This window comes from Azolla caroliniana, unplaced genomic scaffold (assembly GCF_043228905.1).
Source record: "Azolla caroliniana isolate FFs.n. ecotype wild unplaced genomic scaffold, voAzoCaro1.0.p SCAF_4, whole genome shotgun sequence".
NCBI lineage: Eukaryota > Viridiplantae > Streptophyta > Polypodiopsida > Salviniales > Salviniaceae > Azolla > Azolla caroliniana.
This window is the reverse complement of record NW_028230439.1, coordinates 8,481,247-8,553,335: the sequence shown is the minus strand read 5'-3', so window position 1 is coordinate 8,553,335 and position 72,089 is coordinate 8,481,247. Positions and strand designations below refer to the sequence as shown.

The 72,089-nt window shown below is 41.7% G+C and overlaps 2 protein-coding genes across 4 annotated transcripts; both read left to right on the top strand.

Moving 5' to 3' along the window:
* The first annotated feature begins 26,885 nt into the window (after positions 1–26,885).
* LOC147865039 (putative LRR receptor-like serine/threonine-protein kinase At2g16250) lies at positions 26,886–32,009 on the top strand. 2 transcript variants are annotated; one of them, XM_087317754.1, is made up of 4 exons: positions 26,886–29,221; positions 29,796–29,924; positions 30,836–30,884; positions 30,989–31,319. In XM_087317754.1, the coding sequence occupies exons 1-4, from the start codon at positions 27,318–27,320 to the stop codon at positions 31,130–31,132; spliced, it is 2,226 nt and encodes a 741-aa protein (XP_087173880.1). In that variant the 5' UTR covers positions 26,886–27,317; the 3' UTR covers positions 31,133–31,319. The 2 variants fall into 2 exon arrangements, with proteins under 2 accessions (XP_087173880.1, XP_087173879.1); XM_087317753.1 differs by having other exon boundaries at positions 26,889–29,221; positions 30,859–30,884; positions 30,989–32,009.
* Positions 32,010–35,434: 3,425 nt separating this feature from the next.
* Positions 35,435–39,579, top strand: LOC147865038 (uncharacterized). 2 transcript variants are annotated; one of them, XM_087317751.1, is made up of 7 exons: positions 35,435–35,808; positions 36,587–36,682; positions 36,819–36,933; positions 37,014–37,594; positions 37,675–37,792; positions 37,936–38,220; positions 38,485–39,579. In XM_087317751.1, the coding sequence occupies exons 1-7, from the start codon at positions 35,483–35,485 to the stop codon at positions 39,304–39,306; spliced, it is 2,343 nt and encodes a 780-aa protein (XP_087173877.1). In that variant the 5' UTR covers positions 35,435–35,482; the 3' UTR covers positions 39,307–39,579. The 2 variants fall into 2 exon arrangements, with proteins under 2 accessions (XP_087173877.1, XP_087173878.1); XM_087317752.1 differs by having other exon boundaries at positions 35,672–35,808; positions 36,545–36,682.
* The last annotated feature ends 32,510 nt before the right edge of the window (positions 39,580–72,089 follow it).

The following is a 72,089-nucleotide window of genomic DNA, read 5'->3' as shown; positions in this document are numbered from 1 at the left end:
CAACCGGCTAGCCGGCGACAAACCCAACCCAGACAATCACACACACCCACACACACACACAGTAGAGCTTTGTCGGAAGGCACACGGCTTTCCTCGAAGCAGAGGCAACCAACGCAAAACCCTGCAGAGCACAACGAAAGAGGAGAGAGCTCGGTTCCCAGTCCGACAGCACCTCGTCCTTGCCCAAAACACGATCCCCTCTCAGCCTTCTCCTCTCCCTTTTATAGGCCCCCAGGGACAGACCGTTATACCCTGGTTACATCATCTTTATTCCCTGTCACCTCGGACAAAGATACACTACGATTTCCTAAACAATAAATGTGTACTACCTAGTATCTTTACATCAACCAAATTGCTCCTAAGTATGTACAAGTTATTAAATAGCGTGCCCACACATACGGGCCAATTCTTGCGCATATTTCCCTGATTCCTCCTAGGGGCGGTTTTCTCCACAACAACGGGTAATTCCGCAATGAATAATTTGGGGCTAATCTCATCATTACCAATCCGCACAAAGATTAGCAAATCCAACAAGTTTCTCGACTTGCATCAGAGAGTCGCCGAATACTATTCTCGGAAAGCGGTCATCCCATTTGTGACATTATCGGTTGTAGGTATCTTTTCGAGGTTGATCTTCCCTAAAATGACAAAGTCCCAAACAAAGTTATATCGAACGTCAATATGCTTGGAGACGTTGTGATGAACCAGATTTTTCGATAGAGCAACAACACCATGATTGTCACAATAGACAACTGGAGCCAAGTCAGAGTCGACTTGTCGAACCGTGCGTGCCAGCCAACTGAGCCATAAAGCCTCCTTCCCCGCATCGGACACAGCTACGTATTCGGCCTCGGTTGTTCATGTGGCAATGCACTCCTACAGTTTCGATTTCCACGAGATTGCTCCATTGCCGAATTTGAAGCAATATCCAGTTGTTGACTTTCGACTGTCCACACAACCGGCAAAATCTGAGTCGGTATAACTGACTACGCCTGACGTGTCATTCGGGCCGAATAGGATGTCATAGTCTTTTGTGCCCACAAGGTATTTAAACACATGCTTAACTACATTCCAATGCGATCGGTCGCAATTGTGCATAAATCTGCTGACGATTCTGACGGCGTGAGCGATGTCAAGTCTTGTCACGACCATCACTTACATCAAGTAGCCGACTGTTGGTGCATACGGTACGGACTTCATAACTTCCCCCTCTAGACTGGATGTTGGGCAGTCTCGCTGAGATAGCCGAAGATTAATGGGAAGCGGGGTCGAAGCAGATTTGGTTGAATGCATGTTGAAGAATTCTAAGACACGTCTAATATAGTCAGATTGAGACAAAATTAGTTGTCGTCGATTCCAATTCCGATTTATCTTCATCCCGAGAATGTGTCTTGCCGGACCAAGGTCCTTCATGGCAAACTTCAACCGTAGTTGCCGAACAAGTTCGGCGAGTTCTCCGGTATGAAGACCGGAGAGTAGCACGTTATCCACGTAGATGATGAGGAAGATGGGAGACCCATCTCAAGTTGTTTTGGTGAAGATACAGTGGTCCTCATCACTCTTGGAGAAGCCAACTGATTGGATGAAACCAACTAATCTTCATCCCAAGAATGTGTCTTGCCGGACCGAGGTCCTTCATGGAAAACTTCAACCGTAGTTGCCGAACAAGTTCGGCGAGTTCTCCGGTATGACGACCAGAGAGTACCATGTCATCCACATAGATGGTGGGGAAGATGGGAGACCCATCTTGAGTTTTTTTGGTGAAGAGACAATGGTCATCATCACTCTTTGAGAAGCCGACCAATTGGATGAAGTCCTTGAACTTCTTATACCACTATCGCAGTGCCTATTTCAGGCCGTAAAGACTCTTCTTGAGTCGGCAAACTAGTTGTTCCTGGCCAGATATCACAAAGCCTTTCGGGTGCTCCAAATAAATTTAGTCCTCAAGGTCACCATAGAGGAAAGTTGTTTTAACATCTAGCTGAATCAGCTCCAAATTCTCGGTTGCCACTACGTTGAGCATAAAGCGAAAAGGTCATCATTTTCACCACTAGTGAAAAGATCTCGTCGAAGTCGACGTTATATTTTTGTTGAAAACCCTTTACTAGTAGTTTGGCCTTGATTTTTAGGGTGGCCGAATCGGACGTCTCTTTTAATCTATAAACCCACTTGCATGGAAGACCACGTCGATTCTTCAGTAATTCGACCAAGTCCCAAGTCTTGTTTGACCAAATGGAGTTCATTTCCGACTCCATTGCCAAATGCCATGTGGTCAAATCGGCTAATACCGATGCTTCTTCGTATGACATTGATTCTCCGGCATCTGTAAAGAAGATTCTAGGAGAATACCTCTCCGGGGGTTGCACCAGTCTCTTGAATCTTCGAGGTATGACTAGGCTAGTCGCATCGAGTGTTAGAGTCAGATGGTCCAAAGCCAAATCATTCGGTTGTGCCGAGTTGGACGTTTCCGAATCGGTTCGAGAGGATTCAGTTACCCGTGAAGCCAACCTCATGTTATAGGTTGGGACATCATGAAGGGCTGGCACATCTAAGAAAGTTACCTTTCGGACTTCAATAGACCTTTCGGCCATCTTATGCATAGCCGACTCATTGAACACTACGTCCGAACATTGAACGATCTGTCTATGCTCGGGGTCCAAGAGTCGGTATCTGAACTCACGGTTTGGTCCATAACTGAGAAAAATGCATATCTTGGATTGTGGTTCAAGTTTCCAGTAATCTTCTTTCGGTATGAGGGCGTATGCCTCGCACCCGAAAATCCTCAACTTATTCTAATTCGGTTTACTGCCAGTCCATAATTCCCGAGGCATTCCAAGTCCAAAAGGCCTACTTGGAGAGATATTGATTATGTGTATTGACGTAAGTAGGGCCTTTGCCCAAAAACCATCCGTCGGTTCGGAGTGTTGGAACATGGACACTACGCGTTCCTGAATTGTATGATTCATTCGTTCTGCCCCGGCCTATTGGGTGTCATATATTCACGTCAAATGTCGCGCTATCGGCAAAATTTGACGAATTCTTCAGACTTAAACTCTCCCCTATTGTCAGTTCGAACGCATTTCAGCTTTCGACTGGACTAGTTTTCTACCGTGGCAAGCCATTCCTGCAAGATCGAGAACACTCAATCTTTGGTTCCTGCTGGATAAGCCCACACTTTCTTGGTCGAGTCGCCAATGAAACTAACGAAGTAGGAGGTGCCACCAAGGGACTGATGTGGCATCAGGCCACCGACGTCGGAATGGACTATATCAAGTGGACTTGATTCTCTTGATGATGTCTTCGGGTGTGAGGTTACAGCTTGCTTGCCATACTGACAATGCTCACATAACTGGTGATCCGAGAAGGAGATTTTGGGGATATATCCGGCTTAGGATAAATGCATGATGTCGGCCTTGCTTAGGTGTCTGAGTCGTCCATGCCATAATGATGACACAGGAATATCAACTAGGATTAGGTCACCATCTCTAAGTGTGACATATAACGAGTACAGAGAATGTACTTTCGGTCTTCGAGCAAGCAGGAGGTTCCTCCTGTGGAGTGTCCACCCTCCTAATGAGAAGCTGGCACAGATGCCATCTTCGTCCAATTGTCTGACTGAGATCAAACGTCTTGAGAGCTCAAGTACATGTCGGGTGTTGTGTAGTATTAATGTAGAACCTCCTGGGAGGTTGAATTCTACGATGTCGATTCCGATGATAGCGCAGTGCTGCGAATTTCGGACTCGTACTGAGTCAGAGTGTCAGGCCGAATATTGCCGAAGGGGGTCACATGGTAGGATGCACCCGAATCCAAGAGCCATCTACTCGATTCCTCAATCTTAGGTAGAACTTCTTATTCGACTAGGTTTTCAATGGATACTATGTTCGGGTCATTCGACAATAATTCGGCTAAGGAGCCAATGTAATTGACCTCCTCATGTCGGCCACTCTTTTGATCAGCTCCTTGAGCTTTATCGTTCTTAGCTTTGAGTGCATAGCAATCGACTTTGATGTCCCCAGGTTTCTTGCAATAATTGCAAATTCGATTGTCTCAAGACTTGCTCCGACTTGGCTTATTGTTCGGCTGTCAAAAAGAACTTCTTCATCCATTGTTCGGTCAGTCGGCTGAACCTTGTACTACATAAGCTTCATCTGTCGAATCTTTTGCAAAAGATTTCCTGCGAGCTACTTCAGTCAGTATTGTGCTTGTAACTTCGAAGTACTTCACAGTAGCGGTAGAAGCATTGCACACTGTTGTGACGAAAGTTTCCCACGAAGGGGGAGACTACTCATGAGCAACATTGCTCTCAGTTCATCTTCTATTGTCATCCCTGAGCCAAAATCTGGGAGCTTAAACTTTCGTACTCATTTAGGTGTGCCTAGACCGAGTCGGATTCTTTCATCCGCAGGTTGTAGACGCACCGAATCAAATATATCTTTGTGGCGGCGACTTTCTTCTCATAAGTATATGACAATGTTTTCCATAGTGGAAAAGTGGTAGAACACGATTGTATTATGAAGTACACTGACTCCGACAAGTGCACCTGAATTGTGGCGCGGACAATTCTGTCCAGCTTCTGCCATTCATTTGGCTTGTATCCTTCCGGAGCATTTTCAGTTTCGAAGGGGTTGATTTGCCCCTTAACTATTAAGATAGTCTTGCATCTAGTCCTTCCAGAAGTTGAAGTTTGATCCATCAAACTTCCTTAGACTCATCTCTGTTGAGAGACAAGCTCAACATTTGTGTGTAAAACGATGCGTAACTAGTGCGTAGACTAGGTGCGTAAACTCGGTACGCATAACATGGTTGTTAACTCTTAGGGCCGGACAATGGCCTAACACAAGGTGTCTACGGAAGACACTTCACCAAAGGGGTGTTACGGCAAGAGGATTAGAATCAACGATTAATCCGACTTAATTAGGCTACTTAATTAACCGCTTCTCATTACATTGTATCCGGGCCTTTAAATAGGTTTCCGGTCTGTCGTACAAAACGGTGCCATCCGCACCTGTTCGGGATCGGTCTGGATCCGGAACGGCATACCGATTCCGGTCCGTCCGTCCACACTCATAACTTACTTACAACCATTCCTAATAATTAAATAACTCCCCGTTTCACACTCTGGACTCCTTTGCAGGCCGGTAACACATGGCACGCCCGTGGGACAGTACCTTGTACGTCGAATCCACATCCGACCCTTGCTATTCTTCGTCCAAAATATCCAGAATGCTTTGTTCAAGAGTCTCCAATGGTTCATCCGGAATTGGTTGTTGTTGTTGTTGTGGTTGTTGCTACTGCTGTTGCTGCTCCGTTGATGGCTGTTGCGACTGGTCCTTTGGTGGCTGCTGCGCCTGCTCCTCCGTTCATTGCTCTGACACTGGCGTCTCCGTCATTGCTCCCTCCGTCGTAGTGTTCTCCGGTTAACTGGTTCCGGGTTGGCCCTCGGCCGGCGACGGTTCCTCATCACTAAGGTTAACCGTTGCCGCTTCCCGTGCTTTTTCTTCCCGAATCCGGGACCGCTCGTAGCTTTCAAACTGGATTTGAGTGTCCAGCCTATCATCGTCTAACTGAGCTACGAGTTGCCGGACCTGCGCCAGCTGTTCATCCGCTAGGACTTGGAAGTCGTCGGCCAGCTCGTCCCGTATGGCGGTGAAGTCCTCGGAAGTCAACGTGTAACAATCATCTCCTTCCTTCCGCCGGTTTGCCACGTCTGCCCGTAGCAATTGGAGTTCCGCCGCATTTTGTGTCCACTTTGTCCACCATCTTACGGAGCTTTCGTCAATCAAGCGTTTTGTCTGTGGTTCCGGAGCTTGTCTTTTCCATCTCTCTCACCCGGTCAATGACCTGATCGATGGTACTTGTGCGGAAGTCAATTACCGTGCAAACCGTGCGTAGGGGTTCCCGGAGCGCATTTAGGAATATAGTCCGTAATTCCTCCTCCGGGGGTGCGCGGGCAAGCTAACTATGCATCCGTTGAAACTGGATGACAAACTGGGGAATGCTCTCCCCTGCCTCCTGTCAGATGGTATAAAATAAGCCCACCATTACTGTCTGGTCCACCACCTTTTGGAAAAAATGCAAGAATTTAGCTTTTAAATCTGCGAAGGTGGTGATGGTAGACGGGTCCTGCGTCCGGCGCCATCTCGCTACCGGTCCCTCCAATGTGACGCCAAATTCTGTTATCTTAGAGTGTTCCTCTTCTTCCGGGGTCAATCGCTGGGACACATGATTTGCTTCCCATGTCTGTTCAAAGGCGTGAACATGAGCTTCCGCGTCCGGATCATCTCTATACTTGGAGTACTGGAACGGCATGTCGTCGTTCGGTATCGGTGCGCGGGCTGGCGGTGTTGGTGGTCGTTCCTGGTTTTTCTCCGGCGTCGGTGGTCTTTCCTCTTCTTTTGGTGACGGAGGCCTCTCCTCCTCGACTTCCGGTGTCGAAGGTCGCTCTTCCTCTGCTGGTTCCAGAGGTTCCAGCCTTAGCAATTCCAGTTCCGGTGTCGGTAAGGTGTCTGATCCTTCGTCCTCCGGTCCGCCTGGGGTTTCGTTGCTGCTACGGTAGTTTGTGTGCACGCTGTATTCCCCTTCGGAATTCGATTCATACGTTGAAAAGGCTTCTGCTTCGCCTTCTCCGCTTGCCAACGCCTGGAGAAGGGATTCGGTTTCCCAGAGGCTGCTTAGGCTACTACCATCGTCCGGGTGCAATGTTTGCTGTAACGAGAGGGACTCCTCTGCTACTCTCCGGATTACGTTGGAAAACGAGCGATCCGCTCTAATTTCCTGCGCCGCTTGCTGGAAAGCCTCACGTCTCCTTTGCCTTTCAGCAAGGCATCGAGTTCGATCTGTAACCAGGTCGTGCGTTGATCTAGTCATCCATTCGTGTCGTCGTTCGCTGCAAAAACAGGAATCGTGGTCGCCAAAAACTGTGTTAACTCTTAGGGCCGGACAATGGCCTAACACAAGGTGTCTACGGAAGACACTTCACCAAAGGGGTGTTACGGCAAGAGGATAAGAATCAACGATTAATCCGACTTAATTAGGCTACTTAGTAAGATCATCCTTAATAATCACACGCATAAGATATAACAATGAATGCAGAACGACAATTAACACACAGAGATAAAAACACTAAGCTTTATTAATTAATCGCTTCTCATTACATTGTATCCGGGCCTTTAAATAGGTTTCCAGTCTGTAGTACAAAACGGTGCCATCCGCACCTGTTCGGGATCGGTCCGGATCCGGAACGGCATACCGATTCTGGTCCGTCTGTCCACACTCATAGCTTACTTACAACCATTCCTAATAATTAAATAACTCCCTGTTTCACACTCTGGACTCCTTTGTCGGCCGGTAACAATGGTCGTAGCGGTGCGTAAACCGCGAGGCCGTTAGGAAGATATTCCTCGTAAGGAATAGTTTTGGGAGTAAGTGTCGAGGCTCATTTATGAGCAGTCAAGTACTGTCAGTACTTGTGTCAGCCCGATTGTCAGGGCTTGTATAAAAGTGCTCACTAAGCACATCCTATGTACAGATTGAGTATTATTTTTTGAATTAAGTTCTAGTGATTTTACTCTCTCTCTCTGTCTCTCCCACGTACTATGTATACTCAAGCTCTCCATTAAACCTACGTATTCTCTGTGTGTTTGGTTTTCTATTGCTTCCGCACATAATCTTTTACATGGTATCAGAGCGCGAGGGTTGAGAACCTCTGCAGCCGACTTTACTTGAAGGGAAAACCAACGCAGAACAACAAAAAAACCAATGGACAGAGGTATGGCTAGCTCGCTTCCGACGGAGAAGCTCGACAGAAACAACTACGCATGTTGGTCTTACAAGATGCACCAGTACCTGCTCGGACACGGTTACTGGAGCTATGTCGATGGAGCAAATGACACAGCACCTGATTCGACACACAAAGACTTCCCGGCGTGGGAACAATTGGCGAGTAGAGTGTTGTACTGTTTCGCGTCTTGTGTGGGCGAACAGCTATTAAGCTACGTTCGGGATGCAAAGACGTTGAAGGGTGCGTGGGAAAATCTGAATAAGATCTTCGCCGCGAGCACCACAACCAGGAAGCTTCAGCTCCGACAGGAGTTAAGCAACCTATAACAACGCGATTTTTCGGTGGCTAACTATACCTCGAAGATCAAGGACATATGCGACTCCTTAGCCTCCATCAATGTGAACATCGAGGAAAGCGAGATGGTCCAGGTTTGTCTCAGGGGTTTGGCATCAGAGTTCGGGGCGTTCCGAACTGTTGTGTGTACCCAGGAGAATACGTCGTCCTTTTTCGACTTACCGTCGATGCTCCTGGTAGAGGAGAACCACGCGGGTGCGTCAACGAGCACGCACACCGACAACAAGATGTTGTACACGGAGGGAGATAGGCCCCGTGGACGTGGAGGACAAGGCGAGTCGGTACGCAATGGAGGCGGCCGACGGGATCAAGGAAGAAGGCACCGAAGTGATGCCGACAGCAATTCCAGACCCTCCGGAAACAGGGGGAGTCGAGACGACGAGAACCGGCAAGGGAAATCCGCCGAGGAATGTTGGTACTATGGCAAGAAAGGCCACAGGGAGACCGAGTGCTGGAAAAAGCATGCCGAATCAGAGAGGACCGGTTCCGGATCTGGTTCCAGACATACCGAAAACGAAACCGGCACCGATCGCACTACGCCGAAGGATCCGGAAAAGCCGGAAAAGGGTCTGCCTTCGTGATGAGACACAAAGCAAACTCAATGAAGCAGACCACCCTGAAACCGGACGAGGTGTGGTACGTTGATTCCGGCGCGTCAAATCACATGACGAGCCATAAGGAGTGGTTCTCGTACCTAGAAAAACCGACGCAACCAGGAGTAGTCGCAGCCGAAGACGACACTCCGCATCCGATTGCGAATGTCGGAGAAGTTCCCCTGAGCCATGTCGGGCAGAAAGGGAAACTCATGAACGTGCCACACGCTCCAACAATCATGAAGAATCTGGTGTCGGTCGGGCAGATCGTCGACCAAGGGATGCAGGTTCGGTTTACACACCTCGGATGCTTCATTGAGGAAGAAGGCCATGTTATTGCGCAAGGGCGCAGAGATGGGAGGATGTTCATCCTCGACTCTACTGACGGTGGCACCGCAATGTTCGCGAAGGGACAAAAAGTCGAGTCGGACATCGACTTATGGCACAAGCGGATAGACACGTCAACTACCAACGGCTTCAAGACTTGCAATCGAAATAGGTGGTGTTCGGATTGCCCAAATTCAGTGGCCGGAAGGCACAAATTTGTGAAGCCTGCCAGCTTGGGAAGCAACACCAACTTCCCTTCCCCAACGAGCGTAACCAGAGCCAGAACAAGCTCGACTTGATACACTCCGATGTGTGGGATCCGGCACAAAACATTAGCGTTGGCGGGAACCGATACTTCATCTCCTTCATTGACGACTACACGCGGCACACGTGGATCTACCTCATTGAGAGGAAGAGCGAAGTCTTCGACTGTTTCCGGGACCTGAAAGGGTTCGTGGAAACAGAAACAGGACGAAAGATCGAGTGCCTATGGTCGGATGGCGGAAAAGAGTACTTTTCCAGTCAATTCAACAGTTATCTGCAACAGATGGGAATTCGGCGTGAATTCAGTTGTAGATACACGCCGGAGCAAAACGGCGTGGCCGAGAGGAAGAATCGGTCGGTTGTGGAAGCAGCATGAGCAATGCTAAAGGAGAAGAGCTTGCCCAAGTTCTACTGGTTCGAGGCAGTAAGGACCGCGGTATACATCCAGAACTGGATCGGAGACAAAGTGTCAGCGCACGAGCTATATTTCGGAATGAAGCCGAACTTGCGACACTTACGAGTTTTCGGTAGCATTGTGTATGTGCATGTGCCGAGGGAGAAAAGGAGGACATTGGACACGAAAGCCGAGAAGTGTATTCTGGTCGGCTATTCGGACGAGCAAAAGGGTTATAAGTGCTATAACCCGCGTACCAAACAAGCGCGCTTGAGCCGCGACGTTTTGTTTGATGAATCCGCGTACTGGTACTTGCCTCCGACTCCGGACCTCACCTCCAATCCAAGTTCTGACGATGAGGACAGCGAGGCCGAGGTACCTCTGGCTGAGCCTGAAATCGGGACCCCCGAAGAGAGTCTGATTTCGTTTCGGTTAAGTGGACCGAATGGACAATTGAGTCGTTTCGACCAGTCCGATGAAGAGTCGGCGAGTAGTGGAGACTCGGCCGTACATTCCCCGCGCAGGAAGCCGAGGAGACGGCTCACGCGCAAAGAAAAAGGGAAGAAGAAGGTGTCAGATTACGGCACGGATAGAAACGAGTCGAATCGACGCGAGTCCGACTCCGAGGGAAGTTGTGATGGAGCGAAGTCCGCGTCAGCCGAGAAGACCTCCACATCGGCTAATGACCGATTACACCGATCTAACCACCAGAAGAATCCAGTTGTGCGGTTCGGATACAACGAGTACATGGCGCATCACTATGCATACATGACCCGTGTAGCGGAAGTTCGTGAGCCGGAGAGCTACGCAGAAGCGGTTAAGGACGCGAATTGGCGCGCCGCGATGGAGGAAGAGATGCACGCATTGGTGGAAAACGAGACCTGGGACCTGGTTGACACACCAAAGGGTGTGAAGCCGATCGGATGTAGGTGGGTGTACAAGGTCAAGTACAACACCGACGGCTCGGTCAACCGATACAAGGCCCGGTTAGTGGCAAAAGGCTACGCGCAGAAGCACGGCATCGATTATGATGAGACGTTTGCGCCGGTCGCGAAGATGACGACCGTCCGTGTTTTGCTCGTGGTAGCCGCGGCCAAGGGGTGGCACTTACATCAGATGGATGTAAAGAATGTGTTCCTGCAAGGTGAGCTTGAGGACCAAGTGTATAGGGTACATGCCCCTGGATTTCACTCCGGAATGAACACGTCGACAGTGTGCTGATTGAAGAAGTCCCTTTACGGATTGAAGCAAGCCCCGCGTGCCTGGAACGCGAAGATCACGCATCGGCTACGTCGGATGGGCTTTGCGACGTCAAAATCAAACTCCTCACTATTCGTTCGGAAAGGTCGACTCAGGCCGGTCAGTATTTTACTATATGTTGATGACTTGGTCATCACCGGCGCCGACCTAGGTGAAATCGACCGCGTGAAGCTCTAGCTTGCAGCATCATTCGACATGAAGGATCTAGGGGACCTTCATTACTTCCTCGGGATCGAAGTGATCCGCACCCCCAAAGGCATATTGATCAGCCAACGGCATTACGCGCTGAATATGCTCTTCAAATTCGGGATGGCCGACTGTAAGTCCATCTCGACTCCTTTGGATAGAACCGTCAAGGTTCGCCCCAATTCCGGCAAGGTTTGCAATCCGACAAGGTTCCGACAAATTGTCGGAAGCCTTATCTACTTGACAATCACCCGACCCGATCTTAGTTATCCGGTCGGGGTGATCAGTCAGTTTATGGCGCGACCTACCGAGGAGCACCTTCAGTGTGCGCAACGCGTACTGCGGTACATAAGCGGCACTAAGGACCGGGGACTGCTATTTCGGACCGGTCTAGCCCCGCAGTTGGTCGGCTACACCGATGCTGATTGGGCTGGCAACGCTGCCAATCGCCGATCCACGTCCGGATACGTGTTCTCTCTTGGGAGTGTCGCGATCGCGTGGAGCAGTAAGAAGCAACCGACAGTTGCACTGTCGAGCACCGAAGCTGAGTATAGAGGAGCGGTTGTCGCAACATGCGAAGCCGTATGGTTGAAGCAGCTACTTAAGGATCTGCAGGTAGAGGTGTCTAATCCAACGATGATCTACTGCGACAACCTCAGGAGCATCCAGCTCGCGAAGAACCCCGTTTTCCACGCACGGACCAAGCACATTGAGGTGCACTACCATTTCGTCTGTGAGCGTGTCCTTTCTGGTGACGTCAAACTTCAGCATGTTCCGACAAATCGGCAGACCGCCGACATCTTCACCAAGCCTCTTGGTCTGGACAAGTTGCGGCAATTCTCGGGTCCGCTTGGGTTGCGTCACCTCGACGTGCCGAACTTGAGGGGGAGAGACGTCGTCCTGAATGACCAAGGAAGTAAGCAGGAAAGGAGCGGAGAAGACCGCGACTTCGAGTCGAATGACGAATTCGACTTCGGATCGGCTGAAGAAGCCGAGGGCGGATCCATGGAAGAGTCCGAAAGCAGACATAAGGGGAGCAGCCAGAAGAAAGAGCCAAAGCCAACCAAGCATGGGGGAGATGACGCCATCAAGGGCAAGAAGACCAAAGACGAGTTGGAGACAGCCAACTCGGACATGAGCGGAAACCGATCGGAGGTAGCCGAGTCGGTTCGGATGTTTGATTCAGATACACTAAATCACTGCGAAGCGCCAACACCGCGACAACAAGGGAGCTGTGAAGGGTCATGGGAGCGGACAAGCCGATCGGAAGGATCGAAGCGCGCGGAGTCAAACAGGCCAAGGAGCGTGAGCGAGGCGTGGAGCCAGGAGAAGCCGGAGCGTAGATCCGGCGAAGCAGGCGGAACCTCAAGCTCAACTTGAGGGGGAGTGTTGAGAGACAAGCTCAACATTTGTGCGTAAAACGATGCGTAACTAGTGCGTAGACTAGGTGCGTAAACTCAGTATGCATAACATGGTCGTAGCGGTGCGTAAACCGCGAGGCCGTTACAAAGATATTCCTCGTAAGGAATAGTTTTGGGAGTAAGTGTCGAGGCTCATTTATGAGCAGTCAAGTACTGTCAATACTTGTGTCAACCCGATTGTCAGGGCTTGTATAAAAGTGCTCACTGAGCACATCCTATGTACAGATTGAGTATTATTTTTTGAATTAAGTTCTAGTGTTTTTACTCTCTCTCTCTGTCTCTCCCGCGTACTGTGTATACTCAAGCTCTCCATTAAACCTACGCATTCTCTGTGTGTTTGGTTTTCTATTGCTTCCGCACATAATCTTTTACAATCTCTGACGAGCCGGACGTTGATGCCATCCGTGTCGACTTGTTAGACTCTGTTCGGATTTGACTACAAACGGTAGTGGGATGAAGCCGACCGGCTCACCTGATATCGTTCTAGTCGGATTCAAACACAAGAGGAATTGACTTACCGAGTTGGACAATTGAATCTATCGATTTGATTCCAATGCCGATTTCGAGATGTCGATCACAGATTTTGTGTCGATTATCGAGGTCAATCGTGCTTTGGGTGACTACAACGATGAGAGGGACGGAGCCAACTGGTCCTCCCAAATGTCGTTCAGCTGAATGAAGCACGGATTGGGGTTGTTCCTTGGAGTTGGATCTGCTTTGAGAGGTTACAATAGATTACTAGATAGTGTCTAACCTGGTAAAGCACGATCGAGGCCGATTTGATAGAGATTCCACTCTGAGTGGCTGCAATCACGAAAGCAAGGTACTATCGGATGGCTTATCTTAAGAGTGATCTAGCTCGGTGCAGTGCAAATCTTCGGTTTTCTTTCTCTTCTCAGGATGATATCTTGAACTCAAGTTCTTTACGGGGGAGGAAGCAAGAATGATGTTGAAGACTGATAAGAGTTGGCATCGACTTGAAGAACCTCTGCTCTGATACCAGATATTGGGATTTGAGGCCGTCATTGCGGAAACATCAACGGCGCCTTGAGATGATGATCACCAAGTGCACAAGTGAAGGCAAGATCGAAGAATAGAATGAGAGAGAGACACACACACACACACACACACACACACACACACACACACACACACAATGTAACGGTATTATTCAGTCATTACAATACAATGGAGGCAATAGCTCTCAAACAATAGCAACAACTCTATGAACTAGGTTACAAAGCCCGTTATATACTAACTGGGCTAGGGTAACTACCCTTTGACATATTTACAAAGATGTCCTAAACCTAGACTGTCCAAAGGGACAATGTGAATACGATCGTTACAGACCCGTATTTGACACCTTTCAAATATAATCGGATTGGGAGAGTCGAAGGATCTTCTTCATCCGATTTCGCTCTATCCTCATGCCTAGTATGTGTTAGGCTTCTATGAGTTCCTTCATTGAGAATTTCTAATGAATGCTCTGCTTCAGGTTCCAGATTTTTGCTTTATCGTTGTCGGCAATAAGCATGTCATCGACATAAAGGATCAGGTAGATCCAAGACTCGTCGATCAGTTGCCGAATATACATACATGTGTCGGAGTCAGACCAACTATATCCAAGTTGCCAAATGTAGGAGTTGAACTTCTGATACCACATCCTTGGTGCTTGTTTTAAGATGTAAAGGCTTTTCCTTAATCAGCACACAAGGTGACCTTCCTCCCCCATCGCCGTGAAGCCTGTCAGCTAGGACATGTATATGTCCTCTTCCAGATCTCCGTGAAGGAACGACGTCTTTACGTCTATCTGCTCGAGCTCTAGGTCTTCCATCGCTACGACTCCGAGTAGGAACCGAAGGTGCATCATTTTGACTACTGGAGAAAATATCTCGTCGTAGTCCACACCATGTTCCTGCTTGAAACCTTTTGCGACAAGCCGAACTTTGTACTTGGGTTTGTCCAAACCAAATATGTATGTGTATCTGGAAACCACCCATCTACAAGGCATCGGCTTCCTTCCGATTGGTAATTGAACCAACTCCCATGTATCATTCTCTTTAATCAAGTCCATTTCAGACCTCATGTCTTGTGGCCATGTGTCGGCATCCAGTCCAGAGATTGATTCTTCATAAGTGCTTGATTCTCCTGCATCCATGTAGTTGATGTAGTCTAGGCCTGGTCGATAGAACTTTGTCGGCCTTCGGACTCGTCCTGATCTCCTTCGTGTCATGTTGTGAACCTTTTTGTGAAGGATATCATGGCGGGGATCCGCTACGGCAATCATCGGCCTTGGTTTTGGATCACCCTCTTCCTCAAGAATTGACCAATTAGTGGGTGCCTTGGCTGGTTTGGGTAGGTTGTTTGACATCCTAGTTGATTCAACTCTAAATCAATTTTCTAGCCGATTTGGAGTCGTCTATTGGACCTTTCACCAATTCGAGTTCGCTTGGGGGGTTGCTAACCAATTTGGCTTCAGCATTCACTAGATAGCCGATTCGTATTCGGCAATCGGCATGTCTTCTACAAATTCATAGTTCGAAAGATCGAAAATGACCTTTTGTTGATTTTTGGTTGGGATCAGTCGGAGAGATTTGAGTCTTCGTTGAAGACTATGTCATTACTCCATATCAATTTCTAGTTCTTCGGATCCCATTGCCGATAATCGAATTCCCCATCGGTTCCATAATAGAAAAATATACATTTCGTCAAATGGTGTGCCAATTTGGTCCTTTTCTCCCTTGGAATGAAGGCATAGACTTCGCACCCAAATATACGAAGCCGATTGTAGGTCGGTTGTTTTCCCAACCATATTGCTTGTGGCACCTGGAGCCGAATTGCTTTCAATGGTGACAAATCGATTAAGTAAACTATCATTTGCAATGCGTCGGCCTAAAACTCCAGCTCATTGTTGCAAAATACTTAGCAAAAAATACGTGTAGAATACGTATGTAAAGTATTCTACAAGTATTCTAACTTCATTTTCTAAAATACTTAGAATACGTATTTTATAGAAAAAATATGTTAAATACGTTAAATACTTAGAATACGTATAGAATATGTAGAATAAGTGTAGAATACTTGTAAAATGCATTAAATACTTCTTAAACTGTAAAGTTTTTTTTTCAAAAGAAAATTTTAAACTTTTTTGAAATTATAAATACGTGGAATGCGTAGAATACGTCAAAATTTTAAAAACGGAAGCTCTAAAACATAGAATACGTGTAGAATACCAAAGTATTCTAAAACGTAGACTACACATTTTTTAACAACTATGCTCCAGCTTTAGTCCAACCTACTAGAGTATTGTCGTCACTCTCTCTTGGATGGTTCGATTCATCCGTTTGACTACATTCTGCATCGGGGTGTAGGGAACGGTCTTTTGATGCCAGATCCCCTTTTCAGACAATTACTTTTCGAAGGCTTTGGAGGTGTATTCAGCTCCATTGTCTGGCCTCAATGTCTTCACTTTATGGCCAGATCTATTTTCTGCTTCAGCTAACCACCGAGCGAAAACTTCAAGTGCTTCGTCTTTGGACTTGATCGAGTAAGCCCAAACTTTCTGTGTACAATCATCAACGAATGTGGTGAAGTACCGGGAGCCTCCTAATGATCTTTCGAGCATCGGCCCACAAATATCGGTGCCCGACCAATTCTAGGGGTTGTCATACCATCTCATAATAGATTGAGTGTGAACTTCATGTCTATTTCCCATATCAGCAATGCTCATAGAAGTCCATTTCAGTTTGATGGAGTTTCGGTATGTCGCCAATTGCCGATAACCGTTCTAATCTGGATTGTGACATGTGGTTGAGTCAGCCATGCCATAGTGTTGCAGTCGACATTTCGGCTACATTGAGTGATCCCTCTGAACTTATCACTATAAGCGGATACAAGTTATTGTACTTGCCGCCATGGCTGATTTTGAGATTTCCTCTAGTGATCTTCCATGACGACTCACTTAGTGTCGTCCTATACCCTTCTTTAGCTAGCATGCCGATGGAGCCCAAACTCCCTTTTAGCTCAGGTACGTTGTCGTTGTTTTCAACACATAGTGTGAAACCACCATCAAAAGAGAATAAAGTAGTAATTCAAATAAACTAATATTGTGAAGTCAACTTTTGAAATAAATGATAAAAAGATAAAAAGTTAGAAGCGATCTTTCAAAAGTTAAAAAAGTAGAAAAAAATAGGAAAAAAAAGAAAGCTAACACAAAGAGCATTCCAAAAATATATGGCATGTTAATTTCTATAATGTGTGCAGAAGGCATTCGGCCTACCGGATCATGACTTTGATCATTGTCTGTCTTCTCTCCTATTCGGTCAGCTCTGGCTTCGACTTGCTCTCTGAGCCGATTATGCCAAGAAGTGGGCTTCTGTAGAGTTGTCACTGGACAATCCCATTGACCTTCATCGGATATCTTCCGACAAGATCATTCCAATAGCTTCGTCTAGACTCAATTTCGGCAAGCTATTTGTGAACGTCGTGCAAAATACTTGCCGGCAAGCTCGAGAGAAGTGTAAGGTCCTTCACTTCTTCTTCAAAATTTAGCCTTTGAGAGGAGATTTCGGACAACGCCCGGCTAAAGGTGTTGATATGGGAGGTTGCCGGTTCAGATTCCTTCATCTTCATATTGAGTTTTGATGAGAATGAGATTCTCGTAGACAGTCTGCACCTTCTCCCATGGGGCATATGCCGATGTCTCTTTCGCCATACTGAAGTAGACGTTTTTTGCAACTATTTCATCCAAAGATTGATGTTCCTCTATTATCATTAAAGTCGGCTTATTGTTGTGTCGTATTGCTTCAACTTGTCGCCAAATGATTACCACATCCGGCATCATCTTCTTCCACAGGGGCAAAGTTTTTGCCATCAATTTCCGGATTTCCACACATGTGCCAGATGTAGATGCCATATTCTGTAGGAAGTGAGATTTCTGGCTTGGTCCTTTCCTTCAGCTAACTCTTCTTCTCCTTGTGTTGTTGCCAAACCCGTCAAGCTTTGATACCATTTGAAGAAGAATACTATGGTGTCGTCTTAATCAGCTTGCGACGGGGAAGCAGTTAGGATCTTATAATGAGATCAAACAAACGCCAAGAAGCAATGGAGAAGATTTGGTCAACACAAAATATGCAGAGAGAAAAGAAACAAGAAGACAATTACACAAAGTTTGCTCAAGAGACTCAAATTTACAATTACCTGCCGAACTTCCATTTACAATGTTCAATTACCTACTTTTATAGTTAGGTTAACTCGGTCTTCGCACTAGAGATACAATATGGGCAGAGTGGGACTTTTATCCCAACACTTAGTTGTCCATATAACATAAGATATGGAGATTCAAAACATCTAGTAGTTTTCATCCCCATTTGCATTCCACTACATAATATGTATGAAGGCACATCACACTAGAGATTGTATACAACACAATTGCACTATAAATCATGTTGATATCCACTAAAGGTCTGCGGTCTTATGTTCTTGTCGTATACCTTTCTTGAAAGAATTAATGCCACATTGTGTATTGGGATCTTACCAATTTTGTTTACTAATTGTAGTACATCGGTGTTGAATGGTCCTACTAATTGCCCCATTAATTGGGTTATATTAACTTTCATATATGTTTGGTAACTTATGTAGTACAACCTTAGTTGAAATGATAGGATTTGTAATAGTTTCTTGCATACAATGTTACCTAATTTGAAGAAGTTTCATATTCTATTCACTGGAGGTTGCTATGCATAACATGCATTGTATGCATAGATGCAAACTCCATTTTCGATTTAGCGTTTGCTTTATTTCATTGAGCTTTAAATTTACATCAATATATTACAACCTTATTAGTAAGTTGGGAAACCCTTAGCATAAGGATATGAAATGGAGAATATTGAGCTAAAAGAAGTGGCATCTAGGAAGAGGAGAACCAACTCCTCAAATCATTCAATGTCCTTGCTAATGTATTTGTTTTAGAAGCTATGTTTCTTGAGGACACTTCTAGAAATGTTTTCGTCACTATTATTTGACCTTTAAAGGTTGGCAATCCTCAAGACTCTCTAACAATGATCCTTATAGGAATGTTTTTAGGACAATTATAGAAATCTAACTCAAGGGAGGAGGTTTATAAAGCTTGAAAAGGATATTTCCTCTATAACAACTGCCAAGAATCCTAGCTCAACTCTATATGTCATTTGGTCTCGACATGATTGATACCGAAAGGGTGATGGTGAAGGCTCATAAGGTCTTTGAGAATATTGTACAAACAAGTTTATTAAATAGGTCTATCTTATTCGTGAATTGATCATGAAAGTTAACCTTTCTTTTACGGTTGAAGATTCCAATTTCCAACATGACCATATTAGCATATATATTTTACTAGAAATAAGACCTTGAAAGGTGAAAGTGGCTTCGACAATGGTCCAAGCAGAATATGAAGGAATATTTTCTCGAGTTTAGACATTCGGACGTACATCGTTTTAAACTATTATATGGCCATAAGAAGTCCTTTAAGTTAGGCAAGTGGAGATAATATTATTCAGCATCTAGACAAGTGATATTCAATTGTTCAAGAATCCTTTCCATTAAAAAGTGTCAAAAGCCCAATCCCATAAGTAAATAGAGTACATATAACATTAAGAATGTATATTTGACAAAGCGGTTTTGGCCTTTTGTCCATATATGGATGTGCACCTTGGTGGTAGACACACCTATTAGGTCCATTGTGTTAATGACAACCGATTAAAGCTTGTCAACTATAGTTGAAGGACCCCTTGAGAAATGAGATGTGGATGGTTTGAGATCATGGCTCAAAAGAAATATTAAATATGAATGATCATATGGTTCTTATAGATTAAATGCTACTTGGATTGATATTTTTGGATAATATTGTTTTCGAAGTGCTTTGTTGCTTTGGTAACATTGAAATCATAACATGGCATGTCTTTATTTCAAATGCAGTATAAATAAATAATCTATTGGCAATAACTTATTTGTCTGACACATCAAACCCCCCCTCAAGCAACCATATTGCAATAACTACAGGTTTCTTCATGCAAGTTTCCAAGCTAGGTTTCCAGATTTGGAAAAGTGAAAACATAATAAAAAGTAGTTCAAATACAAGAACCACAATGTAAAGGAAAAGTTTGATTCAGTTTTTTTGGGCACCTATAGATTTAGTCTTAAGGTATGATGACCACCATCTTCACACCAAGTTCCAATTGTGATGAGCATCATTTTCGTTGTACAATTTCCTATTCTTTAAATAACTCATATATCTTGATGAAAACCTTTGCACGATAAAAATCCATGGGTGGAAGCTCAAAATAGACTTCACCAAAATATTATGGAACCCCAAGAGGCATAAAAGTCATGTTGAGTTTTAATGAGGGGAATGCTACCAAATGGATTGTGCATTCTCTTTGTTATTCATCTCGTGTCGAAATGTATACGTATAGGCTTGCTTGGCCTCAATATTTTGGCATGTTAAGTTTTTCATATTTTTCCTCAAAGTGCTCACAAGGAAGGTTCTTTTATTATAAATCCGGTTTGCCCAACACATACATGCATCATAGATGTATGGCTAACTTCCATCAATATAAGTGGGTGAGGATGCAAGGATTTCAATATTTTTGATGACTTGAAAGTTCAAAACGAGAGCTTTTAAGTATAAAGAAGATGATAATGTGTGAGTTCACAGACAAAATATGAAAAGATTGAATTTAACAAATCTATATGTCTATGGGAAATGGGAAACATAACAATGAAACATTGCTACAAAGGTGATATGGTGGGAAAAAAAGTTGACTCCATCATCTTTCATTGTCTTTTATGTCAAGAACAATACTACTAGCAAGTTGAGGCTATATGACATTGTAACATCATCATGACATTAATTTATCTACATATATTTGGTTTCTTAATCACTTAACATTTTTCTACCTTCACTTATCCCTGAATTGTAGACAAAGAAGTAAGCATGCTCATCATGACATAATGAAAAAGACCATAAAATAGTGAGTGCTCTAATTGCATGACCTCTTGCAACACATTTTGCATTCAAATAATGGTTGTTTGTCATTCACCATCTTAACCACCACAACACAAAATAATGCAGGTACAATAACTTAACAATGCACCCCACATGGAGCAATGTAGGACATGTTATCATTGAGGGGAATGTTGGTATGCTTATAGAGTTGGAGATTGTTGGCAAATTAGAACTCTCAATAAAATGAACCAAGGTTGGCCAGTGGCAGTGCAACAAGCTTTGTAACAAATAATCATAGTGGAGGGAGTAGAAATTAGAATGATGGTTTGCTTTAATTTCATAAACCTACAACACCTGTGTATTTTATATTGTATCATCTCGATAAATGTTTGAAGGGGAAGCTTGTGGCTATAAAATACCCTTATGTATGATCTAGAATATGGCAAATGAGATTAATTTCTAGGCATAATATACGCTTAAAATACCCTTATGTGTGATGTAGAATATGGCAAATGAGATTACTATATGCTTGCACTACAAAAAAAAAAATTTAGATATGTTTGAGTTTTGGGTTTGATCGGCTACAAAATTGTCAATAGATAGATAGTTTCATATGGAAAGCATAAATGATACACAAATATGATATGGATAATGAAATGAAGTGATGCAACATTTTCTTAGCACATTGACATTATTGAAGAAATTTGATACGAATGTCGAATATCATCATCCTTAGGAATGTGGGTGGGTGTTGCTATTATTGTCTTTATTACATCTATCCTTGATATGTTTAGATAAACCTAATAAGAGTTTGGTCGTATCCTAGTGACAAGGACAGTATTGTTTTTTGGAATGCATTCAAATGTTATCTTCTTCCAAATTTGTTAGCATTTCCTAAGGAAGACAATGCTATTGTTTTCAAGAGTTGGACAATGAAAAGGGAATTTGTGAAAAAGTTGGTTGCTCAAGAGGAACTATTAGTTTACATGTTATTGGATACATGAAATATATCCCAGGCAATTGTAAGTCCATTATTAGTTGGGACATGTGCTGACATGTGAAGGGTTTCTCGATTCCTGAGCGATTATGGAGCTAAAAGGTTAAGTTTGAATTCATTATCTAAAGGCTATAAACCTCGAGGTTATTGTTTAACCAAAGTCCATTATATTCGAAAATTATGAGCCATTTATTCATCCACCTAGTGGCTTATCCCTTACAACACGTGCCCGCATATGCATTAACATACATGTAAATGAAACCCTTGCAGATTGCACTTTAGCATCTAATGTCTTGTTTAGTTTTGGAATGATGGTATTTATCCTTGGTATATCAAAGGAGGATTTCTACAAGGTTTTTTATTCGTATTTAAAAAATATAAATTTTTTAGCAAAGTTGAGGACAGGCAAACTCATAGTGACGACAAAGAAGGACTCTGTTTCTTGTGCTTCATAATGTAGAAGTAAAGCTGACCCACATGTATATCGGTCTCGTATTGCCCATTATGTTTTATGTATTTTTATTTGTATGATTGTCTATATTGATATTTAAAGTTCTAAGTTTGCTGATCATTAACAAATTGGCATTTTAGCCCTAGTAACTTTAAGTACATGTAGGACTTATATAGGGCAATATAGATAATTGAGAAGTCTAGTGACAAATAAGATGGACATTTCATTAAAACCATATATGTTTTGCAAAGGAGGTGCTAGGGGTGGTGGTGGAGTTATTTAAAAACAAAAGCAAGCATAAAGGACTGTAAACTTTCGAGAGTCTCGATGGGTGTTGCGTATTAAATTTCTTAGAAAGGGCAATCAACGCGATAAGTAATGGCTATTAATAACAACCTACAAATGCTTCGGTTAGTAATAAAGGATATACAAGTCACATTTTGAATCATGATAGATAGACGATGTGACAAGTTACTATTCCACAAATGGTTCTCTATGTTGTTGTAGAAACGATGCAACACAAAAGTTGCCTTACCATTTTCTCGCTTTGTGTAGTGACCAAATGAGAAATTATCGTAAAGAAAAAGTTTTTAACAATATTATGTTCTCGTTGCCCATCTTTTTATTCATTTTTACCAACTCCCATGTTTTCGTATACCTTTGTCCATTTATATATTATGATGCTCTTACGACAAAGTTTTATCAATACAAGGTACTAGTCATTGGAGATAAAACTGGGTAAAAAAAGAAGGAAGACGAAACTATCACTTTGTAACATTAAAATTAGGGGCATAGAAATGTTATGACAAATATTTCTAACAACAAGCTGGCAAACCCACGACAACAATGTAGCTACTCCATAAATGTTGTTTGTTATCAGGTTATTTGTTTCCTATGAACATAACCATGGAGTCAAACACATGCTTAAAATCCATTTTGCCCAAATAATTGGAGCTTCTCTCAACATGAAATGAAAAACAATTAAAATCCCTAACTATGGTTGCAGTTTTAACTAAAGTTAGGTGGAAAGGTGTGCTTGTGTTTGGCATGGAGAAGAGGAGCTTCGATACGCGCATAGACACAAATAACTTAAACTTTGACACAATGCTAACTATATTAATATAACAACGCAACATTTTCAACAAGGCTAGCAACTTATGTTGCCACAATTTTGGTGTATGGCCATAATACAAACACCAAACTTGGAAAGGTACACCTAGGGTCACATGCTGACAGAAATGCATGTAGGCACGCAAACGCCATGTTTGACAAATGTCTTTTGAGGAACCTTAGATTCATATTCCCGCATTATAAATCGGCTCCATAAGTGTGAACTTTCCTTTAACACATCAATAGGGCTTTTGTGGTTAGTCTTTTTGTTTTTGGCAAATGGCACGCAAATCCCAAAGTAGTCTATATATTGTTTTGTCAATTTCCATGGGAGGGACCTACATCTTCAGCTCTATTTGTTAGCTTTGAGACTTTATTAAATATGCCTGACACCCAGCTTATTGATTTGCCCTCGAGTGTATGTGCATTTCTTGTCATTCCGATATTAGTGTACAATGTTGGCTTAAGAGTCGTATGGTTGACGTTTTGATTTGTAATAGAAAAAGGTCATGCATTTGCTTGGCGCAATCGTCTTGACACATTTGAAAGCAACGATAACGAACTAGTGGACAAAATAAACTTCTATGGGCTTTGAAATTTTCAATGTAATGATATAGAAAATTGTAGGGTCAAACATACATCAAGTGAAGAAGTGTATTCCTTTGGGAGACATGTTTTTGATTGGGTCATGGGATCAATGTACATGCACAAAGGTGCCTCTTCCTTTGTCTTGAGGAATTGTATGGTAGGCATGATCTCCAGTCAATACACATGCCATATCATTAGCAGTTATTGGTATCATTACATGAGATATTTTGCAAAAGTGGGACTCTTATCTCTTGAGCTTCAACAAGAAAACACAAAAGATAATAGAAAGGTCAAGGGCTTGAATGGTGTGGTTAGGAGAATGAACAAATCGGACTCCAACACTATCATGCAAAAAGTCATCATTACACACCGAAACCACTAAGCATTGTTACACAGAAACATGATATTGATTAGGAAGTAAGATTAGACGAAGATGGTCATCTGTGTCACTTCATATCCATGATGAAATGAAACTACCCTAGACTTAATGTGTCAACTCTTAATGCTGATACAAATTTGTTTGAAGTTTTCGTTCTAAATATTCATTTATAATCTTTAACATGTTTGATTTCTAGAACCTCCCTTAGATTCAATCGTGTTTTCGATCGACAATTAGAAATGAAAAGAGTTTTGGTTTTAATCCAGGCGTGGTTTTTAACTCACAGCCCGAGTTCTCGATGGTGCATGTGCTTCTCTTCTTTCTTTCAACTTCACATTGATGCTTAAACTACTCTCTTTTTTCCCAAAATGAAGGTACTTTCCCATTAGTTAGGAGAGATTATTACAAAGAGACTATACAAGGTGGCTTATACATAAATTGGGGAATCACCCTCCGGCCAAGTTCAAGGCAATGGTTGGTGAACATTGGGCATCCCTGATGAGGTGCTCATTACCTTTTGGAAGGGTCTTTTGGCGTCTCCACATGCCTGAAAAGATCAAGCTCTTTTGGTGGCAGATCGGTCATAATGTGGTTCCCACGTGGCAACCCGATAGGTTGCCCACTTTGCTCTTCACCTATTGAGACTCAAAGACATTGTCTATGGGATCGCCCTCAAGCTCAAAAGGTATGGGATAGAGTGATTCGCCTCCTTGCGGCATGTGAAGTGGAAGGAACAACATTGTGGAGCACTACGGCTTGGATCAATCACTCGGTTGATAGTTGGACGGACGCCTTCAATGTGGACAGTTAGTGCTATGAATGCACGAAAGGCAAAATCGTCAAGACCCGATTTTGCGAGATGCTTGCAAACCACATCCCCTAGGTTCCGGGAGATTTGGATGTTGATCGTAGGCTTCACTGGTATGTATGGAAAGCACGTTGCCTAAAAGTCTTCCAAGTTCCGGTACGCCCCTTGGAGGAAGTGATCATGGATATATGGTTCACGATGCCTACAAGGGCAATTGGACAAGGTTTGCAACAACTCCAACGACATGGTCACTACCCGTTTGTGCTTTTGGCAGAAATGGCGGAACACGCTGATGGTGACGCAAGGAGGAAATGGCATGAGGTGGAACTACCAGCCCCCACGTTGGCAGTTTCCTACTCACCTCCCACCCTCCCTTCGTTGTAGGCCACAGGAGTCGACTCGTATTGGCCGACACTGAATTGCACCGCTTTTAGCTATAGGTATCTACTTACATTAAGTAGTTAGTTCGAAAGGCTATGTACGATGCTTATACTACTCTTGTGTTTGATATACTGGATATACGATCTATGGGGAGGAGAGGGGTCAAAGTAGGTATTGAGGATCATACTGCGGCGGTTCTTGTGATTTCTATGACTTCGGAACTATGAAGCGAACTACGGACGGGGATGCGAAGGCTCACAGATGTACAATCGATTTTCACATAGCTATGCAATTTACAAGCTTTTCGAGTCTGTAAAATAAACGGAACGAACAAAGGTTGGCATGCTTTTTGTTAGATCCCAAGTGGAGAACCTCTACGAAATCTTGTCACACAGGAACGAGGAGATTTGGGGGGGGGGGGGGGGGGGGGGTTACAAGTACAATTCAGGCTACAAAGCTTTGTCTGCGATCATGGGCGGACGGACGGATCGGATGGACATACATATGTATGTATACAATACATTTATAGTTCCGGTTTGGTCCCATCCCATCCCATCCATACGGTTGTGGTCTTCTGAAGACATACACAGAGCAGACGGACGACTAGGAGCTGCTGCACTGTGTCGCCATAGCTAGACGCACGCGCGCACACACACAGTAGATAGACAGAACAACAGAAGGACGGCCACTCTTTTTCTTCAAAACACAGAGAAAAAAAAGATCGATCTACCCTTTTCCTTTTCGATTCTTCTTCACACAGAAAGGAAAGAGTTCTGCCATTCGCAGACGACGACCCTTTGCGAGGAGGAGTAGCTTTTTTCTTTTTTTCTTGTTTTTTTTTCTTTCTCCTCTGAAGTTGTATATGTATGTATGTATGTATGTATGTAAAAGAAAAGCTGTGATCGCGCGTTCTCATCGAGAAACCATGTCTCGAGAGCAGAGCAGGAGGAAGGACTGAGAGAGGTGGGTTGGGGGGTTCTCTTTCCTTTAGCTGTACATAATAATCAGCAGAAAGACGACTCAGATCTGTACCATTCCTTTTAGAGAGAGAGAGAGAGAGAGAGAGTCAGAGACAGACAGACAGACAGAGCTCTTCTTCTACTGAGCTGTTTTGTTCTCTCTCAATCAAGCTCTCGCTTCTGTCACTAGAAGAAGAAAGAAGAGCAGAGAAAGAGAGAGTGTGTGTTACTTACTTACTTTCTGAATAACGAGAAGAAGAAGAAGAAGACTGCGACGTCTCTGCTAAATGCGCAGTTCCTGATTTTTCTCTGAGAGGGGGAGGCAGCAGCCCTTTTAGACAGACACGAGCGGCGGCGTTTAATGGAGATGACGACCAGAGCCTCTTCTTCTTCTTCTTCTTCTTTTCCCCCCTTCTTTTCTCTGATGCCTCAGTTTCTCCACTCTCTGTAACAAGTAATCATATCAGTAAAAGCTCTTCTTTTCTTTCTTTCTTTCTTTCTCTCTCTCTCTCTCTCTCCATCAGATCTTTCTCTCTGCAAATGCAGCGGCGTCATATGTAAGGAGAAGCTCGCAAAAGACATCTCTGAGGACCACCTGCAAAAGCTCCCTCCCTCCCTCTTTCGCCATAGCCAACCAAACTTAAATTTTTACCCTCCTCCTGCTGCTCCTCTTATCTCTCTCTCTTATTCACACTCTCAGTTTCATTGACAGTATGCAGCTTTAATGGAACCTTGGAGAGGGCCTCCCCCTTCGTCCATTACTCGAAGGAAAGAAGCAACCTCTCCCCCTCTTTCCTTCCTTTCTTCCGTTTTCTGTGTGATCGACTTCTTCTAGATTGAGCTCAGCAGCAATGGCGGCCTGTACTACTGATCTATGGAGTTTCATGATTCAGAAGGTGACCATATCTTGGGTTTCAGACATTCCCTGCTCAGTAGGGATTTTTGATCGATTGAATGAGAAATCAGAGGCTTAGCAATATCGACGTGAAAGAAAAGGCAGAGAGATTAGAGCTGACTGATCATAACCTTCGTCTGCTTAGTCACAGTAATACAGGGCTTATGCACAAACTTTGATCCAATGCCTTCAAAAGCACGAAATCTTCTGTTTTTTCTGAGCTTTGTGATACTAATAATAGCTGGACTAAGCCAAATATTGTCAAGGGAAGGCATCGAGGAAGAGGCAGAAGAAGGAGAAGAGGCTTCCTTAGCTTCTTCTTCTTCTTCTTCTGCGAGATTACTCGCCACGGAATCTATTGCAGCTATTAACAGATCCGATGCAGTCACGTTACTCTCTCTCAGAGCTTCGCTAGGTATCAGAAGCAAATATTGGCCTCGGAAAACAGATGCGTGCCTTGTATGGAAAGGAATTACCTGCAGTAACGATGGCTATGTCATCTCTATAACACTCACAGGTCTCAGAAGAACAGCCAAAGGCGCGTTAAATCCTACCTTCTCAGTTGAACCCCTGCAAAACCTCACACGTCTCATCTCGTTCAACTCTTCAGGTTTCTCTTTGCCAGGCCAGATCCCAGACTGGATCGGTTTGTCTCTGTCTTCTCTGCAGATCCTCGACCTTTCCTCTTCCTCCATAATTTCTTTGATACCTTCCTCCATGGGAAACCTTAGCCAGCTTCAGAAGCTTTCGATAGCTCATAATAACCTCACAGGTTCCATTCCCTCATCTCTGGGTAACCTCACGAACCTCACCTCACTCGACCTCTCTTACAACAATCTTACAGGTTCCATACCCGCCTCTCTTGGTTCAGTATCTTCTCTAAAAGATCTCAATCTCGGATTCAATAGTCTGAGTGGTTCGATCCCTGCTTCCTTAGGAAGCTTGGCATCACTGATTTCTCTCACATTGTCTCAGAATATGCTAAATGATGTAATCCCGGATGCCCTTTCTAATTGCATATATTTAGAAATCCTCTCATTGGATCAAAATGCTATCACAGGATCGATTCCAGCTTGGCTCGGAACACTACCAAACATCACTACCCTTAACCTCTTCTCCAACAATCTCACTGGTTCTTTTCCTTCAGGTTTTGCTCAAGCTCAAAATATATCACTCTCAAATAACTTCTTGTATGGCACCATACCATTTGCATCAGAGAATCTCTCAGAGATAATTTTGTTGGACCTTTCAAACAACTATTTTGAGGGGTCTCTTCCTGTTCCTTTTGTTTCTGGTGCTCTGCTGGACGATAATTGTTTTACTAATGTGGTGAATCAACGAAGCTTAGAGACATGTCAGTCATTTTATGCAGAGAGGGGACTCACATTCCAAGGTGCCACAGCTGCACCTTCTCAGAGCATATCAGTTCATGATGCGATTAAGAAAGATCATAAGGTTTCGATCATCTTGGGAACAATTTTCGGGGGCCTAGGCCTCTTATCTCTCATCCTTTTGTTTGTATTCTGTTTGAGATCAAGAAGAAAGAGAAATAAACAGGAGCAAGGAGAGCCAGTTTCAGTGTTATCTAAGAAAGGTGTATTGTCTCCACCTTTTCCTGGAAATGTTTCAGTTAATCTGGTTTGCCTTGGAGAGAATTTCACGTATGCTCAACTACATCAGGCTACTGGAGGATTCGAGCTTTCAAACATATTAAAATCTGGGCATTCAGGAGACCTCTACCAAGGTACTCTTGAAGGAGGTGTTGCTGTGGTAGTGAAAAGAATAGACTTTTCTAAAGTGAGAAAGGAAGGGTACTTTGCGGAGCTCGAAATTTTTGGCAAAGCTTCTCACACAAGGTTGGTGCCTTTGTTAGGCCATTGCTTTGAACTGGAAGAAGAGAAATTGCTTGTGTATAAATTCATGCCAGGACGGGATCTAGGTTTTGCTCTACACAAGAAGAATGTGGATGATATCTCGGAGGATTCTTTGCCTTCACTGGATTGGATAACTCGATTGAAGATTGCTATTGGAGCGGCGGAAGGTCTTGCATACCTTCATCATGAGTGCTCTCCTCCTCTTGTGCACAGGTATATATCTTAACTATCAATACCCTTAAGGATGCAGCATTGATTTATAATGCATAAGTTACAATGATTGTGAATCTCCACGATGCTCGAGGCTCAAAAAACAATAGAAACTGAAGTCTTGATATGTCTAGCTAAGGCTATGGATGAATCATCATCACATGGCTAGCTTTTTATCCTTTAGAATTTATCAATTCTGAGATGAACCCATTGTTTAGATGGTCCTGATAAAACGTTGACCTTTGAATTCTAATATTAGATGCAAGCCAGATTTTATATGGTTTTCTGGTTAGTGGAATTCAAAGAAAAACGATTTAAACATCAGAATGCTTCTATTTTACGCCCTGATTTTGAATAAAAATGCGGTGTTGATATCTGTTCTGTGACTAGTGACCTTATCATCCGAGTGTCATCCAACATTGAGAGTAGGATATTATTTTATAATTGCAACCACATTTTTTTAAAGTAATTTTGTGGACGCTGTCTAACTTGAGTGATATTAAGCTCTGTCTGTGCTTTTAAGATATGGTTTAAAACACGCTGAACATTTGAAGTAAGCTTCTCTGTTTTGCTGCAGGGATGTGCAAGCTAGCAGTATCCTCCTGGATGACAAGTTTGAAGTGAGGTTGGGAAGCTTATCAGATGCATGTGTAGCGATGGGGGAATCACATCTGGGAGTTTTTTCACGCATACTCCGTCGATCCCAGTAAGTCAGTTGCTTTCAGGTTTTAAGTTGAACCTCCTACTCTTGCTTGAATTAACATTGCACATATAATGTTATGCATAGAATCTGGCTCTATTTTAATTTTGTGGTGCCTGTGGATCATTTGATGATAGGGCACATTTATGACTTCCAACTAGAGACCAGCATCATAACTATGGAACAAAATCAATGCTCATGCCTTGATGAACCAAATGACATTCTTCGCATTCCTTTAAGTTTATTATAGTGAGCGATGAGAATATTAACAAAATTGAGTTCAATTGCAAACGTGTATTCCACTATGATTGCAGCACTAGGACATTCAACATCCAAAACACAATCTGTAACAATTTGGCCATTCAAGCCCAAATTCTTATAGAAGAGACTTTCAGCACTTCTTTGAACACAAAGTTGCTGTGAAACCACATACATACTTCAGTCATAGTCACCAAAAGCACAATCTCAGGGTTTATGCTAGTTGCATTCCTTTAAGTTTATTATAGTGAGCAATGCGAATATTAAAAAGATTGAGCTCAATAGCAAACGTGTATTCCACTATGATTGCAGCACTTGGACATTCAACATCCAAAACACAATCTGTAACAATTTGGCCATTCAAGCCCAAATTCTTACAGAAGAGACTTTGAGCACTTCTTTGAACACAAAATTTCTGTGCAGCCACATACATACTTCAGTCATAGTCACCAAAAGCAGCTCAGGGTTTATGCTACTTGCCTTACCTCTGACCCTCGGCCTGGAAGAACTCAAGCATTCTTACCATATGGTTTTCCTTGTCTAACAATTAGTTACTGTTTTGTCTATTTAATTACATGTTTAGAAGAGATCATTGAAAAGAAAAACTTAAGTACATTGTCTCACTCAAGTTGCGTACATGATTGACATATTCTTAAAAGATCCTATTTTTTCTTTGAAACAGGACATCAGAGCATGGAGAAGCAGCAGGTAATAGATTTGACTTAGCCCTTACTTATATAAGCTAAAATCTAGTCTCCGCAGATTGGTTTATATTTGTCGTTGGATTGAGATAAGACCATGTGTATTTTCAGGTAGTGCTCCAACATGTGCGTATGATGTATACTGCTTCGGAAAAGTGCTTCTGGAGCTTGTTTCAGGAAAGCTTGGGATTAGTGGGTCAACAGACCCTTCAACAGAAACATGGATTGAGTGGGCACTCAGCCTCATCAATATAGATGACAAAGAGTCTATTAGCAAGATTCTAGACCCAAGTCTGTTAGTAGATGAAGATCTGTTGGAGGAGGTTTGGGCCATGTCTATAGTGGCAAAGACCTGCCTCAACCCAAAGCCCACTAAGAGGCCACTAATGAGATACATATTGAAAGCCTTAGAGAACCCATTGAAAGTGGTAAGAGAAGATAAGCTGAATGGGTCTGGGAGATCTCGAGGTTCTTCACATGGGTCATGGAATGCTGCCTTCTTTGGTAGCTGGAGACATAACTCATCAGAAGCAGTAGTGATTCCTGGCTCTTTACGAGAAGAACACTTGCAGAAGAACATGTCAAAGCAACACACAAATGGTGGATCTCAAGGAAGTGGTGGCGGCCAAGGAGAAGTGTCTCAGAGACGACCTGGATCAAGTGAAATCTTTCCAGAACCAGTTGAAGACTCTGTGCTTCAAGCACCTACCTATACAAATTCTGAGAAACAGGATAGTTAGAAACCATTCTTTTTAAAATAAGGGGAAGTTGTGGTGGCGAAAGCAATGCTTTTTGGCTCCCCCTATTAGAGGGCCTTGAGAAACCTGTGGAGATATAGAAGAAGAAGAAGAAGAAGAAGAAGCATTTACAATGGTCTTTGATATAAATATGAATATCAATACTCTCATTCCTTGAGCTGCATTATTATTATATAATGCCCATTTGACATTTATTAACACTCCCTTAAGTTTATCATCTTTTCCTGTGGCATTGCAAGGAAAGAAGAAGATGATGATGAAGAAGAAGAAAAAAGAAGCTTTCTACGCCCTTGAAAGCTTTGTGTAATAGAGGCCCAACCAGTCTTATGTATTTGTTCGGAAGACTATTATTCTTAACACTGCAAACTCTCTCATTGTTCTGGCATTATTCATTCGTTCTTCCATTTGGGTCATATATTTTGAGAGAAAAGGTTCATCCCAGCAAAGAAAGAATAGATGGTTTGGCAATGGCTGGCAGGCATATCTCTGTTTTTTTTGGTTATTTCTGCTGAGGACCTTGCCCCTAAGGATAATCTCAATGATTCAGTAAATCAAAAGATGGTCTAAGCTATCTATTATGAATGTGTTGTGTAATGGGGGAATTACCTACAGCTTTGGTGTTCAGAAATGTAATTAGCGAGACCTTGGTTAAATACTGTCCCAATTGAAATCTTTGGAAGTAATGCAAGAATCCAAGGTAGGCCATCGACTCGTGCTTTATTTAGCCCATTGTGAACGCCCCACCCCCATCTTGAAGTGTTATGGCCTCAAAACTTTTTCTCAGTCCATCTGAACAACTTCTCCCTACTTAGGTCACATGTTCTTGACCCATTCTTTGCCCACACAGGTACTCCCTTATCTATTCATGTGGCAATGACTCTGGTTGAGGCCATGTAAATTTATGCAGGCCTTATGGATTTGACTCTAGTTTCTTACTCCATGTCAAACACCTCGTCTTGGCTCTTGCATAGTCCTTATGTGCTTCCCCTTATTTGGTCTTGACTAGTGCTAGTCCTTATGAACTTCACCTTATTAAGTGTGAGGACCTACTCAAAACCCTAGGCCAAGGGTTTCTCTCATAACCACTTGCTTAACATAGTTCAGTCGTATGCTTACACAGTCAATTAAGTAGAAGCCAAAGTATGTTACAACAACACTGACCATTATCTATCAAGCCAAGGCCAATCCATTGATGGGTGTGTGCATCCCTAACTTTGGTCAAAGGCACGTAAGGGATACATTGTTTTACAATAATGATATCTTGTCCGTAGATGTTGGCACAAATATGTAGCTTTGTAAGGCTTATGTCCCTAGGTGGTCTTGTAACTAGGGGATCCCCTTGGAGTTTGTTTCATCATTGTTTATATATCCATTTCGTTGAATTGTCTAGACCATATCAAATATAAACAATATGTTAATTAGCCTATCTCTAGTCTCTTAATGATGTTGAGGATTAGGTGCTCACAACATTTGCTGTCTTTTGGCTTATTGTAAAAAAGAAAAAGAAATACATGCCACCTCTTTGATGGTTGCCAATACAAAAACACGAAAAATGCAAATACAATGGGAAGCCTGATCTTGTACTACAAGGGGAAGAGAGCGAAAAGGTTATTTGAGACTAAATGCAAATACAAAAATACTAGAGTGTTTAGTTGAAGGGGTTTGCAAAAAGAATATTGGTGGTATTATACATAATCATTGTGTTGAAATGAAATGATTGCATGAAGTAGTTGTGCAAAGATTGTCGTTCCAAATGATGGACTCCATATTAGCCTCCTACCCATTGCATAAGACATCTAAGTTTCATGAAATAAAATGTTATTCTCGAACAAGATGGATTGCAGGAGTCGTACATAAGGTAGGCCCTTCCCCTTCCCTTTACCAACCCTTGTTGAGACTCCCTCAAGATAAGGCATCAAATTGTTATGATATGAAGATTGGATGTTTGCACAAGGTGTATGACCTATTGCATAATGTGTGGCTAGAAATTTACCTAAAGAGAATAGTTTTATGCATAGATTTGCTGAAGCACAAAAAACAACACATTATTAGGAACCTAATATCGAGGTTTAGGAATAAGTTAGACATGTTCTTGTGTTTTTTCGAAAGAAAGAGTATTTGTATTTTGTGAAGATCTTGAAAGCTTGGGAGTGATTTATACCCTAAAAAAATGAAAGAATTTTATTTGCTTGCCAAATTGATTGAGTGAAAAAAAATGCAAAGCAAAATGTTAAAACTAGCAATTACTACCAATAGAGGGTGTGCCAAATTGATCAAGTGAAAAAATGTAAAGCAAATGAGCAATGACCACTAATAGATGAGAAACTTTGAACCGAGTATTTACATGTTTATGTATATCCCCAATTGCCATTAGTTTTATACCCTTGGTCAAACCTAGAAAGGGCAATTATATATCATATGCCAACCCCTATTTTATCTCTCTCTCTCTCTCTCTCTCTCTCTCTCTCTCTGTGTATACTTTTTTATTGTAATTAGCTTACCCTAGTGGTAAGTCACTTATACTACTAACACTGCATCTTGAGTTCGAAAACCCAAATTTCTCACCTCTCTATTACACCATATATATCTTTATTTCACTAGATGTCACCGTGGAATGTAGGGGTTAAACCCATGCATCTTGAGTTGGAAAACCCAATTTTCTCACCTCTCTATTACACCATATATATCTTTATTTCACTAGATGTCACCGTGGAATGTAGGGGTTGAACCCATGCATCTTGAGTTTGAAAACCCAATTTTCTCACCTCTCTATTACACCATATATATCTTTATTTCACTAGATGTCACCGTGGAATGTAGGGGTTGAACCCATGACCACCTGTTCTCCATTGGGCAACCTTTTTTTTGTCTTCTCTCTCTCTCTCTCTCTCTCTCTCTCTCTCTCTCTCTCACTCATATGTGTCATGTAGACCTTTTCTATATGATGGGATTCATTCTATGTCTCCCCCATTTTCCTTTTCCTTTTCTTCTTTCATAGATAAAGTAATTCTGGGGTCTCTAATATGTGTTATGTAGACCTTTTCTATATGATGGGATTCATCCTCTCCCCCCCCCCCCCCCCGTCTTCTCCTTCTCCTTTTCTTCTCTCATAGATAAAGTAATTCTCAGGTCCGACAATTTGGAGCTAATTTCCTAAAAGTCAACAAGGTCACTTTTTGATCGTCTTTACCGATCTCTTATAGGAAGGGGGATGGATGATGTGGATAGGATAGGACTCCATCAATGAAGAAGAAGAAAAAGAAGGAGAAGAGGAAGGGAGCACGATCAATGTTTTCGGTAGAAGTGAAGCATACAACAAGCATTTGCCGGAGTAGATTGAAAAGGCTTGCATGTGAGCACAAACAATCACGCGGGATGCGGTAGGGGGGCGGGCGGACAATTGGGGGAAGGGAGGAGGGTATTTGGGGAATTAACAAAGAAACATACACATGGGCAGTTTTTGGGTGGGGGGCATTTCAGGAAATATAAGAAAACGCAAGTCTTCATTCACTTATTATTTCATTTTTGTTTTCTATACTTTTGGAACTGTTAAGCAACAACTCCAAATTTGACAGCGACAGTTTCTTGGCTCCCTCTTATATTCGCTGCTTTCTCTTGTTCGCGTAGCTTTCTGCAGCGATGGCGATGGCGATGGCGATGGCTACAACAGGTAGATGATCAGTCCCTAAAACCTAATATTCTATCACTAGGAGTTGGATCCACATCACTCTCCCAACCTGAAGCTTTACGGTTTCGCCACAAAACAATCGCCGCCTTCTGTTTCCTTCTTGGGCTTCCTTACTTCCCTTTCGCTTTTGGAAAGCCTTTCTACATACAGAGCGAAGCGATGTCGATGATGCCCAGAGATGATGGTGATTATCATGAGGGAGTGGAGAGGGATACGATGATGAGGAAGAAGAGAGGGAGAGCAGGAGGGGTAGAGGAGGAGGTCCATATGTTCAGGCTGAGCGTGGATGTACGGAGCTTTAAAGCGGGCCTACGCCTCCCAATGAAGGCCATCAATGCATGTGTCCGTGTCTTCCTCCCCCCTCAGATCGTGAAGCTCGCCCTCTCTACCCCCAATTCCGCCAATGCTGCCAAGCTCACAGCTCCCATCCGCACCCATCCCCCTGTCATCATCCAGAAAGGTTCCGAGGTTGCCCTATCCAACGGGTCAGTACTCCAATTAAAGACATTATCCAACCCTTCCTCCATTTGTTGTTTATTTACTTTGATGCATTATAATATATATATATATATATATATATATATCTTAATTTCTGTTATAGGCCGAAATCATGACCATGGATATAGGTGAATACAATTTGCGCTTACTGAAAAAGAAGAAGAAGCTCTAGGCTTCTTCAAGATCCATGAGAATGAACTTAATGTAATTATGTATGAAGTAGCAGAAATACTATGTATGGGATGAGTGGTGAGGGGACATGTGAGAGAGAGAGAGAGAGAGAGGGAGAGAAAGAGAGAGAGAAACTGGTTTCTCTCAGTGCATGATGATGATTGTTGCATCATAAAGCTTAAATATTTAACAGTTATTGATCAGGAAGAACTTCGACTTATCGATTTTTTAGGGTCTAGAATCCGTATCTTGTTTTCTAAATTGATTTGTTTCATTTTGCAACTGGTTTTTTAATCTGGTTTTGTAAATGAGATTTTTGGACATACAATAAATTTCTTTATCTTGTTTGCAAATTGTTCACTCAATTGATTTACAATTCAGGAAATGTGGCTCAAAGTGCCTCTATGAAGTTTTTGCAGACAATAAATTTTTGTGCCCATGTTGTTAACATCTTCTTTAACTTATATTGATGGAACCCCCCTGCTTAGTGCATATTCATAAATGCCTCTTTGGGCATGCAATAAATGTTCTCGATGGCTTCTCTGTTTACAGACTGGTATGATTGATGTATGGCTGGTGCACTACTGCTTTCAGCTATGTTGCTTTGGAGCTACCTGCATCTGTGAGTGGCCTTGCAGCCTCACTTTCTCAAGATACATGTCTTCAAGCACAAGTTTTTCATCGAGACAAGTAAACCACAGCTCTCTCCTTATTGAAGTATTATAGAATAGTTCCATGGACTAATACCTATAATTGGAAAAATTTCCCTGATTCCAATCTTAGGTTTACGCATATGTTTGGTGTAAGCGATAGCTATATTTTACAGGTATGCAGCAGATAGCTTGATTGGCACTGCATCGATACCAATGTCATCTTTAATGAAGGAGACATGGCTTGATGGTTATGCACCTGTTTACTCCCCTTTACAGCTTGATGGGAAGGTACATGCTGTATGGCCTGGAATTTTCGCTACATGATGCTACAGAGGCACTCCATTTAACCCATACTTGTTATCATTTAGGTGAACATCGGGATGTTGCGAGTTGTGCTTTCAGCTGAAGAACTTGGTCCAGTGACGACTATAATTCATAAACATATTCGAGATGCTAGTGTCAATACTAAAGCAATTTCACCTACCCTTAGCTTAGAAGATCCATTTCGACTCTTAAAGAAGAATTTTAATGAGCATCTGCCATCCAAAGTTGTCGGCATACAAACGGAGCTCCAAGATAATTTTGAGTCAAAGACAAAGATGAGGACATACAAAGAGAGAGATGAAAGGGCTCATATAGTACATGACAAGTCCAAAACACTGAAATCTATGAAGGGAAACCAAGAGAATTTGCTCCAAACTCACGAAACTGTTTTAGATAAGTCATTGCCAGTTCTTGATGCAGATGAGAAGCTTCGGAGGTGTGAGTTAGAATGGGAGTTTGAAAGATGGAGACGTGTTGAAGAAGCAAAATGGAAAGCAAACCTTAGAGATAAGGAGATGAAGAGGATTGCATCACTTGAGGCGGAATGGAAGGAAAAAGAAAGAGAATGCCTCCTTGATATTGATAAGACACGTACAGAGCTTAGCAAACTCGAAGCGAAATTCAGGTGAGCATTTTCTTGTACAATGCATACTTTTTTGTTTGCAAGACTAACAGATACATGAATTCTTGTCAATCTCTTTGCAGGGCTAAAATTTTCGCTTTGGAGAAAAGGGAGAGGACACTTGTAATGGCAGAGGAAGAAGCGTTGATGCGACGAGAAGCATGGACTAGAGAATGTAACCAACGTGCAGCCGATGCAGAGGTGATTTAGTCATTAAACCTTGATTTGAGTAGTATTTCAATTCTAAAAGTATGTTACTAACCGCAAGTGACTAAGAAGAAGCAATGCACGAGTAGGAATTTTAGTGATATTGGAGAAACTAATAAGCTGTTAAACGATTGCAGGTGGCTGTTAAGAGATTGCAGTCAGAGTGTGAACATCGAGTGGAACTAGAACGTGTAAAATATACTGCATTAAAAGAGCAGCATTCAGTGTTAGAGAAGCGGTTAACAACCGTTAATGTGGCTCTAGCGAACTTGGAGAAAGAATTCTATGCCTATAAATCAGAGCATTGCAAAACTTCAGAGGCAGAGCTCACTGGACAGGTGATGCTTTTGAAACAACAATGCAATGATCTTAAGAGAAATTGTGAGAAAGCACTGCGAATGAAGACAGATTACAAGGTCCAGGTATGTCTTGAAATTGCGATTCCCCTATTACCATTGTTTTTGACTATATCTATCTACGTGTATATATGCATATATAGTAGACAAAGTGTACGGTGTTTAGTGTAAAACAGCAAAATATGCCTAATGTCTTGTACTATTGTGTGGTGTTCAGCTAATATTTTGAAATCGTAGGGATATTCTGGTAACTATTCACAAAATGTTAGGAGATATGTAAGTTTTTTTTCCTGTGTATATATATAGTAAGTGATTATGTTATTTCTTCAGATTCAGAAAATGGCAAAAGAGCTTGCAAAGCTCCATTGGCAGCGCACTCAAGATGAGGCTGATCGTCAAGCTAATGACCGAGGGCATGCTGCATTGCAATCGCTTATCGAAGCTCAAACAAGAAAAAACGAAGAAGAGAAGAAGGAATTACGTGAACTAAAACAACAACTGCAGCACCTCCAGATACATGATCAAGAAGCCCCTAAGTGTGGTGTAATAGCAACACCTGCAGTAAATACTGCAGTCAAGCAAGAGGAATGCATAGATCATAATCATTGCTTACCCTTACACTCTCATCCCATCAGCTCTCATATTAGTTCTGAGGCTGTGCGAGATGAAAAGGATCCTAATGGAGGAAGAAAAGACTTAAATAAGTCTATTCAAGTTGATAGATTTAGGAGTGATATTGGAAAACAAGGTTTTCATGTAAATGGAGAAGGAAAAGAAGGGTTTGATGATTGGTTATCAGCGGAGCTCTCTATGGAGGATATTCTAGATCAAAAGTCGATCATATCAGGGCTTGATGATGGATTAAAGGAAGACATAGATACTTATCAGATCAGAGCAAGCACTCTTAGTGATGAAATTATGCATACACATCATTCAGACCTTGACAATGTTGAAGAAATGAACGGTTTCAATGCTTCTTTTTATGGGTTGCAGCTCTCTGAATTTCAAAATGCAGAGATCAGAAGACTTAAGAAGCAAAGAATTGACTTGCTCCAAACTGGAGTTTACACAGAAGAGGATCGAATTATAAAAGGACTTGATCAAGAAATTCATCGGCTTGAGATTGTGGACACAAAGAAGCTTGGCTTTTAAATGACAGATTGAGGCTACAACAAATAGAAAAAGAAGCTGCGACAACCAAAGAGAGAAAATGCCCTGCTGGACTTGTAATGTCAAGAATTTGTTCAATGATGATCTGTTGCCTTCGGACACGGTTCCATCTAAGAATGGCCAAAAAGGTCATCTACAATACATACCTGCAATCACATCATTAAATTAATGGTGCTCTAATCACCATATCTGTCATAAACAACTGCAGGCAAAGAAATTCATTAAGGTAATGAACACAATTTGCTATTCTTGTTTTGCCAGTCCACTATATTAAATTCATCTCCTTCATGTGCTCAAGAAACCAAATAAGTCGATTGACATTGATTACCTATAAGCCCATCTCCAAGTTATTGCATCTTAGCATAACGTTGACATGACTTCTCTAGATATCCAAAAGTTCCTTGTATAATTGGTGCATGGATTAATAATGCCTTATAGTAAGAGTGAACTTGTGAGAACTATTGAAAAAAGTCTTGTAATTGGGCATTAGTTAACCCATACATATGATGAATGATAATGTTTTATAACTACCCCATGCATTTTTCCCTTGCTTCTCATTTGTTGTGAAAAGTTCACTACAATTTGTATCGTGAGAGAATCAAAGTGAGATTGAAGCAGAAGAGAAGACTTAGTGTAATGGGGACTTCCCAAGAAAGGATTTATACATGTTGATTGAATGATTAAAAACCTTCAAACAAATAAGGAAGCTTTTATACGAAGACCCCACATCTCGTAAAATTATCATACAAAGTGATGTTGGTAAAGGAACTCATTGTGCATCACAAATATTCTATCTCACAAACTCTATGTTTGTCTATGTTGTGCAATTTGCAATACAATATCGATTATTCCTTGCAATCAAGTCCATAAATCCAACTTAAGAACCTCAACAACCAACAAAACTCAAGTAGTTTGCTCCAACTTATCCATGATTGAATGTTGTGGTATAAATTGTGATGCCCATAGTTAAAATTGGAAGAAGAGAGATCCATAATCCAATACATTGACTGGTGTGGTTAGGGCCATAAATCCCACCAACCACATAACCTCATCAGAATGAGTGATTTCTACAACCAAAAAGTGGTCATAACTATCATTATACAAAACATGAGGATAATACTTATTCTGTACACTTAATATGACACATGAATAATGATTACTAAGATGCCCTACATAGTATTAGGAATTGTGAGTCCAACATGCTTCTCACTTGGTGGAGTTCTTCCTCTTACATCAATATCATCATTTGGGGAGTACCTTATGGCCAACAATGCGAGAAGACACGAGTAAACCATTCCTCATCCACTAACAAACTTTTCATTAATCTAACTTAGACCTCTAATAATGAACTTAACTAAGAATTAAATGAAGTTACCCAATATAGTTAACTACACACTTAGAAATTAAATGCAATGAAATTATAAAGGATCAAACATCACACTTCGATTAATTATAACCCATTCTAATACTTAAACCCTAAGCCAAGCTCATTAGGGTTACATTAGAGATTATTGAGAGAGAGAAAGACGAGATGTAGTCTATGTGATAAGAAAGCGAAGAAGTATCAAAAAGCACAGAAGTGACTTTTATAGTCTTACACAATAGTTTAGGCTTTTTCACACTAGGATAGCCACAAGGTTATTGTATTCTAGGTTTTTATATATTTTTCTCTTTTGTTTACATGTACTTTGTCTCTTGTGCACCAAGGGGAATGTCAAGGTTATTGGAAGTGTCTAACAAGTACTTCACAATAAGATTCACACAAATAGATTGTAGATCCTGCTAACTCATCACAATTATCCTGAACTGCGCACAATATTGTAGTCTACATTTAATAAAGTTTCTAGTAATATAAACTTCTTATGAGGAAAACATATGTCATTTTGGTCGTAATTGACCATGAGGTAGTTCTACCACAGTTTCTGTAATGTACGCATAATGTAGGTGAGGGTAGGTCACTAATATTTACATAAGTGAATGGTATGTTCACTAATGTTAGAAATGGACTACTGTGATTGGATAAAAGGAATGATAGGTGCATGCACTATCATGATCTTGACAACCAATGAATAGAGAGTCTTTTTAGAAAGATACATCTATTCAAGGGGCCTAGGAAGAGGTATAAATATGAGGCTTAACTACCCTCATAAGTACATTACGTCGGAAGGTTGCTGTCTTAGACACTCGTGGTGCGGGCTAGTCTTTTGTCACGATGATCGTGTTAATCTCTTCCAAAGTATTAGTCATCCTAATATTGGGCGATATGGGATGTCGATGGTAGGTTGGCTATGTCTTGACCATAGCTCGGGGGTAGTAGGGTGGAACAAGTTCTTCTATCCAATCTATTTACCTTGTTTTTACTTTATTTTGGTCAATTGATTAGTAATAGACTCTTAACACTAGTAGTCGATTCTTAACAATTTCATCTAACCTTATGGTACATTAGTGTGGGTTAATTCACGTTAGGAAGAGGGTGAAAATTGAAGCCATTACAAGATTTGATCTCCAATTTCTAAATCTACATTGTGTGCATTTTCAAGCAAATTGCAATTACATCATGTTGAGCGGGCAAGCTCAATCGGATCCGGATCGACTGAATAAGCCAGAGTCGGATGGGTAGACGGAACGGAGAACCGGATAGATGTCTGGATATATCGGTATTCGGAACCTAGAGCCGGATTGGAGAACCGGATTGAACTCCGGAATAGTGAGAACCGGTAGGCCATTGGAGCCTATGGTCCGAGCCTAGTGCATAGGCATATTCCTTGGAGTTAGTGTTAGCCGCTCGTATGAGCATTGAAGTACTTGTCTGTCCTTTTAAGGACTTGTATAAAAAGTGTTGTGCAAGACATTTGTATAAACCTTGTGTTATTATTTTTGAATTGAGTTTATGCTATTCTGCTCTCTCTGTCTCTCTCGTGTATTGTGTATTCTGAAGCTTCCATTAAACCTTCATTCTGTTTTATTGTTGTTACCCAACTGAGTCGATTTGTTTACAAGCTTCCGCACAATATCTTTTACATGGTATCAAAGCGTGAGGGTTGAGAATCCTCTACTGCCGACGAGTGACACTCATAGACAAACCCTAACACCCGATAAAGAACAAGAAGGAAGATATGGATAGAAGCATGGTGAGCTTGCTTCCAACAGAAAAGCTCGACCAGAGCAATTATGCGTCTTGGTAATATAAAATGCACCAGTACCTGTTGGGGCACAGATACTGAGCTACGTGGAAAGAGCAAATGTGGCAACGTTGGATTCAGCACACAAAGACTTCTGGGTTTGGAAGCACGGAGCGAGCAGAGTGTTGTACTGCCTTGCGTCCTGTGTGCACGATCAGATGCTCGGCTACATCAGAGATGCAAAGTCACCGAAGGAGGCCTGGGAAAATCTCCAGAAGATTTTCAATGCAAGTACTACAACTCGGAAGTTGCAACTCGGTCAAGAGCTCAACAGTATCCGGCAATGGGACATGTCAGTCACCGACTACACCACCAAGATCAAGGAGATCTGCTACACACTCGGGTCCATCAACGTGATGGAGGACGAGGACGAGATGGTCCATATCTGCCTCGGTGGTCTAGCACACTGGTAAAGGCCAGTCCGGATGGCAATTTGCACCTGGGAGAAACCGTCGTCCTTCTTCGACTTGCAATCGATGCTGATGGTCGAAGAAAACCACACGAGTGGGTTGAGGATTACTCAATCAGACAGCCGGATGCTGTACACGGAAGCGGATTGGCCCCATGGACATGGTGGACGAGGTGGGTCGACACACAATAGTGGCGGCCAACAAGAGCAGAATCGGAGGCACAGAGATAGTGCCGACAACAGTTTCGGTGTCGGCCTTTCGACGCCGGATCGTTGCGTGATTGAGGTGGAAATCGCTAAGGTTATGGACTAGGAAGAGGAGAGTTTTAAGGCTAATGAGAATATTTGTTAATTGTAAGAAAGAGAGATGGAAACTTGTGAATCCCACAAGTATAGTTTTTTTTAGTTTTATTGGAATAGATGGGAAGAGAGATCGAAGACACGTGAATTTCCACAAGTATTATATTAATCAATGTTTAGACTATAATATTCACCCAAAATTTTCAACAACAACCCTTTACAATTTGCTCCCCCATCCTTATATAGTGATGGGAGAGTCTAAGTTTACCACATGCAAGCATCATGCCTTTTTCTAACTCTAGTGTATATGCTCACTACATGTCCATGATTAACTTTTCCCATCATGCTTTTCCTTTAACCCAAGTGTTAATGCACACTACATGTGCATGATTAGCTTTTCTATCATACTTTTTCATTTAACTCGAGTGTGTATGCATGGATAACTTTTTCTATCATGCTTATCTAGAATATTTACATGGGATAAAGTTTGGTTTAACTTTAATACTCATAATGTGCTAGTACAATGGTAAGGATTGAAATTGTTAACATGGAGGTACAAGGTTCAAATCTTGCCCTATGCATGTAACATAATTATTTTAGTATTCTCTCCTATCTCTTCCCCTATGTCGATTATTAAATCTAGCTCACTTTCCTCGCTTTCTGCACCTTTGTGATCGTTATCTGATTGCTCCTTAGCTAATTAGCTACTGTACTAAACTATGGTAGTAGCTATTTAGCTACTCAACTAAAGTATGGTAGTAGCTAATTACCTATTGTACTAAACTATGGTAATCGCTAATTAGCTACCACTTAGCTAATTAGCTACTCAGCTAAAGTATGGTAGTAGCTAATTAGCTACCACTTAGCTAATTAGCTAATTAGCGACGTAGCTAAGGTATGGTACTAGCTAATTAGCCACTATAACTAAAGTATGGTAGTAGCTAATTAGCTACCACTCAACTAATCAACTACTATACTAAACTATGATAGTAGCTAATTAGCTACCATTGAGCTAATTAGCTACTGTACTAAACTATGGTAGTAGCTAATTAGCTACCACTTAGCTAATTAGCTACTCAACTAAAGTATGGTAGTAGCTAATTAGCTAAGTGGTAGCTAATTAGCTATTGTACTAAACTATGGTAGTCGCTAATTAGCTACCACTTAGCTAATTAGCTACTGTACTACACTAACACGTTCGCGTTCACAAGTGGAAGGATCACGCATAAATGGAAGGATAAAGAATATTTTGGTTGATTTTAGTACTTTTTCAATGATTTTACAAAACACATTGATACCAGTATCATACAAGTTCAAATATACTATGAAAAAGGTTAAAAATCCACTATTTTCGTGATTTAGAAAAAGAAGAAGAAGAGGAATTTCAAAAAGTTACATTCTCAATTTATATCACAAACTCTACAACCAATGTTATTTTATAAGAAACGATTTTTTAGAAATCATAAGAATTCAAAACACATGCTTTTATATAACTCGATTTGTTACAAGCGGAATGTAGTTACACTTAATAGCCAAAAATACATTCATGATATCACTCCTTTATGGAGAATCACTACTATAACTAATATACAATGACGATTCCTCCTCGTCATCCTTGGATGTACTAATCAGTGCATTATCTTCGTCATAAACCAAATGGTTGAACTCTAGATTATATGTAGTAGATTTCGTTTGCCCTCGACTCGAGCTAGCTTGTAGACCTAGTAATTTTTCTTTTATTATATATATTGTTGACTTCCTTAATCGTCCGGCTTTTGTAAGCGTGACGTCGTACACAATGATATCCACATCAGAGATATCAAGGGTTGAGGTGTTACGAATGTTTCGCTTCCTCTTCCTACCTCCCCTTGTCGTTGGGCATTCAATTATCTCCAATGTATACTTACCTGTAAAAGCATTTGCACAATGAACGTTTATAGACTTGATCATGTTTTCTATTTCATGCATTAGCACTTCTAGAATTTTACCAACCCAAAATTGGTGGCCATGTGAGTTCTCATCAGCCGGTGTTGCAATCAACATCCCCGCCGCGAGCTTTTGCAAATTGCCTTGCAATCTAGCTTCCGCTGCTTTGGTCATCCTTGGTCCCACATAAATGTCTCTTTGTTGTGGATGGACCAAACTGTCATTAATCGCATTTGCTGGTTACTCCGGAGTTTTACTTACACGATCATGTTGTAGCGACCATGTGAATGGCGTTTCCAAATTCCAATTATCACCAAATACACAATTGTTTATAATTCCTTTCTGATCACTAAAAAATACATCCCACCATGACGTGTCTTGTTGTGCGACATATTTCTTGGTGGCCTCAATATGCTTTCTTTTTTCTTCTAAAGCTTGGAGCCATAACTGTTTTAGTTCCGATACCAAGTCGCTATACAACTGTCCTTTCTTCTCAATTGGCATTTGTTTAGCTTCATGGACAATTGTACTCGGCATACAAAGTAATAACTGGCAACCACCTTCAGGTTCCCATGTTGTAGAAGATGAATATTGTTTAACATACAAAAGAGTAGAACCACTTATTTCATTTTTCTTTATCATAAAAATGTGATTGAAGCTTATATTGTTTACTTGGGGAGCACTTTAACATTCCCAACACCCCCATCTGATATATATCTCTTAAAGTTATATACCTCCTTCAAGTGTAACACTTTTGGGCGTGGTGTATATGCATCACAAATGACATCAAATAGTTTTGGTAATGTGAAAGCATCATGCTAAGACAACTGTCTGGAGAATGTGCTAAACATCTAATCTATATGATCATGTGTGTGGCCAACCGAAAGAAAATTGACTTTCACTTTTCTATACAATCCTTGGTTGACCAACATACTTAGATAGCCAAACACAATTGAATTTTGGTTCTCTCTAGCAGTATTGTCCAATTGAATGTATAGAACAGGGGGGAACGGTTGGCCCCAATACATCAAAACTCGGTGAATCACTGTAATTGTTAGGTTAGGGTCATTGTGAACATTGGGGTATGTAATGAAGATGTGAGGTCCAATTGACCTATTATAAGCCAAGCATCCCACCAAGTGCATTTGAACAAGGCACTCATCATTGACGTCTTTGGGAGCCTCCGCATATGCGGAAAGCACGTCTTCTTCTGGTCCATGCCATCTATCATTAAGCACATGTATTATTAGGGCCTCTTCAAACACTTCTCTCTATGATGCATCGCCTTCTTTCGTTCTAACGATTGTGCCTCACGATGCTCCTGTAGTAACTTCTTACTCATATCCTTGTCCATTGATGTCTTTGCACCTTTAGCCAAACTTTTAAGATTTGCACAAATGGAGCAATACCCCATGCGTACTTTACGTGGAATGATAACATTTGAAAAGCGAGCTCTCCATAATCTTGTGAATTGGCTATACGTGTTAGATTTATTATGTGAGCCCACCATATCAGATCGATAGACATCATAAACTTCCCGACGTGTGTAATTATCAGAGAGGTGCATCCTACCTGTAGTGGGCATTACTTCACAATTTAATTGAAAGTAACTTTTCATCCAACCAATAGCATGTCTTCCAATTGCACCTTTCATACTTGGAACCTCTTTACAATTGAGCATCTGATCCTCGCTAAGTAGACGTTGTTGTACTCTATGTAGCCGCATGTTACTACCACATAACCATTAGGATTTCGGTCCCTCCGGACGGGATACAAGTACCTGACAATGGAAGACCCGGTGAGACCCGGATAAGGAGTACCCGACAACGGAAGACCCGGTGAAAACCAGATGAGGAGTAGCCGGCAACGGAATATCCAGTGAGAACCGGATGATGCAGGCCCGGTGAGAACCTCTCTTCGGATGAAGGGACATATATGTAAATATGTTCTAGAGAGCCCACTGGGGCTATATTTGTAAATAGCCCGAAAGTCATATTAGTATAAATATGACCTAGGGCAAACATTATATATACTTGGGTGTTCTCATATTGTCGTAATGGCTGTACAAAGCATAATAGAGAGAGAGAGAGAGAGGGAGCGATACAGAGAGTGTGTCTCTGCTGTAACCGCCGCCAGGTGAAGGTTGAGAGCAAGAGGTCGTTGCCTCTGTGCTCCATGTTGTATTCCTTGACATAGTGATAGTTTGGAGTTTGTGGGCTCCCGTGGTTTTTCCCTCTCAGGGTTTTCCAGGTTAACATACTGTGTACCCTCTCTCTCATATTGTCTGTGTATATGTGCATTTACTTTCATTGCAAATTTCTTCTGTGGTTGTGATTCTAACGAAGTGATTGAAGTCTTAGTTGTGGCCGAGCATTATTCCGCATATTCTTCACAATTTTGAATGCAATTCTACATATCTGTTGCGCATGGAAGATATAATACTCAAATGATACTTTGATTCCCATACATTTGTCAGACACTAGTTGCATATGTGACCCGAGGTAAGTGTCTTGCTCATCACCAGTCATCGAAAAATAGTATCGCCTTAATTCGCGCAACTTTGATTTTCCAATCATAGACATACAACCACGGACACACCATATTTTTTTGACATCAAATCCAATCTGCTTATCTGATGTCACCAAGTTAAATCTAACCAGATGAATTCTTCGTGGGATTCTTCTAATATGCATAGGGCTTTCGGATTTCTCTTCCTGCATAGAAGTTGGTGTAACCTTGTTACTATCCAATTCTTTGTTGTGACTATCGCCCATGATATTCGATGTTTCATTGGCACTACCTTCAGTCTCCATATCTTTATTAATATCATATTCTTCAATAGAGAACTCTTCACATGTGTCATTATTCACATGCGTTGTAGGTGAAGATGAGCTTAGACATTCAATAGAAAATGGTGAGTCTATCGACAGACAATATTCTTCGATAGAAAATGGTATGTCTGTCGATAGGCAATACTCTTCGGTAAAAAACGAAGAGTCTGATGATAGACAATATTCATCAATCGAGAACGGTGAGTCTTCACTCATGGCTTAAGGTCCACACAGAGCTCTTTAAGTTATGTGCTTGGGCTAATACGAAAATTGATAATCTCCTCTCTAAACAGAAGCTCCCTCAATATAATGTCTATATAATTTAATATTCTATTAATACAATAAATAAATATATTATTTTTAATATAATAATTGTATTCAACATATTAATAATTACTTAAACTAGTCAGTATAAAGTTAAATCAATTATTTTTTATACCTTATTAATCCGATAATATATAATTCAAATTAAAATTACTTTAGCCATCAAGTATAATATAATTACAATCATTACCAAGCCATATATATGTTGGTTTAAAGTTAAAATCATTGGTTAATTATAAGCATATTCAATCATTGGTTCATTTATGGCCACATCTTTAATACAAAGCAATTAAGAGTCATAAAAATGTTGCTTGGAGTATTTAATCATTGGTTCATTCATGAACCTCTATCATTGTTTCCTTTATGACCTTCAAAGTCTCATTATGTTAGTTTGACTATAAAATAATCATTAATATGTTAGTTTGAGTATTTAATCATTGATGCATTCATAACCATCATTTAATTCAAATCCATTAGAGAGTGATGGGTACACTCGAGATTATGTACTAAATAAAGTAACGCTTTGTAAGGTCTTACTAACTAACCTTAAGTTTGCCAACCCTGGTTAAAGTGATTATGGTTACTTTAACCACTGTGATCAATCCCTATAAATAGGAAAACCTCCTCATATCTTAGTCACACGAAGCACACGCGTAGAACAAAGCACAAGAGCACATAGAGCAAACAAAGCACACAGAATACGAAGCACCAAAGTGAGATCTCCCCCTAAACATCGACAAGATCAACCATGTCTTTAAAGAAAATCGAGCACCAAGACTCCAGGTAAGCCTTTGACACTTCAGACATTTTTGTAAATATGTTTTAGCACTCAGGAACTCGATACACCATATCGAGTTCCTGTATAAAACACATACTTTACACAGGAACTTGATACGCCGTATTGAGTTCCTGTGCAAAACACAAACTTTAAACAGGAATATTGTGTCTTTGGGGGTACAATTTAGTTTATGTGTGAAAAGATACCAAACTTTATGTCCAATTTAGACTTTTTTAGTGACATTTGCTATATTTTGTAACAACTAGTGGCCTTACTTAAAAAGGTTTTATGACTTATAATAGCTTAAAATAATAGAAAATAACCTGCGAATTACCTTTATGATACCAAATTTAAGTCTGTCTTATGCAAATTCTCTACAATATGGGTATTGAATCAATATAAGCCATACCTACCCTTCAATATGATGCATATCCTTGTATAATTTTTGAAGTTGAATAGCCCTTACTAGAATTAATTTCCGAATAAAGGAATATCATGTTCACTCAATATAAGATTGATATTTATAGTTTGCCACAAATCGCCTTCTAGTTTTTGTCTTCATCTACTTATGTATATTTTAATATACAATCGTAATCTATATTTTAATATGCAACCACTTAACTTATATTTTCGCATGTCCTTTTTTAAATAGGTCGTTTGGGAACTTGTCGGACCAACCTGTGAAGAAGATAAAGCTCCAGATTCAGGGCTCTCCAATTGAGACCCAGAAACTAATAGTTCCTCAGAACATGAAGAGAGGAAAAAAGCTTCTCTTCAACGAGGAGACAAAATCTCAACCATCCGATGATGTCAGCCAAAAGAAAATGTTAGCAGCTATTGGTGGTGAGGACCTTCATGACCGTGATCTAACAGACAAGAAATGGTGTATGCAATACGTCGACTCCAAGAAAAAAGTCGTGCTGTATACACCAAAAAAGAAGGGCGACGGGAAGCTTGAAAATGAAACCACATTTATGTATGGCTGTATTCTACGATTTGACTACGAAGATTCAGATTTGGCCAACATTCTTGTAAATTTGATAGAGTGCTCTAAGGGGGTATGTAAAGTGTACCTTTTTGAAGATCTACTAGTAAAGGAATCTTGTGGGCCAGAATCCTTTAAAAAAGATCTAGAAAGCTCACAAAACCTTATTGTCACCTTGAGTCTTTCTATACAAGGCCATGTAACTCTAAGGGAGCCCTTGCCCTCCCCAGTGAAGGCCTCGAAAAGGGCATCCAAAGTGCAATCAAGACAACCAAAAAAGAAGACCACTAAAATGTCGGACTCCAACTCATCAAGCTCAAACGAAGATGAGGACACTAGGGGGACGCCAGGAGATGAGCTGGCATTAGGTGTGTTGTCATCCGAGTAGAATAAGATACAGAGAGAGTTAATGCAACGTAAACTGGTCAGAAAAGGGCAAGTGTTTAATTTGCCTATAACACACATCCATCGGCTCCCTGTAGATGAAAAAACAGGACGAAGACCACTTGAGATCAGAGAGCCACACCGAATGCATGTTCAAAATCTCAAGAAAAAAATGAAAATTAATCCACATGCTACCGTTGTGCCTTTTATTGTTATGGTGGATCCCAAAGAATGTGCAACCATAGAAGAATTCAACATAAGAAAGCATGATCAATACAACTACTTTGTAATGGGTGGATCGCATTCGGCGGAGGCACGTTGACAACTTGTGAGAGAACATCCAACGACTTTCTTCTTCGAGTATGCTGAGTGCAAAATTGACGTCGACCTCACAACTTAAGAGGCAAGGCTGTTGGCATGGGACCACAATAACGATAATGACTATAGGAAGAAAATGTCATCGATTGAGAGTATAAGGTTCTTCCACCACGGGTACTTGGACGTCAAACAAAAGTTCGGTGTGAAGCTACATCCAGGCCTACGACGTCAATGCTTGCATGAAGTCGGCATTGTGGTGGATGATAATGTTAAGTCTGATAGTCTTCGGAAATATGATGTTAGGAAACAGGTCCCTCCGGATGGGAAGTGAGAAGAACAGTGTCGATGAGCAAACTCGGCCGAGGCCGAAACCGGATGTGGTGTACCTGGCTACGGAAGACCCGGTGAGAACTAGATGACGAGTACTCGGCAAGAGCCGGATGGTGAAGGCCCGGTGAGAAGTGCTCACCGGATGAAGGGACATATTCGTAAATATGTTTTCTGAGAGTCCATTGGGGCTATATTTGTAAATAGCCGAAAAGTCATATTAGTATAAATATGACTTAGGGCAAACTTAGTGATATAGTAGTTGTCATTCTTGTTTGTGCAAGATTTGAGTGCGTAACCGTGTACAGAGAGAGAGAGAGAGAGAGAGAGAGAGAGAGAGAGGAAGAGGTCGTTGCCTCTGTTGTAACCGCCGCCTGTGGCGAAGATAGCAAGCTCGAGGTCGTTGCCTCGGTGCTTTACTATTGTACATTGTTGTTATAGTGATAGTTTGCAGTCTGTGGGCTGCCGTGGTTTTTCCCTAGTTTGGGTTTCCACGTTAACATCCAGTGTACTCTTCTCTTTACTGTGTCGTGCGTTCATTACCCGTTTTCGGTGTTTGATCCTAGCCTCGGTTGTGGCTGAGCGTTGTGCTTAGGGAGCGTGTATTTCTGTCATAGGAGTCCTAGTTTCAACTTGCCTTTAGAGATGGAGAAGTATGGGACCTACAAGATCAAATCTTCTCATTGTGGGAGAATAAGGAGGTCAAGGGTCAATGACAAAAGAAATGTAAGGTAGACCCTCAACTAGAATTAAAGTCACAAGCGGCCAAGAAAATTGATTTGACAATTGAAGACGCGGTTGACGACATAAAGCTGTCTCTGTGGAGAGCGATGCAAGGTATTAAGGATGAGCAACTTCTTGTGTCTGTTTTGTCAAGGGTTGTGGCGAAAGATTTAAGCCTTGAGGAAATGGTCACTGAGTGCAATAAGTAAGTCTTTCAAATAGTGATATTGAATTCAATATGGTGCAATTGAAAGTTCTAATCTCGTTTTCTAATTTCACAGTCATAAGGTGTACGTGAAGATCCAAGAAGTTATGATGAAACAACTTGGATGTATAACTTGGGAACAAGTGACCGAGGATTATCCCCTAATGTCTTCATATAAGGCGTTATCCGAGTATTTTATTGCATTCAAGGATTGGGTTAGTATTGGTGTTTTATCATTAAGCTTTCCTCATATGTAGAGGTTGTGTAATAATACTTGATGTCTTATTGCTTCTATTAGTAACCGTGTCATGGTAAGAAACAAGGAGAAGTTAAGGATATACACGATTTCCCGACATCCTTCCTTTCACATCTCGAGAGAGCCAGAAAAGAAAAGGATCGTCGCTTAGTCAAGGCGTACGAAATTGAGGAAGATGGCTCCTTCAAAAAATTTAGCCACAAAAGGATATTACGAGAGATCTTTACTACAACATGGTTTGTGGTGATGTCGTTGACATGATCCAAAAAGTGCCAAAGAAGGAATATACGCTCATGATTGCTGATATTCCATATGGATTTCGAATGGCAGGGTCATCATACGACAATGAACCATTTAGGTTTAAACAGTTAGAGAAGATGGTCAAGGATTTTGTTGAGCTAACGACTGCATCCTTGTGGAGAATAATTGTCTTTCATAGTATGGACCAAGGGTACTCGGTAGCTCAAGCTTTGAGATCTCATTGCCATGGCATCGAGAACCTTGCATGGTAAGGATTATTTATATGTCTCATTCACTATATTGCCTTTCTTAAGATTGTTCAATCTATTCTTAACTCGATGTAATATTTGTTATAGGATAAAAACCAATGTAAATAGAGGGCCAACCTTTCGGTTCGTAAATGCCATTGAATACATTACGGTTGGCTACTTCGATGAAATTAAGAAACAAAGAATCAAGGAGCATTCTAATGAAGTGGGCGGTTCAAATCTACTGGTATATCCAGTAGTGACACGAAAATTGCGACATGTCACCATGACAGAATGGGGACTTGTCAACCCATACCAAAAACCTCAACAACTTATGATGCGCTTGATCGAGATGTTTTCTGTAGAAGGAGATTGGCTATTAGACCTCTTTTCTGGCACAGGTATTCCTCGAACTAGGTTAACAATCTTGAGATGACCAATACTGAATCTTTTTTGTTTGAAAACTAATTCTTCTTGTTACTTTCTTCACAAGGACAACGTCTGCATGTGCATTGAAGATCTTTAGGAACACAATTGCATTGGAGAAGGACGAGGAGCAGGTTATGTTTAAAAACATGAAGATTAAGGCTTTGTGGGAGTGCCCAGACCAGGACGAGGAGGTCGGTGCAAAGAACCTCGCTGATACCGAAAGGTTTCAACTTGCTTCGCGAGAACCTATTCGTCCGTTAGCCGAGGAATCGGGGGAGCTAATAGAGCTTGATTATGAGCTTATAAAAGATATTTTGTCGGCTCGGCTAACAGGGGAAGACAATGCACGTATAGCCGAAGAGACTTCTATACAGGATGAAGAAGAAAATGACATTGACGATTTGCTTGCTATGTAATAGACTCTTTTGTTCACAAAATGTATTGTTTGGAATTCAAATTATTAATACAGATTTTGGGTTTTACTTGGTGGATTCTATTCTTTATAATTTTCTATATGTTTCAATTTTATTTCTATATACTTGGTTAGTAGACTTATGACATTGGTTTCATTGCTGACTACCAATATGGAGAAACATGAATTAGTTTAAATTAAGGCTGATTTTGGTCAAACTTTACCTTAACATAATATGGTCGTAGAATTGTTGCCATGACTGTCCATGTTGTTATTATGGATCTTTGTCTTCTATTGTTAAAACTATTATGTTTCTCTTCCATTGTTGCTTTGATTGTGACTAGCGTTATCGTTCGGCGTTTGATCCAGTGTGAATCACGTAAGGAATACATTAGATCAATTTTAAATACAAGTATGAAAGCCTTAATAGGTTTGTTATTTCCACCACATTATCTTAAAGTTCATTGTCTTACATTGTCCACAATTATATACATATGGTTTGATTCTATACGAATAAACTGAGGAATAGATTAGATCAACTTTAAATATAAGTATTAAATACCTTAATAAGTTAGTTATTCCAATCACATTATCCTAAAGTTCACTATCCTACATTGTCCACAATTATATACATGTGAGTATGGGTCAAAGTATAAATTATAACTCATTTTATTAGTATGGTTACAAGTACACCTCATATTTTTGTAAAACTTACCAAATTAATATAAGTCTTTAACTTAGTGTTTCCCATGTTGCACATTAGTGAGATATTGAGCCATTGTTGAACTTTATTATGCCTACATTAACTTATCAACACATCCAAACTTATTTGAATTTCTAATGATCTCCACTCGTAGACCTATCATGTATTTTTATATTTGCAAATTCTAATCAAATTGTGGAACATGTGATACTAGTGCATCCAATTTTTGTAGAGGGGGTATATTTGGAGATTTTCAAGAAGATTCTACAAGTAGAGTGCGCGATCCTTCCACTTGTGAACGCGAACGTGTTCACTATGGTAGTAGCTAGTTAGCTACCACTTAACTAATTAGCTACTGTACTAAACTATGGTAGTAGCTAATTAGCTACCACTTACCTAATTAACTATTGTACTAAACTATGGTAGTAGCTAATTAGCTACTGTACTAAACTATAGTAGTAGCTAATTAGCTACCACTTAGCCATAGAGCTAATCAGTATGTCCATTTTATTACGCAGGTCGATTGATTTATTAGGTTTAAGCGAATGCATCCAAATATCAAACTTCAACTACGAACATTCGAGTCTCGTAAGCCACACTTTGTGAGACGCTTGAAGGATCGTTACACATGTTGTTGCATTTACCATGTACAAATGGGTTTTCTCAAGGACTCTGTTAATCTACTACGTCACCATAGCGCCTCCCTAACAAATGCAGTTTGAACTTGTGAGTGCCCAATTTTTCGATAGATCCTGCATGAGCACTGTAAATCATCTGAGCATGTTATCTCTTCCATGAGTTGTCTTTTAGATTCAGTATTGTGAGAAATTGAGGCCATCTTCCACAGTCATAAATGTGTTATGGGTTTATGTTAAGATTGTGGCCCTAGTAGATTTAGGTGGTGTCCAAATGAATTGAGTAGTGAAATATTAATCTCTGTCAAGTTATTTGAGTCAGTTGACACCAATTTCGAAGGAAAGGTGTGTAAAAGAAAGGATTTAGTTAGGAAGTCGCTTAAACCAAGGGATTTGGCGTCTCTATTTGTAGTATCTCTAGGAAAGTTCATTAAACACAACTTCATTTATTCATGGCAAGCCCATCAGTTTAAGACTTGCATATCTGATTTTCCAAATGATGTAGTAGTCTTAGTAGTAGATTTCCTAGAGAATTATACATTCAAGAAGCAGAATGAAATTCAATCTATGCATTGGTGTTCAATGCAGGTAACCATTTTTGTGCACATAACATATTTTCAAGTTTTAGGTGATGTTAAAAAAGTAATTGATTTTTTTATTTATGATGATAGAAGCATGATACCTTGTTCGTCCAACATTGTTTTAACTTACATTGGCAATGGTTATTAGCTAAACGTTTGGAGATTACTCAACATTGGGTCTGGTTTGATGGAGTTGTGTCACGATTCAAGGCTAGACGTCCATTTTATTTTGTGGGGAGGTATCATGCTATAACAAGTTTGGAGATGAGATGGAATTTTTTTGGGTCTGGCCATGGTAAAGGTGAACATGATGGTGTAGGTGCTGTTATAAAGCGGGCACTTACCCATGAACAACTAAAGGCAGATGGTGTGTAGATGAATTGTGCAACACATGTAGTTGAGTTTTTAAGAGCTAATATGTCAACGAGTGCAATTGGTGTTTATTCCTCGCAAGTCTGAGATATCAAACGTGAAGTTTGGTAAGTGAAGATAGATGAAGTAAATAGGGAGAAAACCTGGGAGTGCCAAGGAATTCCCGAATTGCGATCTCTCCATGATGTTCGCGGTTATTCTAGGTTGGATGGTCATTGTATTGCGGTTAGAGAATTAACTTGTTTTTGCTTCCATTGTGCGCAAAGAAATTGGAGGTATTGTTTAAACAAAGCATATATTCAGAATTGGGAGTATCATACATTGAACATTAAGGAAGCAGTTGATGGAGAAATAGAAACGAATGTTGACTTCACATATCAAGGACGTGGAGATACTCTGAGCTATTCGCGGTTATTCTAGGTTGGATGGTCATTGTATTATGGTTAGAGAATTAACTTGTTTTTGTTTCCATTGTGTGCAGGGAAATTGGAGGTATTGTTTAAACAAAGCATATATTCAAAATTGGGAGTATCATACATTGAACGATAAGGAAGTAGTTGATGGAGAAATAGAAACAAATGTTGACTTCACATATCAAGGACGTGGAGATACTCTGAGTGATGTCTTAAATGTTGGGGATAATTTTGCTGTAAATGTAGAAGTAGGAAATTCAGAGGGTGCTGATTTCTATATATTGAAGTGCACGGTTAGTAAATAGTGTGCAACGCAAAATATATTAGATGCTTGGGTAAATGTTGTATCTACCGGGACATTCTACATTGAAGATATTTTTTATGCAAGACTAGATGATTACGATTATGTGTATAGGCTATTAGAAAACAAACCAATGGCATACATGTACTCTCATTTGGTTAGGTGTATCAATGTCCCAATGTCGCAATGCAATAATTGCTCAGGTTTATACACAATTAGTGCTAATGTGTATGAATGTATTTACAATAGTATGCCATGGAATTTGTAGCTACAAGTAACAATTACCAGTTTTCTTGTAAAACAAACAAAGCACATGTATTGCAAATAAACAGTTTAATGGACCTATTTGAGAGTTTTTTTTTATATACAGTCTACTTTTTGTGCTTCATTCTCAACACAATCGTGTGTCATTTTTATATATAGTCTTCTTTCTGATATACAGTCTTCTTTCTGATATACAGTTTAATAATATCGTTTAGGGTTCTTCTTTCTAAGATATAGATTTACTCAAGTGAACCATGTACAAGTTAAAATAGTTTGCATAATTTTAAGAAAACGCACTATCATGAAATCAACAATCCTGAACATACTCTTAAAATTACATAGTAAATAAGTTACTCAAAACAAGCAATTTAATTCTTCATTGATTAAGTGGTAGCAAATTACATATTTATAACATCCCATTGCCAATGTCTTCAAATCGCCTATAAAAAGCTAAGCTCTTGCTAGTCAATGGAACTTCTCTACATATATGATCTGCATACCGAGCTCGGTATGGAGTTCACAACCATGTAGCTAGTTGGCAGCTCAATGTTTTCACCAAATAGTGTTCAAGCATTTCATCGGGTAGAATGAGATAGCATCTGCAAATGTTGAAGTAATGTCGAAAATGTTCTGTATCTAGAATCAATGTATTTTTGGCATTATAATCTGGCCAAGTGTCCCAAAAATCAGAAAGTCTTTTGAATCTTGCAACATCCTTCTGCTCACAATTCTCTCGTGTCCACTGACCCACGAAATGTTGTCGCCACTTCGGGAAGAATCTTTCTACACACTTCCACACATCTTTATGTGTTTTTTCGATCCAAATAAACAAATCAAAGTATTGCACAACCCACTCCAGAAATTGATTTGTGTCTCTCCTTGGTGTCATATATCGCACACTCATAAGGTCTTTATCAAGCTCCAAGATCAAGGATCTTCTTTCGACTTCTAATGGTTTAGGTTTCCATTCCTGTAGTTGAGCCTCTGTTATACCAATTACTGGTAGCCCATGATCAATTTCAATCAACTCAGGTTCTGTCGGCACAATTGGTGTCCTTTTCCTCTTCAAACCCCTGGTCGACTGTGTTGGGTTTGGCTTCACATTCTGGTGCTCTTGTGTTGTCGACTTAGTCATTGGTTCGGTGCATGTAGATATTGATATGGCCAATATCAGCCCACTGGTATCACATGCTGCATCTAGCTACAAAATCAGATCATCTGTGCAACATGCTTGATCAACTTGCGTGACCAATCATTTGTGTCAGTTGCTACATCTACTTTCAAGATGTGGCCCTCTAAACACGCAACAACATCAACAGTTTCCACACTGCCATCGGCCTTAGGAGCAATAGATTCAAACCCTTTAGACTCTACAACATCAGAAAACACCAACATATTCACACTCACAAAGTAACTAATAGTCTCACAAAACAACATAATGAACATGAAATATTTTCCATGATAGAACAACATGAACATAATTATCTTGGAGAAATATCATAGAGTTCCATTACATAATGTGCTTAGAGCAACAACCAATCTAAGGTTTTACTTGTCCAAATAGATCATAGTAAAACTTCATAAAACCCTAGGAAAATCGCTAACAATCATATCCCACTAATAAGTATTTCACTCTAATTCAAGAGCCCCTTGACCAAGTAACTGGTCTTGTTCCTGATCGTGGCTTCTTCTTCAGCCTTTTTCTAGTCGGTTGCCCATTTAGCCTTGCTTCTTTGACCTATTGCGCAAGTGTTTCCTCCTTCGACAACCTTTCCATCACCTCAGAAATGGCTTGCAGGTCAGCCACGTCTTGCACTAGCTTTTCCAATACAGTGGGATATGTTTGGACATTATCAGTAGTTAGGCTCAGTGGGGTGGAAACAAGGTTTTGGGATTCGAAGAAATGTTGCATCAAGTGTTCAAAAACACTATTGTTGTGAACCTCAGATTTACATGTTGTTTCCAATATTTCATGGCTTTTCACATTGTTTCCTAATTCATTACCATTTTCCAAAAGAATAGGGTGGAGCTGATCTGAAGGAGATGTGATAGCAGGACTCTTACTTTCAGCCACGTTGGCAATTATCTCCTCATCGGTTGCAGTGTCATCAACACTAGACACCTCATGCGCCCTCCTTAATCCACAAGATTCTACAACAACATGGTCGCTAACTAGCTACATCTTAGCTAACTAGCTATTCTTCCAGACTATGACAGTAACTAATTAGCTACTTCACTTAGGTATGGTACTAGCTAATTGGCTACTACACTACAACCTGGTACTAGCTAATTAGCCACTATAACTAAAGTATGTAGTAGATAATTAGCTACTGTACTAAACTATGGCCGTAGCTAATTAGCTAAGTAGTAGCTAATTAGCTACTGTACTAAACTATGGTAGTAGCTACTTAGCTACCACTTAGCTAATTAGCTACTCAGCTAAAGTATGATAGTCGCTAATTAGCTACCACTTAGCTAATTAGCTATTGTACTAAAGTATGGTACTAGCTAATTAGCCACTATAACTAAAGTATGGTAGTAGCTAATTAGCTCCCACTTAGCTAAATAGCTACTGTACTAAAGTATGGTAGTAGCTAATTACCTATTGTACTAAACTATGGTAGTACCTAATTAGTTAAGTGGTAGCTAATTAGCTACTCATCTAAAGTATTGTAGTAGCTAATTAGCTACCACTTAGCTAATTAGTTAGTCAACTAAACTGTGGTAGTAGATAATTAGCTACTGTATTCAACTATGGTAGTAGCTAATTAGCTACCACTTAGCCACTTATTTATTCAACTAAATTATGGTAGTAGCTAATTAGCTACCACTTAGTTAATTAATTATTGTACTAAACTATGGTAGTAGCTAATTGGCTATCACTTAGCTAATTCGCTACTTAACTAAAGTATGGTAGTAGCTAAGCTACCACTTACCTAATTAACTACATGTTAGGTAATTAGCTACTACACTAGAGCCATAATAGCTAAATAGTTTCCACACTTTATACAGCTTACCTAATTAGCAAAGATGGAACAAATTAGCTACACTATGGTCACAAGCAGTAATTTTACCTATGTGTTTTCTCCACTCATCTAGGAGAGCTGTACTGCAATCCCCCAAACAGAATGCAACAATGCGACAGGCATATTGAAAACAAACGATATGATATGTATGCTGCCATGGTTGTAGGTGAACCACTGGAGTAGTAGATTTGTCCTCTACATGTAATCCACAAGCGATGCAATGTGCTTGAACAATCAATATATCGTTTCCTGGTTCTCCTTAATTTGGTAAGGGAGCATGAATATTCAGGTCCAATTCTTGTCTACTCCTTACCATCCCCTCCGCAAAATGTAGCTGCTTCTTAAGGCAGGTAACTACCTGTTCTTGACGGGAGTATTGTTCCTTCAACCCAGCCAAGAAATTTACCGATTAATTATTCCTTAATGAGGAAGATACAACAACAAGAAACAAGAATCATTAACTTACTTGTAGCTTTTCCAAATTGTAATTAGCGACAGTATTTACACCTAGAAGGTCTAGGTTCATTGAAAGAATCTGGATCTCTGTCTGCAGTTGAATTTTCCGCTGGGGATCCAATGACCCCTCAATTTCAAGTTCATGTTGAGCAACCTGCTCTAGATAATGCCTCAGTAGCACATTTTCATGTAGAAGTTATTTATAACATATTACATACTAGCACAACAATAGGTACCTGAATCTTATTTCTGATTGTTGTCACTGCCAAAGTGACTTTGCTCTCTATTGCAACAACCAATGTTGCTTTCTCTAAATCAGTCTTAAAAAACTCCAATGTCTCACAAGCTTCATGGACATTTTTTAGCATATAGCTAATCAATGTCTCACCTGTATCATCGACATTGGCTTTCATTGTGTGTCGGTGTGGCATATACTTGCAGGTTTGTTCAAAGTCGGCAGTTGCATGATCTACTGCCATGCTCCAAAATCTTGCCATTTTTTGTTGCAAGTTCCCCATCTTCCGACATCTTTCTACCGATGCCTCACCATAAATTGCCCAAGCTACCCTGTACATTTCAAGGTCACGAGATTCCTTCGCTGTTTTCTAATCCTCGCATGCAAAAGCTCTGGCAAATGAAATAGACAACTCGTTGTTGACCAGGATCTCTTGATGTACTTTCTGGTGCAGTCTCATTTAGTCGTCATACACGTCCGGTCGTACATGGTTGAGCTTGAACTTGCCTTTCACTCTAGGCACTTTATATACTGACATCCAGTCTACATCACTAATCAATCTATCTGTTAGAACAACATGGTCAATACCCTGGAGGGACAGATCATATATGTTGTGAAAGTCCTCCTTTGTCTCGCAAAATTTTGCGAAGTTTAGTACTCTAGGATAGGGAGGAACGAGCCACCTGAAATAGAAAATCAGTAATCAGAATTGGTGCAAAAACAGAATTTTTAATGTGAATTTGGTGCAAAATTACAACACTTTGAGACAGTAATCTGAAATTTGTAATCTATCATTTTCAACATGTATCAAAAATCAACCACTTAAAAAATCAGAAACCCTAATCAAAATTTGTCATGAGAATTGATGCAAAATTACAACACATTGCGATAGTAATCAGAAATTTGTAACCAGAAACTTGTAATTTGAAATTTGTAATCAGAAACCCTAAACCACTTAAGGGAAACACAAACCCTAATCATCACTAAAGGTAGAAATAAACCGTACTACGAAATTTTGTCAATTAGAAACACACCTGCTGCTACACCCCGACCTTCGAGACATCCTTGTTTGGGATTCCAACGACTTCGTCCTATTTGATTTTTGGGAAAGATGAATAGGCACCAAAGTTACAGACAGTTATTAGAAAGGAAAAAAAAAAGTTTTTTTAACATGTAACTGATACATACCTGGACGAGGATTGACTTGCTTGTGTTGTAGCTTTGAAGGTGCAATGTTGATCTCAGAGTTTTTGTGCTGTTGTGGGGGCTTTGTCTGCGTTCATGCTCAATGTACTCCATCTGTTTGGAGCTCAAACTCGAACTCAGGATTATAAAGAATTTGATGACATTCAAGTCGACCTTAGATGATGGCACTATTCCCCATGTTGCACTACATCAAAAACCAAAGTTCAAATATGTGAGTATTCTCATAAATTTAAATGACATGTATTTAACTAATAAAACATAAAATTTCGTAAATGTTATCGCTAGGGCCGAACAATGGCCTAACACAGGGTGTCCCTTTGAGACACTTCACCAAAGGGGTGTTGCGGTGAGATAAAGTTAGACCGACTATTAATGAAACCCTAATTGGTTACTAAGCAGCAAGATCATTAGTCACAATACATGCATAGGATAAATTACACTTAGCATAGAACGGTAATTAACAATGATTAAGATACAGAACAAAAACACTCTATCAATTATCCGCCAATGATTACAATCTCATCGGGCCCTTTTATAGGTCTCTGGCTCTAGGTACAAACCGGTGCCAACCGGCAACCAGCTACGAACCGGTTTGGATCCGGATCGGCATACCGATTCCGGTTCCATCCGTTCGCTTCTCAAATCATAATTATTATATATATATATATAACCAGCTCTCGGTTATTAATTATGCCCTTCTTCCATTCTGGATTTCCTTGCCGGCCGGTTAACACATGGCACGCCCATCGGACAGTACCTTGTACGTCAAATCCCACAATCCGGCTTCATTCATCCTCCAAAATGTCCAGAATGCTTTGATCTAAGGGTTCCAATGGTTCCTCAGGAAGTTGTTTTGTCATCTGTTGCTGCTGTTATTCCTCCTCTTGTTGTTGCCCCGATTGCTCCTGTTCCTTCGACTGATCTCGTTGCCGCTCCGGCTCCAGATGTGCCTGCCTCTGGTTGTCGTCCTTTTCCTGTAGCTTTGTCAGTTTGACCGGCCCTTCCTCTTTTTCCGGCTCTATTGGTCTTACCAGCTCTTCTTCCTTTTCTGGCTCTACTGGTCTTGTCATTAATTAACACTGCCAAGGGGTCCAGCCCCTGCGTTTTCTCCGGTTGTTGTTCTGCTTGTTGTTTCGTTAGGCGCAACTTGACTTTTAAAGGTCTCCCCGAGGTGTCCACCGATGCCTCCTTCTCTGCCGGCCGCGTCCGATTTAGTCATTCCTTCACTTGGGTAGCCAGGAGTTGTTGCTGTTTTGAAGCTGTTGTGGGGGTCAGTTCTATCGGTCTTCCCCTTTTCCTTTGTTTCATGGGCTCCACCGGTGGTGCTAACAGAGTGAGCCATTGCGCCACTGTTGTACACATCTTTTTGCCATCTTTTATTGAGATGATGGCAACGCTCAGGCCGTCGGCGATCATTACCGGCCAATCCACCTATACTCCCTCGTAGGTAGCTATGATCAAACTGGCTCTATTCCTGGGCATCGTCGGTGGTCGGGGGTATACATGACCATACTCGTGGAGTACCTGAGCAATTTCCCAAAACAATAGGTCTTCACCGCCTTGCGTGCGGTACGCCTTGCTGCCTAGTGAGTATTCACCGAAATACTTCGTAAGCAACTCCTATGAAGGGTTATCGATCAAGTATATTCCCCCTTCCGGTAAGCTGGTCAGGGCTCGAATGTCTTCCTCGGTGATGACCTCCGTGTCGATGTCTTTGACGACATTTTCCGCATCTCCGTGTGGCAGTACTTCGACTATCCTCAGGAATCCCTCTAGATCGTGTTGCTTCAGCCATTTCTTAGCCACTTCTAAGAGTATCATGCATTCCATGTCGTCGTTAGAGTCGGTAGGTTGTGGTAAGATTGGTGCGTTTGTGTGTTGTGCGTGCTCTCGCCTGATCACTCGTAATTGCCTGTGTGCGCTGAGATCTCTGTGTTCGCGAAATGAAAGGGACTCTGTGCGGGGAAGGTTTTCTTTCTCCATGCGTGGCGCCTTTTCTTGATTCCCGCGCATGCACGTCTTGTACTAATATAGCAGTTGGTTGACACGTGGTGCACTTTTTTTTTAAAGGGCTTTAATTAGCCACCCACCACACCATTTCAAAGTGCCCGTTCGCTCCTTGCCTCTACATGAGGACTTTTTTTTTCTTTTTTTTTTTCAAATTGAGTTTTAGTTAACCGGAAGCACCGGGTCCGTATCCCGGTTTTTCCCCATATTCACGTTTGCCAGCCACCTGTTTGTCGTTATCCGGTAACGCAGGCTCCGCCTGACTGTCGGGTACTTTTTTCCTGCTTCCTAGGGAGATGCCGGCAAGCCCTCGAGATACAAAGCCAAGATCGTGGTGAAGGGGTTCTAGCAGAAGAAGGGCGTGGACTTCGACGAGATATTTGCCCCGATAGTAAAGATGACTTCCTTCCGGATGGTGTTGAGCATAGCGGCAAGCATGGACCTCGAGATAGAGCAGTTAGACGTGAAAACGACGTTCCTCCACGACGACCTCGAAGAGGAGATCTACATGCAGCAACCGGAGGGATTTGTGAAGAAAGGGAAGGAGCACCAGGTTTTCCGGTTGAAGAAGAGCCTCTACGGTTTGAAGTAGGCTCCCTTGCAATGGTACCGGAAGTTCGACTCCTTCATGACCGATCAAGGGTACTACAAGACGCAGGCCGATCACTACACATTTGTGAAGAAGTTCGAAGGTGGAGACTTCTTGATACTCCTCCTGTACGTGGACAACATGTTGATCATCTGACGAGACCAAGTCAAGATACGAATGCTGAAGAAGGCCTTGAACCGGACCTTCTCAATGAAAGACTTGGGTCCGGCAAGACAGATACTAGGGATGCATATCATCTGGGAATGGTCAAAGAAGCAATGGTGGCTGTCACAGGAAAAGTATGTGACAAAGGTGCTTCTGCGGTTCAACATGTCAGATGCGAAACTGGTCGGATAGACACTATGGGCAAACTACAGATTATCCGGTAAGCAAACCCCGAAGACGAAGGCAGAGAAGGCGGATATGATGAAGATACCATATGCCTCTATTATTGGGAGCTGAATGTACGCAATGGTGTGTACCCGACCGGATATCGGATATGCAGTCGGAGGGGTGAGCCGTTTTATGAGCAATCCCGACAAGGAGCACTGGAATGCGGTAAAATGGATACTCCAGTACTTGAAAGGCACCTCAAGTATGTGTCTCCGATTCGGCTCCGGTAAACCCCAACTTGATGGTTTCACCGATTCGGATATGTCGGCTGATGGAGATACTAGCCGGTCAACATCGGGATATGTTATGACATATACAGGGGGAGTTGTTTCGTGGTAGTTGAGGCTGCAAAAGACGATTGCGGTGTCAACCACGGAGGCAGAGTACATGGCGGCCGTGGAAGCCGACAAGGAAATACTATGGATAAAGGACTTCATCGAAGAGCTAGGGATCCGGCAAGAGGAATACTGGCTCTATTGCGATATTCAAAGTGACATCAATCTTGCGAAGAACGTGGCGTATCATTCCAGGAGAAAGCACATCCAGCCGAGGTACCACTGGATTCGGGAGCGAGTAGAAGATCGAGAGTTCGTACTGACGAAGATCCACACGGTAGAGAACGGGTCGGATATGCTGACCAAAGTGCTGACACCCAACAAGCTGGGAGCATGCCGGAAGCGGATCGGATTGACGAGGCATTCCATGTCGGAGTGAAGGGGGAGTTTGTTAGGATTTCGGTCCCTCCGAATGGGATGATGAAGGCCCGGTGAGAACCGGATGATGTGTAACTGGCAAGGAAGACCCGGTGAGAACCGGATGATGTAGGCCCAGTGAGAACCTCTCACCGGATGAAGGGACATATATGTAAATATGTTTCTGTTAGCCCATTGGGGCTATACTTGTAAATATTCCTAATGTCATATTAGTATAAATATGACCTAGGGAAAACACAGAGTTGTTGTTGGTCATGTGTTGTTGGTGTAACTGCTGTACAAAGCGTAACAAAGAGAGAGAGAGAGAGACAGAGTGATTCTCTGTTGTAATTGTCATCAGGCGAAGAGAGTGAGCACGAGGTCGTTGCCTCTGTGCCCCCTTGTTGTATTCTTTTGACATAGTGATAGTTTGGAGTCTGTGGGCTCCCGTGGTTTTTCCCTCTCAGGGTTTTCCACGTCAATATCTTGTGTACTCTCTTGTTTATAGTGTTATGTTTATACGTGCATCTATCTCCACATTCCCATTTCTGTGTTTGTAATTCTTAAGGAAGTGATTGAAGACTCGCTTGTGGCCAAGTATTATTCCACATTTTCTCGACAATATCTTCCATGCACAACAGATATGTAGAGTTGAATTCAAAATTGCGTTATGTGTTAGTAACATGCGGCTACATAGAGTACAACAACGTCTACTTAGCGGGGATCAGATGGTCAATTGTAAAGAGGTTCCAAGTATGAAAGGTGCAATTGGAAGACATGTTATTGGTTGGATGAAAAGTTACTTTCAGTTAAATTTTGAAGTAATGGCCACTACAGGTAGGATGCACCTCTCTGATAATTACACACATCGGGAAGTTTATGATGTCTATCGATCTGATATGGTGGGCTCACGTAATAAATCTGTCACATATAGCCAATTCACAAGATTATGGAGAGCTCTGTTTTCAAATGTTATCATTCCACGTAAAGTACACATGGGGTATTGCTCCATTTGTGCAAATCTTAAAAGTTTGGCTAAAGGTGCAAAGACATCACTGGAAAAGGATATGAGTAAGAAGTTACTACAGGAGCATCGTGAGGCACAATCATTAGAACGAAAGAAGGTGATGCATCATAGAGAGAAGTGTTTGAAGAGCCCCGAACAATACATGTGCTTAATGATAGATGGCATGGACTAGACGTGCTTGCCACATATGTAGAGGCTCCCCAAAGACGTCAATGATGAGTGCCTTGTTCAAATGCACTTGGTGGGATGCTTGGCTTATAATAGGTCAGTTGGACCTCACGTCTTCAGTACATACCCTAATGTTCACAATGACCCTAACCTAACAATTACAGTGATTCACCGAGTTTTGATGTCTTGGGGCCAACCGTTCCCCCCTGTTCTATACATTCAATTGGACAATACTGCTAGAGAGAACAAAAATTCAACTGTGTTTGGCTATCTAAGTATGTTGGTCAACCAAGGATTGTTTAGAAAAGTGAAAGTCAATTTTCTTTTGGTTGGCCACACACACGATCATATAGATCAAATGTTTAGTACATTCTCCTCGGCTATTGCTGCCGAGAGTTTCGCACTTACGCTCGTGGTTCGGTTGAACGGTCAGGAATTGGACGGAGTGTCGTCCATCTTGGCTCTTCACGCACGTGTACGCTGTATCGTTGTCCAACACCTTAGTCTCCATGCATGCCGCCGTAATGTATGGTTTGTCGAGTATCACCAGGTGTGAGGACGCCTCCTACACGAAGAAGTGTTGGTCGATCTCGACATCTCCAATCCTCGCGCACGATCGGGCACGCCCCGTGCAGCTCTTCCCTAGTGCGTGTCGCCGCGTGTATCTTCCACCCGTGCTTGTTGTTGATCGGCCACTTCCCTTTCTTATAGAAGTACATGGACATCAGGTTAATCTCGGAACCATGGTCTATCAAGGCCACCACTGGATCCTAGACGTCTCTGACCCTAACAGGGGTCTTCGTAGTGGCTCTAGCCCAGTGAAACCTCGAATAGTGGCTCTCTGCCAACTCATCTTCTAGGGCCACGTACTCCACCGGCTTCTTCGGCTCTGGCTCTGTCGAGACTCGTTTACGCTTCACCAAGTCACGATAGAATCATGGAACTCCTTCTTGGCAATCCCGAGCACCTCCCTCACCGACAACTCCACCTTGCTATCGAGAATCCGCTCCTCGAGGACCTTCCGTAGGTCCGTTGTTCTCTCAATGTCCATGCTCAGCCAGTAACCGGCCCACTTCATTCTATCTGGTGTGTCGGGGTTATTGGCATCATTTTTCTTCGGCCTGAACCGGGTCTCATACCGCTCGGAGGGTCCGGCCCCTCCGGCTTTTCCCGCACGCTTGTCTTCTACCAGAACCTCGTAGTTCTGGCACGCCGCTTCCACGAATCCGGTTTTCTCCTCAAGTAGGTTGTCCCATCCGGTAACCTCTCAGATCAGCTTCGCCGCACGGTCCGCTTTTTCCTTCCTCAACCGTACGCCAGTGAGGCCTTCAATCACCAACGACCAGAACCCAGAGTCTTCCGTCTTTCGGCCTTCATCGCTTCCAACCCGGATTCCGGTCGACGCCGAATAATGGACGACCTCTCCATGGCGCGCCGCCGCTTCCTCCATCAACCTCTTCATTCCGCCGCGCCCGAAATTCGTATCTAGGGTCTCCGGATGTCACCGGTGTGTACTTGCCCATTCCACAGGTATACCACATTGCTTCTAAGCATGTCTAAAAAGTCCGCGCACTCTTTTCGGTCGTGGCGGATCGCGTCGCACCACATGCACCACTGCCCAGCCAGAGGCCTCCGGTTGCGCACCATTTGCATTAGCTCTTCCAGAGCCGCTCCTCCAAATGGGCCCTTGACAACGCCGGGCGAGGTCAAGCCCGTCTCGAGCCAATCGCGGGTCTCCTCCTTTCGTGCCTGCGAAGGTTCCTCGAACTTCCTTGTCGTAACGGGTCTCACTGCCGGCGAACCTTCGTCGCCCCACTCATGTCGCTTGTCGAAACGGTTGAAGACTCTTTTAACCACGGCCTAGTGGGCCGTCAGCCCATCATCTGTCTCCAGCAGGAGACCCACTTGATCCCAATCCCGCACGCCCACTACTTTGACGAACAACAGGACGCGGGTCGTGTCTAGCACGGTGCTATCCAATGCCGAGAGCCGTGCAAAGCGTTCTTCGAACTCCCGGAGGAGCGTCGACGCGTTCCTCCCCTTTCCGAGAGTCTCCACCCACTCCATGCCAGGCAGGGAGCCTTCTTCCTTCTTCTTCCTCCTCCTTTCGATCTACCTTTCTTTCTTTCTTTCTTTCTGATTCCTATTCATGGTCACAACAACTAGGTATGGATTATCGACAATTTGAATGGCATGATATATTTCTCTTCTTTAAAAATATTTTGTATGTTCCCAATGGTCCATCTTGCCTTCGGGTCATACAAAATTGTGATGATACATACACAACTAGATATTTTGGTAGTACTAAAAAGTTGGATTTAGTAGCCTGATCATTCTGGTGGCCCAATATTCGAAGATTTGTCGAAGACTATGTTTAAACATGTGATACATGCTGCAGAGCAAAGATGCCCCGACATCATCCATATGGTTTATTGGAGCCATTACCAATCCCAAGAGGGCCTTGACAATCTATTTCGTTGGATTTTATCACAGTTCTTCCTGATTCTAAGGGTCTCATCGTCACTGAACAATGGTTTATCGATATACTAAGATGGCACATTTTTTGGCTTGTACTAAAGAGATCACTTGTCAAGACACCGCATGTTACGGGCATAACCATAGAATATCCCATGGTGAGAATGTATCGTAGTATTCTATACACTAGATAATTTGTGAGGGTTAAACGATAGTGTAAAGAAGGGCAAGATTACTTTTAATCCTCGGGATTGAGACAACCCATTAGGCCAAGTGTGAACTTGCCTGCGGACCTTGGGTCTGGCTATAAATATAAGGCCTAGCTACCCTCATTTGATCATTTGTCAACTACATTGAGACTCTGTCATTGTGGTGGGTCAGCTCTTGTGGCAAGTGTGCTAGCACTAGGTACGACTTCACGCCACGACGGTGGTATCTGACGCCGATCGAGGCTCGAACCCGTGTCGATCCCTTCGCTCAAGGGTGGTCAAGTGGATCGACACCCTTCTTTCTCACTCCTTTATTATTTTATATCTATTATATCCTTATCTCATGCTTATTTTAGGTCTAAGCTCTAACAATTTTTATCAAAGCTTTCATTGTAATGTTTTTTTTATTGTTTCTGTTTTCTTCTTGATGTATGGTGATCGATTGATATGCGGTTGACCTTTATCCAGATAGCGATCAACAAAGGAATTTTGACATTATCATTCAATGGCTCATAATAACGACCTGATAGCATCTGCACAAGCAGAAAGAAATCAAGAAAATCCTCCTCGGCCTATCCCCATTGAGTCATATTTTTTACAAATACAAAATTTCCTTAATTTTACCTTGCATGATAAGTCCCGCTTTGATAACCGAAGTGCGTCATCAAGTTCGTACCTTTCGAGGAGCCGTGCTTCGAATCCCCCCTAGGTCGGGCATCCAGCCTGTACCCCGAACACCTCTGCGTGGATGCCCGGTGTCGCCACCCAAGGGAACCGAACCAGATGCCTATCCTTTGGAATGTCCCTCATTACCATCTTGGCTCGGTAGGCCTCCAAATAGCTCGTGGCGTCCTTCCCACCGAACCCGCCTATTGTTCTTACAATCGCTTCAATGACCCTTTTGAGGGTGCCTATGCCTTCACGAGCACTTACTATTTGATCAATGGTTGCCGCCATGGCTTTGGCAAGCTCCGATCCCCTCATCTTCGACTCCTCTGCCGCCTTGTTTCACGTCGGGTTCACCAAATATATGTCGTGTTGTTTTGCTTACGCGTGAGAAACTAGGGTGGGACCACAGGGGCCTTGGAACGAGGAGTGCAAGAGATCGAAGAGAGAGAGTCAGGCCGGTGAACACCCGCTCCGGCAAGCAGTGCTTACCTGCCGAATGAACCACGGCCGCTGTCGTGAAGGATTTGCTTCACGATATAAAAATAAATTTAAATATTGAATTCAGTAATATTTCAAACACTTGAACCTACAACCTTATAAGCCAAGCACAATGTATATACCTAGGGTAGGCTATTTGTTTTTAGAAATGTTGTCAAGAATGTGCTTCACTATATAAGAATAAACTTAAATATTGTATTAAGTAAAATTGAGGGACTTGAACCCTCAACCTTGTATATCAAGCACAAAGCATACACCACTAAGCTATGGCTATCATGCATCACATGCAATGCATGTGCGCCAAATGGCGATCATGCATCAGATGTAACTCATGCATTACATGCATGCCATTACCATATGCATGGAAATACTTATAAAAAGAGGGGATAGGAAAACAAAAGGGAAGGAATCAAGAGAGAGTGAGAAAATAATACAATCAAGTAAAGAAGACTAGCTCATTGGGTGGAGAACCTCTCGTTTCGAAGTTGAGGTCGTGGGTTCAAATCAAGGGTCGATAGAGAATGTGTTCAGTTTGCGATCAAGGATTGTAAAGTTGGTAAAATATTATACTTTTAATATACATTGAATGTTTATATCATATACTCTTGTTCCTTGAATCATACTTTGTCTCAATCTTCTTTCTTGAATCATACATTGTCTCTATCTTTTATCTATGCTCGTCTCTCTCTCTCTCTCTCACACACACACACACACATTACTCGTAACTCTTCTTCTTACTATCCTTAACCATTCTATCATCACCATACAAGCCTTATTAAAAGTTAAGTTTCTTCAACTCCCCTTAACCTTAGTCCCCGCGACTTCGCCGCACGAACCACAACTACCCCGACACCGCGTATGCAGAACAAAGAGAGATGCACGCGCACCCGATAATGAAAGGGAATCACGCAGGAAAACACCGAGAGACGAAAAATAGGAGAATCTATTCCAACAACAATAATAATTACAACGATTGCAAGATTACAACCGGCAAACTGGTAACAGACCCAACACAGGTGACACCACACCCACACACGGACATAGTGGAGTCTCTGCCGGAAGCACTCGGGCCTTCCTTGAAGGAGAGGAAACTGACCCAAAACCCACAGAGAACAACGATAGAGGAGGAGAGAGCTCGGTTCCCAGTCTGACAGCACGTCATCCTCGCCAAAACGCAATGCACCTTTCAACCATCTCCCCTTTCCTTTTATAGGCCGTCACATCTCGAATACTTCATTTTTATTCTCTATCCTTTCGGGGCAGAGATACACATCGATTTCCTAGCTAATAAATGTGTACTACCTAGTATATTTTCATCAACCTACCTATTCCTAATTATGTACTCCTTATCAATACTTGTGCCCGCGCGTAAGGGCCGGTTCACGCGCCGTTTTCACTGATTCCACCTAAGGCCAGTTTTCTTCATGACACCGTACTCCATGTCTGACGAACAATTCCCTAGCTTTATCAGAGTCAAGTTCTCCCCAATCCGCAAACACTTGTCCTACGCACCTAAGCCTACAAAACACTCCTTCCAAGAGAAATTTGCGGAACATGTTTTCCTCCGTA

Coding starts and splice junctions, on each gene's coding strand:
- LOC147865038 (XM_087317751.1), top strand. CDS start 35,483: ATGTCGATGATGCCCAGAGATGATGGTGATTATCATGAGGGAGTGGAG. Junction 35,809..36,586: donor GAGGTTGCCCTATCCAACGG/GTCAGTACTCCA, acceptor TACTGCTTTCAG/CTATGTTGCTTTGGAGCTAC. Junction 37,595..37,674: donor AAACTCGAAGCGAAATTCAG/GTGAGCATTTTC, acceptor ATCTCTTTGCAG/GGCTAAAATTTTCGCTTTGG.
- LOC147865039 (XM_087317753.1), top strand. CDS start 27,318: ATGCCTTCAAAAGCACGAAATCTTCTGTTTTTTCTGAGCTTTGTGATA. Junction 29,925..30,858: donor CGCATACTCCGTCGATCCCA/GTAAGTCAGTTG, acceptor TCTTTGAAACAG/GACATCAGAGCATGGAGAAG. Junction 30,885..30,988: donor AGAGCATGGAGAAGCAGCAG/GTAATAGATTTG, acceptor GTGTATTTTCAG/GTAGTGCTCCAACATGTGCG.